This window comes from Saccostrea echinata, unplaced genomic scaffold (assembly GCF_033153115.1).
Source record: "Saccostrea echinata isolate AGI-Se365-2 ecotype Australia unplaced genomic scaffold, CSIRO_AGI_Sech_v1 ptg000059l, whole genome shotgun sequence".
Taxonomy (NCBI): Eukaryota; Metazoa; Mollusca; class Bivalvia; order Ostreida; family Ostreidae; genus Saccostrea; species Saccostrea echinata.
In genome coordinates this window covers 1,811,539-1,883,627 of record NW_026889808.1, presented here as the reverse complement: position 1 = coordinate 1,883,627, position 72,089 = coordinate 1,811,539, and the positions used below count along the sequence as shown (strand labels likewise).

The window sequence follows — 72,089 nt, the reverse complement described above, 5'->3', positions numbered from 1 at the left end:
TGTTTCATAGCAACTATCTTCCTTAGGCCAAACAAAAATATATGTGTGGTTCCAGTTACACTTCCAAAAAAATTAGGGTAGGTAGGTAGGGAATTTTTTTTTTTTTTTTTTTTTTTTAACAAAATGATTTTCTTAATTTTTCTAAATAATACCTATCACTGCTTTGCAAATGGCATTTAGATGTGATGTGATAATATACAAGTAAATATTGGTAGGGGACACCTACATGCTAGCTTGCTTTGGACTTAATACTATTAAACACTTGCACTATGTTTTGCAAGGAGGCCGTCATTGCTGAACTAAAACTTAAACCGGAGCCACTGATGGAAATTGGGGAAAATTCCGGATAAAATATGAAAATTGCCCCAAAAAAGTTTAGGGTCGAGGGTATAAAATAGGGAAGGTCGGGTAACCGGAACCACACATATTTTTTTATTTGGCCTTAGCGTTGCATCAATCAAAATTCACAAAACAAAACCATCCTACCCGAAATGATTTTTTATTTAAAAGAAAACAGATGGTTATTGATGCATTGCAGTGTGTGTTTACAGATTAAATTGACAAGGAAAGTGGTGGTATACATTTATGTCCAAACGTACCATCTAAATTTTTTCAGGTACCTCAACTTGCCAGATTTATAGTTACTGTAGTGTATCTGTTCACACTTTTTCTTATCATGATAATATTTACGGCAATAAATTATTTTCCTATTTGGGCAACCAAGTTTTGCATTCGGACAAGTAAAAATTTGAGATCCCTTGCCCAAAGGGCAAGTGAATCTGAAATTTAATGTCTATCCCTGACCGATTCCAGATTTATTTTTCTATCATTTGAAATGATATCAAGTCATCCCTTGAAAGGTAGATTTATTGATCATATTGTCAGATATTCATTCTCACCTGCCAGAAATAGAAATATAGCCGGCAGTCACATGTCACGTTTAAACCAATGAAAGTAACTATGATTTTTCAATCAAAGGGAAGATAAAACAATTTTTGCAGATAATATATTGTTTCACTTGAATAAATAAAGCCAAGATAAATAAACAGTGTGTTTCCTATTCAAATCTGAGAAAAAAAACTGGGTAGGTAGTTAGGGAAAACAATTTTATTTTATTTTAACATTTTATTATTTATAATTCAACTTTGACAATAAACAATATGAGAAAAATAAAGAGTTCCTTTCTTTCTCCCTAAAGGGCAGCTTACTAATGGCATTTCTTTTTAATGTGTATATGATATGCATTTTCTCCAACACCGAATTGATCGAAATTAAGATTTCCAATAGTGAAACCAGAATTGTTTATTTCCGGAATATATCGGAGGATAAATTTTTCTGGGTCGGCTCATATATTTTAGAGTCAGTTGGGGAACCGGAAACACACAATTTATTTATCTAGGCCTAAGTAAAAGAAAAAAAACTTGAATCCACACAACTTCAGAATGTTTACATCTTATTATGGCCCAGCTGCTCTTGAGAGGAAGATTTTTAGACATGTTAAGGTATTCAATGTATAACGACCATATTTTGTACTTAATAAATGAATGGTCCGAAATGATTAATCATGGTAACATTTTGAAGGTGTTATGAAATAAACATACCCCACCAAAGGAATTTACAAAATTTTAACTACTGTCCAATTAATTGCACCCAAAATTTTACATTGACGTCTATGGGCAGCACTTGTTTTATTAAGATATTGTAAAAGGTAATGTGAATTTCATACAAATCTCTTGGGGAAAATATGCATAGACTCTCTTTTTATTAAAATGTGAAATAAAACGAATCATTTACCACAGATATTTTGACAAAATTAAAATTTTCTTCTTTTCATCAAGGGCAGATAACTCTTCAAAAACTTTTCAGGTGCAAAATGATCAGCTTCTTATTTGTTATCAGTCATGTGAATTTGGCTCATTTCACTTTCATCGTTATCTAGCAATGTATTTTTAACTAGTTTAAAACGATTCAAAAATTGTACAAAATCCCTTCTTTATACATTGAATACCTTAAAGAGATTCAGGGCTAGAAATAGTTTTTTTTTTCCACTGTTCACTTGGGCGATCACTTAAATTTTTACTGGTCAACTCGGTACTTTCACTGTCCCACTGGGCCAATAGATTTTAAAAAGACTGGCCTAAAACCATGAAAACCATTATAATAATAGTAATATTTTTTTTATATTGTGATACTTAACAGTACAAATTAACAAAACAAAAACAACAAACTTGGACACACAACCCTGTCAAGTTAACTAGCCTGACCATGAAAGAATTTTGTTATGCATAAAAAAACCCACTGACCCAAAAGGCATGTATGTCCTCTACAATGTACTAACCCAGATTAAAACTTCACTGGCCTCAAACCAGCAGGCCATCAATTATTTCCAGCCCAGAGATTCCAATGCTAAACTTTGGATGCTTACATATTATCAAAATACAAGAGGCCCATGGGCCACAGTTCTCGTCTAAATCTCTATGGCCCTGCTTTTCTTCATCTGCAGATTTTCTCCCTATATACATGTGTCTCTATGTAAAACTTGGATTATATATTGTGGCCCCACCCTAACCCCTAGGGTCGTGATTTGCACAAAATTGAATCTACACTACCTGGGGATACATCTTTAAAAAGTTTACCTATATAAATATTCCTGTGTAAAACTTTGATCCTTCATTGATGCTCCACATTACCCCCCCCCCCCCCTCCCCAGGGGTCATAATCTAAACATGAATCTACACTACCTGAGGGTGCTTCAGTGAAAATATGACTTATCATGGCTCTGCTGTTCTTGAAAAGAGGATTTTTAAAGACTTTTTCTATATCCATTATCCTAATATGTAAAAATTTGATTACGCACTGGGGTCCCACCCTAACCCTGGGTCTCAAGATTTGAATAAACATGAATTTACCCTACCTGAGGATGCTTGAATATACCTTATAACGGGTATTTTCTGCGATTGTCCAATTTTTGTGGAATTTTGTGGATAGGACAAATCTGCAAAAATTACAATCGCAAAATATTTCTTTAAATATTAATTGAAATTTTTTACAAGCCCATTTGATCATTGACAATATGTCTTTCAATAAAAGGTAAACATGGCAATATTCTCCAAAATCCTCAGAATTTGGTGATCATATTCTGTAAAAGAAATTTTGCGGTATAATGCAACCGCAGAAATTGAAAACGCAGAAATTAATTTGCTATCTTTCAGGAGTCAAATTGCAAAAATTTCCAACCGCAGAAAATACCCGTTATACGGTATACATGACTTAACATGGCTTTGCTGTTCCGGAGAAGATTTTTAAAGATTTTTTCCCCATATATTCCTATGTAAAAATTTGAATGCCCACTGTGTACAGTCCCCACTCTTACCTTGGGGTCATGACTTAAACAAACAAAAAATCTACACTTCCTCATGTTCCTGCGGATGCTTCCGTATAAACATGACTAGCCTTGGCTTTGCTGCTCTTGAAAAGATTTTTCCTATATTTCCTTAAAAAGGGGGCTTACAACTGTAACAGGAAAGAAAATGTATGCCTGAACCCTTACATTCCTCCCTCCCTAAATTGTCTCGCCCTTTTAAAGACACAACCAAATTTCTTATTGCCCCCAGTGAAGGACTTTCTCCTGCAAGTCCAGGTGTGGTCAACAGTGCCAAAATATGTAACAGAAAAGGAGAAAATGGTTAGACCAGGAATGGAACCTTAGACCTCTGCATCAATAGTCAGGTGTTCTAACCATTGAGCTACCCAGGCTAGCCTAATATCAATGGCCCAAACCATTAAACAATCATAAATTGAAATTTTCTTTATCTGCCTGTAGGTGGATTAGTACTTGAATTCACTGATATTAGTGTAAGATTAATTATCTTTTCCTTAGCTGGAATTCCAGGATTGTTAAATGTTTGCATTCACCTGACGCAGGGTTAGAAATCAGGAGCCTGGTCATAATACTAATAGAGAGAATACAGATCTATACATCATAAATCCTACGTCACTCTTACTGCCTTAAAAGAAAACAACAATTTAAAGGTGTATTGAAAAAAAAAATGTCAACAAACAGTGTATGTAGGTCAACCTATGTCTATGAATACACGACCTAGACAGAATAACCCAGTAATGATGTCTGGTGATGTATAAACCAATCAGCTGGCGAGAAATTCTACAGGGCGGGTCAAAAATTGTATCCTTCTCGCGCTCCAGTAATTCTGACATTATTAAGTCTATACAATATATCGGTTAAGGATAATGTCCTTATCGCCACTCACCTCTGTAGCATTCCAGCTTCGTTCTAAATTTTGCGCTGAAGTTTAATTTGAAGCATTGTCAATGTCGATTTCTTAATTAGGTCAACAACAGGCCATGGTGTGTGCTGAATGACGGTAGAATGACAGCGATTATTGAGCGGAGGATAATGATCTACTCCTTACTAATCACAACCTTTACACGGCTTCAATATTTAAAGATGATGTCAGACCTTATCCTCGATACCCCAATGTTGTGAAATCCCACATGATTCCCATGTCTTCTACTTTTTGTACGAGTTCAATATAATTTCTTACCTCCTCCAACCGGAGAGTTCACTTGACTTTTTCATGCTTGCCCTCTATTTGGAGACTGCGTTTCTGTAATAAATTTAAGAAATATATAAATATAATTTTAATTATAAAAAAAAGAACGAAAATGATTTTTTTTCTTAATCTATTTACACAAATAAGGCATTGGATTTATCGGGAGGAGAGGGGGGGGGGGCTCGATCTACCGGTATACATTGGAGTTAATTAACATTGTGTGCTACACTTGTATCAAGAAATCGGTGGTAATTATCGTACTGAATATAAATTAGCACCGTAGAAATAAAAGCCTAGGTGTGTTGATACAATCAATGTCTCCTTTTTAACAGAAAAAAACTGATTTAAGAATGCATAAAGATCAAAGGTTTTAATTTTATTTAATGCAGGTCAAGACCTAAATAACTGTAAGTCATAACATACCACACAGCAATTAAGGTCAACTGAATATCATGACATATACAGAGATATATAGTGTAATTGAATAATCGCGGATAAGAAAAAAATAATGATGAAAATTATAGTATATACTTAGTAACTTTCATTAAGTCTTATTACAACCAAACACGAACCCCAGCCTGCTTTCTGTTTGTAGTGAAAATAAGATGTCGGAAAATATGAGAATCTAGATTATTTCTAAATATAGAAGCTAAGTAAAAATCATCTTAGTATCTAAAAAAAAAAAGACTGAAATGTCCATAGGCAAAAATGCTTACCTGAATTTAAATGAACTGCGCATACTTTAATGTAATTTAATCTTTTATCTTTCATTAGACTCTAAATGTGTAGGGAACACATCTGAATGGTTTTATTAGGTTGCTTGCTATATTTCTGATTAATGAATTAAAACATTTAGCTCTCATAAAGTCCCCCCCCCCCCAAAAAAAAAAAAAAAAAAAAAACTCACACAGAATTAACATATAAGAATCCATTTTAACAGGAAAATTGGTCCAGGATGGCGGTCCGCCTCGTTGCGGTCACTGCCTGTCCTGACCCAATGGGAAGGAGAAAAACTTAGAATGAAATACGGAGATAACGAACAGTAATCAAGCTCGAAAGTCCATTGAAACAAATTGCGAGCAGAGCAAACACGGACCTCTAAAACATCAGAGGTGGGATCAGGTGACACGGAGGAGTAGGCATCCCCTGTCGACCTGTCACACCTACCGTGTCGTGAAAGGGCAAACGGAAAAAAAATCTGTAGACAATTCAGTGTGAAAATAATGGCCTGACAATTTGTATGAAGATTCGACTTCATGGTATTTGTCGATAGCCTGTCTCGTTTTAGAAACTGTTCGTGCGTAGAGCATGCTCTTGCATATCGAATCAACTCGGAGACAAACTCCGTATGCAGGTGATAATTGTATATTGCTACATAAATAAGGGAATTCAAAGTTGACGATAGAAAAGTTGAAGTCATCACGATTATCATAAAGTTTTGTTATAAGGTTACCATTGATGTACTTTTCTCGTAAAATATCCAAATATAGAATTATGTTTACTCCTTCTCAAAGCAGCACGAGAAATGAACACAAATTATTTCATAAACGAATTTGCCTCCAGCATTCATAAAACATTTATTTTTTTCCTGCAGCATTAACTAAGGTATAGAAATATATCGTTCCCACTTAGACAACAGTGTGCTACGGATGGAATCAACTGTGATCAACTGATCACTAAAAACCAACACCCAAAAATAAATAAATAAACAAAATTTTAAACACGCACCAGCGTAAATATATACTAAAAGTACGCAAATATTTTAAAAATACGAATATATTAAGAATACGCAGATATTTTAAAATATCAAAACAATTAAGAACTCACCCGTGACCAGAAGAGCACACCTTCAATGATATGTACAGTAATACAATGTACACAGTATATCTATATATTTATAGAATGGTTGAGAACAGATGCAAATTGCCTTACAATGTAAGCGTTATTAAAAATAATATTAATTTATTTTAAAAATAAACACAAACAAAATACATTTCTTGAAAATTAGGAAGGGGCAGTGTACAGTTTAGGTAAACTTTTATGAAAGACCTGCTCTGTTATGAATGGGGTCGCCCGGGGCTGATACAATAGCAGCTTTATGTAACATTTCTTTGTTTTACCATCTTTACCCCATGGCCTTATACCTGGTCATTCATTATATAACTAAAACAGATTGTGCGGTCTTCTAAATGTCATTTCAAGGCCGGTATTTGGCATGTTTGGAGAGACAGTTTCCTCGTGCATAACTGTTAGTCAAAGAGTATAAAATTGTTCACGTGCTTTGGTTAGATGAGCGGAGGTAATTGATGCAAAAAATACGTCGCAATTAAGTACAAATATTACTTTAATTTATGTTTACTACGGAGAATTTTGAGATAGATGATATTTATTATATATATATATTTTTAGATGTGTGATTTTTTGAAAATGTTTTCTGTACATAAACAGGTACTCTATCAGATTTCGAACTCAAGTACATGGAAGGCACGCATACACAAAACTCGGCAAAACTGCCCCCCCCCCCCCCCAATGATAAAGCATTCATTGGTATCGAATAATTTTCGTAGGTATACATGTATATTTAAAATTCAGAGATTAGAGAGAGCCACGTCACAATGACCTTATCTGTTTAGAGTTACACATACATGTATAGCTTAGAGGGTAGGAATTTTATTTTGTGAGTTCAATCCCTGCACAAACCGCCAATGCATATTTTACGATCAACAGAATACATGTACTTATAGTGTACAAGGATAAAAGTATTCTTGGCACACATTTTTACACCTGCACTTTCTCAAAAAAGTTGGGGTAAATTGTTGTTATCCTGTCCGTCCATCCGTCTGACCCACTTTCTTCTTAATTCTCAAACTCCTCCTACATTTTAAACAGTAGCCAATTCATCTTTTGGATATGATAGGTTTTGTTAAGTAAATGTGCAAGTTGATTTCAGAAATTCTATTCCTGGATCTTTGGGACTAATTGGGGGTCGTTTCTAGGTAAGTTACACAATGAACAACACTTGTACATCAATCAAGATAATAAATTAATAAAAATCTGTTTATATATTAAAATAATAATTTTATAATATCAAGATTTCTTTTCTGGGGCTTTTTTCCCCATTAAATATCTTTTTATTACCCCAGTATATATATAGGTGTCCTTATAGTCAAGGCTGGGAGCCTTGGAATCTATAAGTTAATTTAACATGGTAATATTATACATTCATGTAACATGAGGTTATTTTTTGCATACATTCATCTTTCATACTCCACTCATCCTGTTGAATGCACATGTATATGCATATATTAAGGTCTGATAATAATTCCAATAAAACACGATAGTAAAGAAATCATTATTTTGTAATATCTAAGGTCGTAGGGGCAATGGGCTAAAGTATAAAGTATTATTATCAAAAGAGAGAGCCAAACCCATTCTGAAGCTAGTGGATCATTCTTAAGGAGGAAGTCTATACAAAATTTCATTTAATCGATCTTTAAGACATCTCTGTAAAAGTCTGGTTTCAGCATGGAGAGATTGATGGTAGCTCTTAAATATTTAATATGATTTTTTTTTTATTTTTCCAGAGAAAATGTAAAATTTGTTTCATTTGCTAATAACATGCTTAATGAGGTTCGCTCCTGAGCTTTTGAGCAGATTTATATCTTAACCTATATTTCAAAAATTCTGCATAAAGTTTTAATTCTTACAATAATTTTGGATTCTACAATGCCATCTAAACTATATTTAGTTAAAACTCCATGTTTAAATTCCATACCAAAAGCATTAAGTGAGGAACTATATTTTGTGGCGGAAGGTTTTCTAGAAGAAAATGACCATTTTTTTTCTCTTTCGAAGTATTTAAAGTATGTTAAGTTTGGATACCTATTTTTACATGCAGTCTGCACAGAGTTATTTTGTGCAGTGAACTGTTTTATGCTGGTCCTAAATTATATATTAAATAAACTGTCATGAATTCTATCATCATATTTGATAAATATAGCAAATATATTGTGAAAATCAAGAAAAAATATCCTTATTTTGAGCTTAAAATTAGCACTATTTTAGTAATATCTAAAAATTAACATCACAGACCCCCACTTTTTATTTTCTTTTCTGAATACATGTATATAAGATACTTTTAACCATTCTTCTTAAATTCAGTAAAATGTCATTACTTTCAAATGATATTTTTGCTTGTTAGATTTTTATTGCCAGAAAAATGAAAATTTTTTAGTGCAAAAAGGTCAAATAATTGAACATGTGGAGTAACTTGAAAAAATTTTCGTTGTCACAAATTTTAATGTGTCTATTCAAGATGAAATAAGACCGTGTTTGTTCCCATAATTTATTTGAATAAAAAATATTGGGGGAAAAACTTTAAAAATTGATTTATGTATAAGACGTATTTACAGTGCAAAAAGGTCAAACTAAATGCTCTGTGGCTCCAAAAAAAGCGCATTGACCCCCATTTTCTTTTTTGATTTTTTAATTGAGCTATGTGTATAAATTCTATAACTATATTTGATAAAAAATTCTCATTACTTTTGATGGCAGGATCCAACCTCCTTAAGAGTACAAATATGCTGTCAATATATACACAATATTGATATCTAATAAAACATGTCAAGAAGAGTCAGATAGACATTTTTAACTTTTTAATAAGAAAAATACTTTATGAGTATGAATTAAAACATATAATTAATTTGTGAATATTTTTTTAAACCCATGGTTGAAATCTCCAAGAAACAAGTTACCCACAGAAAACAAATCTCAGGCAATTGTATTTTATAAAGATATTGAAATGAAATTGCGAAATTCAAGAAAAACTGCTAATTTTTAAATGTGGACCGATCCCAATGAAAATTAAACCGATCTAAAGCAGACTTATAGAAAATGGAAATGTATATCAATTTCACAAGACTATTTTCCTTGCGTGTAATTTATTTTACAAAATAAATTAACTTGTCATTGATATATATTTCTCAGTAGAAACTGCATGAGATAGATTGATTGATTCTTATTGTTTTACGCCGAGTCGGTAATATTTCAGCCATATTTCGGCGGGTATGAGATAGATAGTAAAATAATAATTGATTTTGGTCGGAACCGGTTTAATTTTATTCGAGATTGCTAAAATTTGAAAATACGCATTTTTTTTCTTCAAAATTTCAATCTTTCATTTCAATTTCTTTTTAAAATATGATTGTGCATTATATCTTTCCTATTTGTGACTTGTTTCTTGAAGATTTTAAATTATCCATAGCTTTAAAAAATGTTAACAAAAATGTGTTTTATTTTCATAAATAATTTTTTATTAAAAATATTTGAATGCCTTTCTGACTTTTCTAGACATGTTTTATTAGAAATTTATATTGTGCATTTACTTTAATGGCAAATTTCAAACTCTAAAGTATCTAATTTGCAAATAAAACAACTTTTACGATACAAAAAAAAAATCATATAAAATTATTAAGAAGTAGCATCAATCTTTCCATGCTGAAAACATCTTTCAAAAGATCCATTAAATAAAATTTTGATGTCGCACTCCATCTTATTAATCACATCTACTGGTCAAATCATTGTAGTTAACCAAAGTGTGGTATGAATATAATTTTGTAGGGGTTTTTTGGAAAAGAATTTGTCACAGACACTTGACGTTACAGATTTTCCTTATATTTATATAAATACAATCCTATAACTAATATTGGTCATGTGATCAAATCCCATAGGGCTTTCTGGTAGATTTGATCACGTACCATCCCTAGGTACGGAGTTAATTTTTTATATATATATAAGAAAAATATGTAACGTGAAGTCCCTGTTCAATATGTAGCTGTAATTTGGATGGTAATTATATTTCATCAAGAATTGAAACCTTTATGATACAAACTATTTCTTAGTTCTTTTGATATTTATGATCAGGCAACAAATAGAAGAATAAAATAGAAAGACAATACAATACAAATTATAGGATAAATATAAAACTTTTAAAATTCTTGATGTACATCAAGTTTATAATCAAACTGATAATTTTATAATGAAACCAGAAACGAAAATACACCATGTAATTTATTAGCATGCCAGTTTTGATTTAAGATTTTGCATATCTGAAATATTGAGGATGTTTTAAGCTATGTCACTCGTCAGCTTTTAAGAAAATTTTGGTCAGAACCTTTAACTTCAAAACTATTTATTACAATTCAATTTTTATAATATATTTGAATTTAACAATGCAAATTAAATTATAAAATATTTTATCTAAAATATGCCCACAAAATCATAACGAAACAAGATTTATGGAGGACTATTTCTTGTGGTGGAAGAATATTCAGAAGAAAATTCTTCAAATCTACACATTTTTAAAATTTGATATCTTGGAACTTTAGCCCTACATATCTATACTCAGAGATTTTTTCCGGTGTTATATGCTAGGTATATTAAATATAGGTTTCATTAATATTTTTAGAACAAATTTTACATATTCACTCAACAAATTGTGCCAAGAAATGAAGATATATTGAATAAATCAAAATAAAATTTACAATTTTTTTCCTGAGAATGGCATATTTTGACCAATATCTCAAAATTTACATCGCTGACTCCAACTGTTTATTTCGTTATTTTAAATTACACGATACTTCAAACCTATCAGCACCAAAGTCATAAAAAACTTGATAAAAGAAAGTACTTTATTGTCCATTTAGATTTTTAATACCTCAAATGTGATACTTTTTAATGCAAAAATGTCCCATGATAATTTACACGCATTAATTTGCAGGATTTTTTCAACAAATCTTATTTTATAAATCTTATTTAAACTTTTTTTTACATTAAATTATATTTAAGATTATATTTATTGCCATGATTGCATCTGGTAAAATATGATAAAGGTTAACGTGATTAACCTAAGTTACAATTTAAGTGCAAAAAGGTCACGTTTATTGTACCGTTGCTTAGCAAGCTGCACTCTGACCCCCAATTTTCTCTGCGATTTCGAGTTACGTATGCTATTTGAGTAGTTATCAAAAACACACTGCTCAAAAATCCTTGATATAACTCATGTCAGGAGTGACATATCTTAAAATGAAAAGGACCTGTCAGGAAAATGTGACTGTGATGGTATTTTCTTATTATTTCATGAATATGAAATATATAAAAGTAATTGAAATGTAATTGAAAAATGATTGAAATTACATGGATTTTTTCCCGTGTAATTAGCTAAATTGCATTATATTACGAGTAATTGAGAAAAATGGTCAATTAAAAATTACATAGTATAGCTAATTAAAAAAAAAATGTAAATTATTATTCACTAATTTACAATAATTTTTTTCAATTAAACCATCACCGTCATGGGGGCTGATTGGGGAGTGAAAAAAGACGTTTTTCTACAACAACAAAAAATCTTCCTCAAACTCCTCTTACAAATTCATCTTTTGAAGTTTGAAAGGTAGTGTCCTGCAGATGTACAATAAGGCTTACGAATTTTCGTTTTCTCCGTTAGGGCCAATTTGGGATCGAAAACTGCCTTTTGTCTTTAAAAACATGGTTCACAGAACTCCTCTTACATTCTAATTATCAATAGCCTGTTCATCTTTTCAAATATGATAATTATATCCTGTAGATGTGCAATAAGGTTTCAAAATTTTTAATTTCTCCTTGTTGGCCGATTTGGGGGTGAAAATGCTGTTTTTCTACAAAAACCTGGTTTCAAGAATTCCTCTTACATTTTAAGCAGGAGCACATTTATCTTTTGGTTTATGATTAGTGATGTCCTGTAGATTAGATACATTAAGTTTTGTTTTCTTCCCGGGTGCGATATGGGGTTCAAAAATCATCGTTTTTGTACCTACATGTAGTTCCTAGAATTTCTATTTAATATTATGAAGTATCCATATTATATCTTGGAATATGATTGGTGTGTCAGTTATAGTTATATAGTTTCATGGCACCTGGTCCCACCTCTGATGTTTTGGAGGTCCGTGTTTGCTCTGCACCTATTTTGTAATGTTTAATGGACTTTTGAGCATGAATACTGTTTGTTATCTCCATATATTTCATTTCAGAATTTTCATCTTTACCATAAGGGCCAACCGGAAGTCCAGAAACTCTTTTCTACAAAACTCAGGTACCAAGAACTCCTCTACATTTTGTGCAGTGGTAATTTCATCTTTTGGTAGATTCTTTGTTATGTTCTGTAGCAGTACATTAAGGTTTGGGAATTTCATAGGAGAGGCCAATTGGGGGCCAAAATCGATATCATTCTTATAAAAATAGTTCCCAGAAACTTTAACTTTCATACAGCAGACGAATCTTCATTTAGAATATAAATTTGCGGTGTCCTGTAGATATGAAATAATTGTTCGGAATTTTCTTATCCAAGTAGGAGGCCAAATGGGGTGGAGTTGAAATTTATTTTATTACAAAAACTTTCTTTCCATAACTGTTTTAAACAGATTTATGCTTCATCAAATCTTTTAGTTTTAGACTGGTAATGAATTTATGGTATGAAATACTTTACATAAGAGGCCCATAGGCCCACGCTTATCAGAGCATTTTATGCTCACTGCGAAGTCTTGCACATGCGTGGCACATAAAGAAAAGGCAATCCGAATTCCCAAACGGATTTTTTCCTAGGATTTATCAAATATTTTATGCATCAATCATTGAAACAAAAATGTGTTCTAGAAGATAATAGAGTCGGAATAATGTAATTCTTCAACTCTTTTTTTCTCTGATCCTTTAAGTATATTATATACAGTACTAAACTGAATGTCTCTTATAAATATTATTCGACCACATTTTATCATTAAAGATAATTAAATCTTGCAACGACTACAAGTTATATAATACACTATGTACGTATGATTAGGGCGGGAAAAACGATCCTATACTTTAGTAAATATTGTTAATCTAACAGATATTTTTCTCACAGAAATTTAAGTGGAATAAAATATTATAAAGTATATTTTATCATTAGAAATATTATTATTTAATATAATTAATATCATAAAACAGAATATACATGTATCCCTATTCAGGTTACAAGTGCCACTATTTGTGATTGTTGTATTCCCTGTCAATGAGAGAGATGCAGGGAGAAAACGAATATTTGAAAGAGAAAAAAGAGGGAGCGAGAGTATAAGGAAAATTTTGCGCTCTCAATTGCGAAATACATGTACAAGTTCTTGTTTTATGGAATATTCATCATGTTGTAAATTTTGAAATCAAATAAAATAATGGAGATAAACACAAAATTTAGATCGTGATAACTAATTTTACAACATATCTAGTGTTTTGAAATTTTAAATATGGAATGCTATATGATTTATTCTAGTAGACATATCATCATTTTTCTCCAATCCTATCATTTACAGCTAAATATAATTTTACTTTAATTCATAGCTGCAGAACTGTAGCTCTACGGAAAAAAAATTAAATTGTACATATATCGGAGAGCTACAGTGCCACCTATAGAAAAAATGTATTTATTGCGCACAAAAAGTTGTGCTCGGTTCTGGATTTATTTCTCAGGGTTAGGGTAAGGGTTATCTCAACTGCACAAAAGTTCGATTTCAAACAATTCCTGAGACTTTTATTAGACTTAGTCTCTCACTTCTCTCGTAGTTTGACATCTGCACGAACAGCGCCACCCAAAATGGCAGTATAGATACGCGGAATTTTAGAATGACTATACACAATGGTTATTGGAAATGTTTTGTTGTAGAAATAGTAAAAGAATGCTTGCATGTTAAGAACACACGGTTAGTAATATTCTGAGATTGAATTTAAATATACGAAGAAATAAATTGAGAAACCGCTTACATTTTTGTGCGCAATAAATATACACTTTTTCCAATGGGTGGCACTGTAGCTCTCTGGTCATCCATCCCAATATTTTCAGACCAGCGAGCTACCGATCTGCAGCTATTTCATTCATAGACTGTTAACTACGGTTGCTCCGGTGCCTTTTCTTAATTTTCATTATAAATTTAATTTCTCAATTTGAATCTACAAATAATCAATGTGTAATTACAAATAATCAATTTGTTTTTACAAATTACTAATTGCAATTATCATTAGTTTATAATCTGTTATAATAACAAATTTTAACTTGTTATAACTAATTATTAATTTGTAATAACAAATTATCAATTTGCAATTCCAAATAAATAATTTTACCCACAAATTGATAATTTGTCATTACAAATTGATAGTTTGTAATTTCAATTTGATAGTTCGTCATAACAAATTAGGAAAATGCACTAATGCCGCCCTTAAAGCTTCCATAGTTTTCAGAAAAAAGTGGGGGCTTTTTCCTATTCTTTTTTTCCTCCTTTTTTTCTTTTTTTAAAAATAAAACCTTTTTATGCCCGTTAACTAGAAAGTATGTTATATTTATTTTTACGGGTAGAATCGAATTATCAAAAGGTAAACTATTTTTGACATACATTCCGTAATTTTGTCTGATGTATTAGAGTATGTAATTGAAATTAATGTCATATATTTGATTAAAATTAATGAAAGACTTTCTCAAGAAAAACTCTTAATGATTTCGCCACAAACATCAAGATACCATGCACTGAATATTGATTATCCAAAACCAGGAAAAACTATACGTGACAACCTCTGACAAACAGTTGAATCTTGCTGTGCGACCACGACCTATTATATTATATTATATTATATTATATTATATTATATTATATTATATTATATTATATTATATTATATTATATTATATTATATTATATTATATTATATTATATTATTATATTAACTTCCTTCAAAATATTTTTTTTTTTTACATTTATAGAGATACATATTTAGAGATGTTTTCTAAACATCGCCAAAAAGTATTTTGATTTAATTTATATTTTTCTATCCAAAGATTCCAAGATTTTTTTCACCCTAAATTGACAGCTGATTTTTCCATTTGCCCGATCGTGGCAGGGGCGGACTGCAGTTGTGGCCGGTCGGCGGGGGATACTTGCTCCTCCATTACACTTGATCCCACTTCAGTTTTCAGAGGTCCGTGTTGGCTCTGCTCACAATTTGTATTGTTTAAATGGACCTTTGAGAATGATCACTGTCTGTTATCCTCACATTTCACCTCAAGTTTCATTGCTTTAAAAATTATCTTCAGCTAAGAAGGAAAAGTACGTTTGAATACCATAAATTTTCTGCATGCATATCCAAATAAACACACGCTAGGGATCCTTTAAATCCTATGTTGTCTGTAGTGTATATTATGCTTATCTTCTTCGATTAATTTACATTATTCTCCATGTGTTTTGCATCCCTTTGAAATTATATTCAACTGAATGGTTTTTGTGAAACAACTTTCAATGAAAAGTTTTTAACATGAGCATTTATTACCGGTTTATTATATATTCTAGGATTTGATTAATCTCTTCGCTCCAATATATATCAAAATAATTTTATTCATGTTTACAATATATTTGTCAAATAATCTGCAGTTCTACTGGTGGTATACTTAATTGATTCGTACATATATCAAATTTAACTTGACTTTATTTTTCCTCGTCAGAATTTTCTTTTCATTTATTTCTATATACAAAAGGAAGTTTAATCTAATTTACAATTCTTGATTTTCTATCTGGAACTTCTACATGTATCTGTAACTTTTTTAATCTTATAAATTAAAAAAAGTTTGATTCAATTTCAAACAGTTGGTGCACTTCAGCAATTGTTTCATGCTGCTAGTTACACCAATTCTCTTGTACTGCAGTGTATAAATAAATATGAGAAAGAAAGGTAATTGATTTAAAAATAGAAATGAACAAGAAAAGGTAGTTGAATCGTTCATGTTTATTAAATACATTTAATTTCATTATAAAATTCTTTTGAATCATTTATCATTTTTAAAAAAAAAATTTAAAGTAAACTTCATATTTATTTTAGATAGCCAGTGTGAAAAATCAAATTTGTTTTTCCTGAAAAGGAATGAACAGAATTTTTCTCCATATGCGTAAATGGACAAATGCATAAATTCAGATAACTCATTTAATTTTAATACATATTTACACAACTATGTGAATCGAGTAATATTTTTTTTAAAAGAAAGATTGCGTTATTTTTCCACCAATTAATTTGTGATTTAAAAAAAAAACGTTTTTATAGGATTGTAAAATTAAAATAAAAAAACATAGCTTTTAGTTCGTTTGACAAATGGATTTGAATCAAACGTGTTTTTGTCACATTACATCCATAAATGATCTGTAGTTGTTTATTATTCACATGCTAGAAGAAGAATAAACAATTCAAATTGTTTCCGAAAACAATCAAAATTGTTTCCGATAAACTAAAAATTTTAAGCTGGGAACAAGTCGTGGCTAAACAATTAAAAACACTGTGTACTAACAGAAGTCAATATCAATTTGATTGTCTCAAAACATCGTTATATAGCTTTAAAAAAATGTATGTTTTGAATGAAAAAAATATCAGATAATTTAATGGAATCTGCTGAAATAAATATCCACAATTTCTGAATAACTTATCAGAATTAAAAAAAAAAAAGATCAAGTCTTAAATTGAATCTGTTTATATTTTTATTATTTATTGAATTTAGATTGATATCTTGGATGAAATAGTTATGTTTTAATTGAGAAGAATAACCTTCAATGAGAAAATTTAATCTTAAAGGAAATAAAAACTTAAAAATATTTTTGAATGTTTTCAATTTCAAATTTTAATGAGGATGAGAGTAAAAGAATCCTATATTATTAATTTATAAATATAAAATAAAATGTAATCTATTCCAAACACATTTCAGACTTCCTTCATAATTATTATTCTGATCATTAGCATTGTTAAATTTTGAGTCTTTGAATTTATTGGATAGGGTCAGTAAAATTATTTGTAATTAATCGATTTTGTTAAAATTATGAATAGGTATTGATAAAAGAATTCCCTTGTAAAACAAAAATGAAAAAGAAATTTTAGAAAAGGCCGAAAAATATAAAATGTTTGCAATGTCTGAATTGTCGTTTTTAATTTTACGATGTCCCCTGTTGGAATAGATAATTTAAAAGATAATTTGGTTTGCACAGGCATGTTTTAAAAATATTTGATATTTCTTATATCAGTTTATCAAAATTCTTTTGATTTTAGGCGTCATTTAAATAATAAAATCTAAGAACTCCTTCATCAAATATCTTAGTAAATGTATGCAATGATTAAGCAGGTTCATATAATTTTTTTTTATTTTTTAAGTTTGTTGTTTATACAAACTTTACTACAAACAAAATTAAAAATATATAATTTTTTTCTCCTTGGACATATCAATACATGTAACACATAACTTAAGGAACAAATTTCCCGACACAATATGTTGTCAAAATATAAGGTTGAATTCATGAAACAAAATTTGTTTCAATTTGTTTCAAACTTGAGTTGGACTAAGTGTTTTGAGGGTGAAGCATTAGTAAACTGATGCTCATCATAGTGAAGGAAAGAGGAATGAAAGTAAAAAATAAATAAATGAATAAATAAATAAATAAATATTTTCTCTCAATGTCTACAAAACATTATGATACATGTATATGATTCCCAGTTTTAAAATGTGATTATACAAGTAGTCTTATTTTCTTTTCCTTTCTTTTTTTTTCTTTTACCAAATGGCTGACATGGAAAAGATTTTATTCAAAAATTATCATTAATGTAACAAATTACTCCCAACTCCTGTCTAAGATGGATATAGATTTTTATATGTGACCATATCCTGAACTTAGTTAAGGACTATTTCCTATATTGCTAAGAGTCTGTTTCTGAAATTCTTCCAAAATTAAAATCAATCAATTAATCAACAATACTTACAAAAACGTCAGGTAGGTGCTGGGGTTTTGAAGAAAATATTTTAGCACATATAAAGAGATCGCAATTATTTCCCCTCTTTCCAGTTCATGCAACTCTGCACATTTTATATATTTCTACATGTTTCTAGAACATGATGTATAGTACTAAACTGGAACTTTGCCAAGAGTCCACGTTGCTTATATCTACACGAATGGTTCCATGGGAGGCATAGATTGAAAATGAGACGCAGTGAAAAAATAATTAGTCATTATCATTTAACAAGTTGAGGTTAGAAGTTTGTAATATTTAATCAAGGAATATTTCTATGTACTAACCATTTTTGTCAGATTTTCTAATTTCAAACTGAAGTCAAGTTAATTTAATTTTTGAATACTGGAATACACTTTAATATGAAGAAATATTTTGTTTGCAAAACAAGTCTTAATAGATTCATTTTTCTTTATTTTTCAGTGATATATTTATTTTCAACAATGCCCTTTTGATAAAATAATAAATAACCTAAATCATTTTACTTATAAAAGAATTAACATTTTGTTTCACTCAACAATTAACACACAATAGACAAGAAATTTTTTAGCATAAAAACTACCTCAACAAATAGGACAGACAACTAATGCTAAAGCTCCTTCGTGACAATTTATTTAAAAGATTTTGATTAGGTTCGATTAGATAACATAGTAAATATCTTCAAAATTATATATGTACTTAACTTTGATATATTTGTAATTTCTCGTATTGAATGTGAGAAAAGAGTACCTCTGCACGTGGGTATACGTTCAGGAAGTCGGCGTCCGGTGTGGTGAAATCTTCCCTTGTCTAAGACAGTCTCCTCAGACTGTGGTAGATACACAGCCTTCAGATCTGATTTTGATTGGTACAAATCTTGTTTTTGTGGTTTAAAATATGAAGCCTTAAAGGAGAGTCGAACTTACAAATCCCGCGCTTTTCCTCAAAAACATGCTTTCGCACTATATGAACTTCTACTTCATTCATTAAAAATATTTAAATCAGAAAAAAGCGTGGGAAGAAAAACGAGATCAGCAAAGGGCGGTAAACCTGTAGATCTACGACACATATTTTCACTAGAATAATAAGGCTCGTCTGTCAAACTTTCAGACATTTTGCGCAGACATATTTAAATTAGACTCTTGACGCATTTCCTTTTTGTAACCGACACAGTGTTAAAGACAGCGGGGTCAATCAGGGGTCGTCCTAGCAGTCTGGGTGCGCCCGGGGTAGGATTAAAACTTCTGTTATTCCCCTCTTCTATTGTTCGTTTTTGTGTAAACACCGATTTTTGTTGTAAAGAAGACAGATTTTGTGCAGTTCTGTACTTGACCTGTATATGTTATTGCGAATTACCCTACTTTTTCATAATAATCATGTTTTTCTGGGAATTTTACATAAAAAGTAAGCAAACTACACATATACCAAGGACATGAAAAAAGAACACCATCGTCTAGCTATTTCTGAAGACAATAAATATGATCTACGGAATTTAAGAACTCAAGACAGTTCTACATGACTATGAAAACATCTTTAAAATAACGTATCCATTTTCATAAAAGTTTCCAGAATTAAAAATCCCAACCAATACGAAAAGATGTTATAAAACATTTTCAGAATTCAATTCCCATTTCAGACTTTTATCTTGAAAAAAAGTTAAAAAATCTTGAAAAATCTACAAATTCAATAAAAAATACATGAATAATGTGGGGTCCTTGTTAAATTTTCTTACATTTTGGGCATATATTATCATTAAATGAATGCAATGAATGAATACAAAACCGTCTACTCATTTTGTATTTCTGGTTTCAATATAAAGAAAAAAAATACAGTATTTGAAGAGGAATTCCCGATTATTATCTCGCTTACTGTAGCTTATCATTTGATAACATAGCAATTCGTTATTCTTAAATTGAGTTGATGTTTGAGATAATTAACGTTCCAAAGTATTTTGTTAAAAATATTAATAAATTAATATTTGAAAAAAAATTAAATATCTACATTTTGTAACTTCCTTTATATTGTATTCCAAGAATCTGTTATCGTAAATTATTGAGTATTAAAAACATTATGTTTTGGCTCTAATTTCATATGTCAGGAGAATTCTTTCATTTAATTTATCAATCAATTTTGGGAATTTCCTTTCGACTTCAGAGTATTTGATAATTTACCAAATTTTACATGTATTTTATAGATAAAATATATATTTTTGACCCAATCAAAATAATTGAAAGCAACCCAACTAAATTTGTAGAAGATCATATTAAAACCCATTTTGATTATATAGTAATCAAAATTATATATATATTTTATATATATATATATATATATATATATATATATATATATATATATATATATATATATATATATATATATATATATATATATATATATATATATATAACTATTATAAAACTTAATTTTGACAATATAATTCACTTTTAGCACAATAAGTATCTTTGTGAGTAGTCAAATATTAAACATAAAAGAATGTTTTCCTTTTTCTGTAAAATTTGTCTCATAACTTGAATATCCAATATTTTATTATATATAGGGATACTAAATAAATTGTATAATATTAAATTATACTCACTCGAGGTGAATGATCCACGTAATTTCCACGATTTTGAAGGTTCATCTTGTAAGCCCTGTATACAAATTTTGCCAAATCAGTTTGTTTCCTGTATAAAAGGTATTTTAAATCCGTTAAATCCATTTAAACACACTACAAGAAAAAGAGAAATTCCAGAGGTAAGAATTGCTGAACATGTAAATGTGTGATATGATTTTAACATGAGTTTCTAACATCATTCTGTACGGTTTGTATCTTTAGCTATTTCCCAACAATATCTTTATCTCATGAGCTTTGACCAAGGAATAATTGAGGAGTCGATTCCAACACAATAAAAGTACACATTATCTATATAACGAGCAACATTCAGATTGGAATGTTCTGTTAGTCCTACTCGTCTTTATTTGATTCTCCATTAATTTCAGATTGTTCACTTCTCCTCCTCCAAGTTTTAAAGATCTACAATGAGCACCATATAATGAAATGTTTATCACATCAATTCAAAACTTATTTCTATAACTAATTAAGAAAAGGAGAGAGAGAGAGAGAGAATTTATTTATTAGTTGAAATCATTTTACTTTCCTTTCAGTTTGGTCTTTATGTCTGATTTATTATTCACTTAGTTATTCGTTAAGAATACTACTCTGTTACAAGATGTACAAGTATCTTACAGGAATCAATGAAGTGCTCACACGAAAAAAATATTCAAAGCAAGTTTCTTCATACAGATTTCTAGTCTAAGGTGACAATTAATATTAGATTTTGGTTTCAAACAACACACAAATTGATAAAATAGAAACATTCAGCCTTATTATTTCAAATGTATTCTACTTACCTTATATCAAGACATTTTATACGGTTTCGTGATAATGTTTCTAGAGTAATAACGAAACTTCGCATTTATTAGTAAATACAACTCCCACTCATCGTAAAAAATGTATTGTTTACATTCTCCGTATGTAGGCCACCAGGTCATACAAAAACAGATTTCATACAGGAAGTTTTAAAAGAGACCTTAACATTCAATCATGACCTAATTTCAAAATAAGCACTTTAACTTAAAAAGTCCTGAAAGGATTTATATTTTCGGTGTCAAATTAAACTCAAAAAAAAAAAAAAAAAAAATTTCGTACATGAAGATAATTTCAATATGTAAACATTCTTAAAATTCCTTGTAAATTTTTTCCTAAGTGCGTTTCAAAAGACAAGCGTTATGGTATGATAAAATGTCTATTAATTTAATTTTAAGAAAAAACAAAATTCTTCTATCCCAGTAATTAAGTCTTTTTTTATCATTAAAGCATATTTTCTTTAAATAATGTGTTTTTGGTAAACAGATCTTTAAATTGTTTAAGTGAAAAAATTTCAAGAAAACACAGAAATGTTTAAAAACTGATGCTTTAAGAGAAAGTGGAACATGTTAAGTAAGCTGTTGAAGTTATGTGAGTTTGCGAGAGTCATAAAGAAAGTAAAAAATTTAAATATACAGCAGAAGAAAACTGTAATAGGCAAGACACACATATACGTTGCTCAAAGGGGCATACCCAAGTTATGTGAAACAGAAAAGAAGAAAAACAATATGAAATAAATTAACAGGACAAAATTAGCAAAGACATATATTACTTGACAGTTGAAAAGTGGAAGTTTGTGAAACTGGCAATGAAAATATGAACAATATGAGACGGTAATTAAAATAACAAATGAGTAGAAAAGGTTATACTAATCTGAATTGGAAACAAACGGGAAGAAGAGGTTGAATGGGACTGGTCTACATAATCTTATACAACCAAACGTTTTTGAAAACGGTAAACCATAAGAAATCAAAAAATAAATAAGCTATGTGAGAAACAACAACTCATGTGTCAGGACAATTTAAATGAAAGATTGAAAAAAGATATATGCACCTGAACTGGGAAAGAAAAAAAGACAAAACCAAAATAAAAAACCCAAACCAATACATAAATAAATACATAAATAAATAAAATATAAATAAATTAAAAAAAAACGGGAACAGAAAATAGATGAAGTTTCTGAGGCAAGTTGAGACAATTACTATTAGATGCTGTGCTGTGAAAAATTTAATATTCAAAAATACATTTATTGAAAGGAAAACTACAAGTTACACGAGCCCCAATGTCATATACCACACAAAAGGAATTTGTTTGAGTCGGACAAAGTGGAATAGAAACAAACTTTTTATGCTTTGCAACTATACTTAGAAAATCAAACAGGGAATAAAAGATGGAAATTGCTTAAGGAGACTTAAAGAAAAAATAGATTACCTGTATATCAGACTGTATATCAGACTGTACATTAAAAGACAAATATAAGCAGACGTTGCTTGAAGCTGAAAAGAAATATTAAAGAATATTAATTAAGTGTGGTGAAACCTAGGAAAACTAGAATTGAGAAGCTGTGTCAATACAGATACTAAAAAAGGCAGATCAAAAGTGAAAACAAATATTGAGAGCAAGTAGACTAAAACGACAGAAGGAAGTTAAGATTATCTGAGGTCGATTATTGAGATTACACTAAATAGACAGAACAAAAGTTAATAGAATGTGAAGTCAAATATTGAGAGAACACTAAACATATTGAATAAAAGTTTATATAATGTGAGATCGTACATGAAAAAGCAAATAGAAACCGAGGTTGTGTTTCACTACAGAAAGAAACAGTAGACAATAAAAGCAAACAGCTTTTCCATTGTCAATTTTCCTAATTCATGTAGTTATGTTCAACTAGCCCTGTATATGGTGTTCATGTCTTCCAACTTAGTCGATATTCAAGAGCATTTTCTGAAACGAAAAAGTTTTAAACCGAGCAGGCTACTTACATATAAGTTGATGTTGCACGGATTTCAACAACACCGTTTAAAGTCAGCATTTGGTAAATTCTTTGGTTGTTATGATGACCTTGTTAGCAATTACAACATATCATTGGGTCCTATTTTGACTGACAATCACATTTACATACCGATTATAAGGCGTTCCTTTTTATACTAAACTTGACTACGGATAATTCTCTTTACCTGATCAATACATGGGCTCATGGAGGTGTGACCGGTCTAGGGGATGCTTACTCCTCCTAAGCACCTGATCTCACCTCTGGATTTTACAGGAGTCCGTGTTTTATGTCCTGTTCACAGATCTGTTTTGTTTGTAGGTTTTTTGAGATCGATCTTCACGCATTTCACAGAAATAATAATAAGGTGAGGACCAAAACAAAAATCTCTAGGACATATTTTTACATCTAAGGGTTATTTACTTGAGCTACTTTCATTTAAATGTCATTGAAACCTACAGTGGCTTTGTGATTTAAAAAAAATAAAATTGCTGAGTGGTTATGATATCGGCGTTACCTAACACAAGTTTTACATTTAAAAGATCTGTATCATTTTCCATGACATGATAACTTGAAATCACTGGCGTTACACTATTAGTGAGCATGTTCTAGTTTAATGGATAACATCATCTACGAACCCATGATAGATTAAAAAGAAAAATGGCTTTGAACATTCCAAAAGATTTTCAACTTCAAAATCTGAAAATTTTGGGATTTATAGATAAGATATATAATGCACATTTGCAATTTTGACTGATTTTTGATTTGTCTTAAATTTTTTAATCCTAATGATTTCATTGAACATTAAATTTCGTGAAAGATTTTTTGCTCAATAAATGATGAAGGCGAAAGATTCAAATAAAGGCAGTACACGTGTTTTAACCTGTACGGTTTCTTTAGGAGGTTTTGCATTTCATGCTTACCTCGGTATTCATGGCAACAACAACCAGGTGGTGAAATTTTCACATTGTGATTTATTCTTAAGATGTTTCTTATATGTAATCGAAGTTCTGTCGTCTTTCCTGGTTGCTGGAGCAATGATTTATCTCTTAAAAGGCACGCAGTGTACAGATGATCATTACATGTTATACAGGTCTAAAATGGAAATAATATGATAATATAAGGACAAATCCAGTAATCTACTGATAGAGCCTTAATACTATCAAATCCAGTAATCTACTGATAGAGACTTAATACTATCAAATCCAGTAATCTACTGATAGAGCCTTAATACTATCAAATCCAGTAATCTACTGATAGAGCCTTAATACTATCAAATCCAGTAATCTACTGATAGAGCCTTAATACTATCAAATCCAGTAATCTACTGATAGAGCCTTAATACTATCAAATAAAATCTATATTCTTATTTCAAACAGGTATTATTATCAATAATAATCAACTAAAAAAAAATAGAAATAATGTATAATATCATAGTGATATGAATACTTGTCTTGAAAGTGAATTGTATGTTTTTATTATATACTGTTCTATAACACATATGGTTTAAACAAAAGCATTTAGTGTGTTTTACACATCCTGGAACATCACCAGTTATCGATTTTGGATGTGATACAAATTTTGCCATACTAATCACTGTGTATTATATAACAGCTGTGTACAACAACTATGATGGCGATATCACTGTATATTGTATAACAACTGTGTACAACAACTATGATGGCGATATCACTGTATATTGTATAACAACTGTGTACAACAACTATGATGGCGATATCACTGTATATTGTATAACAACTGTGTACAACAACTATGATGGCGATATCACTGTATATTGTATAACAACTGTGTACAACAACTATGATGGCGATATCACTGTATATTGTATAACAACTGTGTACAACAACTATGATGGCGATGTTCGAAATACACTTATGATAGAGCTGACATGAGGGAGAATGATTTCTTATCTAATCAGTGTTTGGCCATTCAAGGAATTGATGCATCATTTTATTTAAAAAGATATAATGCACACCTGAGTCTCATTTTCTATCTAGAGACTTTTGAAAAAAATCATAAGAATTCTCAATGAGTTCTCCAGATTTAGCCAATTGTCATGGCATTATATATTTTTCACTTTGATATTTGTATATTTTGAAAGACAGTAATACCTTATGATCTTGGCGAAATGTAGAACTTTGAACCCTAATTTTGGCCCAGACAAGCGATTTTAATGATGGGTTTATATAAATCTGACAATTTGAACTTTACAGCAGTTGAGAATTTTTATTTTTTCACTTTTAATCCCTTTCAAATTAAGCAGATTTCTTTCTGGATCTAAACCTGCATTTGGAATTGCTTTGAATGTAAAAGGTGAAGATAAAGAACACTAATCGATTTCAATTTTTTTCTTATAAACAATACATATATGTGAAGAGGGCATAAAACACGGATCCCTGGAAATTCCAAAGGTGGGATCGGATGCCTAGGAGGAGTTGGCATCCCCTGTTGACCGATCACACCCTCCGTGAGTCCTATGTGTTGATCAGGTAGTCGGAACTTTCTGTAGTCAATTCAGTATAAAACAAAGGCCTAACAATTCGTATGAAACAAGTCAGTCAAAATACAACCCAATGATAGCTTATATTTGCTTACAAGGTCATTATAAAGACCATAAAATTTACGAAATGCAGACTTTAAACGAGGTTGTTGAAATCCCTGTAATATCAACTTATCAGTGAGTAGCATGACTCGATTTAAAAATTGATCGTACTTAGGGCAAGCTTTTGAGTAGTGAGTAAGTTGGGAGACATAAACACCATAAGCAGGTGATAGTGGAATATTAGTACATTAAATAAAGAAAGTTGACGATAGAAAAGCTGTTTGTCATACAATTTAGTTGTTAATTGGCCTTTATCGTATAAAGTCAGTAAAACATCCAAATATGAAACAGATGTGGCAGACTCTGTGGTGTCTGGGATATTTCGAATCGACATACGAATGAAAATAACTTGTTAATTGATAAAACATCATCGATATATCTGAATGTCAAATTGAAGACCACAGCTAGTGTTTTCCTCTTCTCATGTTGGAGTTATTTTTTTTTTTAAATCTGCTTCAAAGGAATATAAAAAGAAGTCAGCTAACAAAGGAGTATAATTAGTAACCATCTGATTTCCAACAGATTGTTGGAAAACTTGTTCTCTGAAGACTACCAAAATGTTGTCAATAAAGAACTCCAGCATCTGTTTTAATATCAGCTTCAGAGTACTTGCGTGTACAATCAGAGTGGTTTTTAACGAAGTATTTTTGCTGATGACCAATCAAAAAATGTGAAAATTTCTGAGTTCCGTTTTTTTTTGTAAGAAACAGTTGTCCTTGATATCAAAAAGAATAGATTTTAATTTATCGTGAGAAATTGAAAACTGAGTTTTGCGTCCCAACAAATATTTAAGGACAGACAGACGGACGGATAATGTGACTCCTATTAGATTCCCTCACTACACACAAATACTAGATACGTAAAATAAAATAGAATCATGAGGTTTAAGCAATTTTTATTCATTAAATAAATAAACCATATATGCATTCAAATTCAATTTCTATCGGCATCATAATATCATTTAGAGACAATTGTCAAACACATATTACATCAAATAGAGATTCATAAAATATTTTTCGCGACAGTCATGCACTTGCATAATATTTCGGAGCATTTCTTTTCCTCCTTTTGATATTTTTTCGTTTAGAAAGCACTTTTTTTTTATATCTTCATCGTTGTGGTCGTGATGTGTGTGGAGGGAGGGGGGGGGTGTGACGTGGTAACGTCTGTACAAATTAACATTATTGAAAACTTTTCTAAAAAAATATTCCTTAAGAGGAATATGCACAAGTACTGAGAAACACCCATGTTTTCTAATAAAAATATTTTTTTCTAGACAGAATAAAACACTTAATATAATAGAGCAAGATTGGAATCAGTTCTCCAGTCTTACCTTTCTATACATGCATCTTCACTTGACAAGCATGATCCCTAAAGCTCTATTAATTTTTATTTGACAACTCTGCTACAAGTTTAGTTTTCATGAAGATGGCAATTATCTTACGACTGGTATAAGAAATGTATTTCAAGGTCCACATCTTTTTCTAAATACAAAATATTAGTTTTCGTTTTTCTCTTTATAGAATACTACTATATATAATTAGCTTTGAGATTCTTCATAAGACTCTTCTTTTGTAACAATGATATATTTTTTTCATTCCATTTACAAGATGGCACACATTTGAGATGGACCCTGCTTTATTCTTTGGCTGGAGAAAGACAATGCCATGGCTTGAGCTTTCAACAGGGAGTCCCTAATCACAGATTTGTCCCCAACCATCATGCTTTTTAGAGCTTGATTGGGCTCCAGTAAACCGATATAATTAACAATATCCGGGATAAACAATACCTTCCCTCCATTGGAAGTTATTTTTAGCTGATCCATTGAGTTGTGACCGTAGTAAGTAGCTATTGACATTCCAGAGGGTGTGTCCCACATGACTAAATTTTTGTCCAAGGAAGCAGTCACCATGATCTTACCACTTTTGTCAAATAAAATTTTAGTGATGAAGTTGTCGTGCTTCTTTACTCGATACAGTAGTCGTGCTTGGACCAAATCCCAGACAAAGATATTCTTGTAACCGCCAGATACGATTTTTTTGCCATCTGGGAAGAACACTGCAGATGTGACTGTGGAAATCTGTCCTAACCTGAATTCGTATTTTCCCGCTATGTCAATGACACGGATCTGTCCGTCAGAAGAACCAATGAGCGCCCGGCTGTCTGTGCTGTCAATAGCAACACAGGAAGCATCTGCCATAGCGGTATCTACCTGAGTCATGTCCATAGATTTGTTGTCGTTGTCAATGGTCAGAATCACCGGGTAATCAAAGAATGATGTTACAATCTAGATTATGTCAATATAAACAAGAAAATGATACGTTTCAGTAAACAAAGAATGATACCTTATATGCAAAGTATAAGTAATTTAGAAAAAACATTTTCTGACTCATTACCTATAACATTCTTTTATGCAGATAAAAAAATAATAAATTCAAAGGCCATTAAAAAATCTATCAGTAAATATTATTATGCACCTTTTTAGTTGTAACCATATACCATTGGGTACAATAATTAAATACAGATGTTTTTATTTTAAATACAGACACAATATTGGGTACTTACCTTGACTCCTGTAGATGTGAGAGTGACCACTCTAAGAGAGTACAATAATTCTATGTTAAATACAGAAACAATATTGGGTCCATACCTTGACTCCTATAGATGTGAGAGTGACCACTCTAAGAAAGTACAGTAATTCTACGTTAGATACAGAAACAATATTGGGTCCATACCTTGTCTCATGTAGATGTGAGAGTGACCACTCTAAGAGAATACAATAATTTTATGTTAAATACAGACACAATATTGGGTCCTTACCTTGACTCCTGTAGATGTGAGAGTGACCACTCTAAGAAAGTACATAATTCTATGTTAAATACAGACACAATATTGGGTCCATACCTTGTCTCCTGTAGATGTGAGTGCCACCACTCTTAAAGAGTAAGGAAACTTAAACTCCTTCAACAAAACACCTGAAACAGAATCAAAGAATCACCAATCGATTAGGTATTAGTAAACATCATGAAAAAAACACATGACATGAAAGGTTAGTTTATAGGCAGGCTTTTTTTTTAAGCCAATGATGATTTCTTATGCATAAAACTAGCTCGACTGTTTATGACTCTTAATATATCAGTATGTGACACCAGCTATTTACTGATGGTCAATACATTCAAATAGGAATGATTTCCATGTATCAGGTTACTATGCCTCCTCTAATGAACCTTTTCTTACAGCTAGATTTTTTGGTCCCACCTAATTCTATGATTTATCCATTCCTCAATCATCACTTTTCAAATATTGACAACTTATTCAAACGTTTTGAGGAGACTATAACTTTTTTATTATTTCCAACTAATTCAGTATTTCCAACTTCCCCACCTTAGATTCTATAGATTCTCCAGAAGATTAAATGATCCATATATTCTCCGACCATCATTTTTTTTAAATATTCCTACCTGATTAAATATTCTTCACATATACCTAAATACTCATTTACATAGTATTTTCCACCGAATTAAATGTCTCATATGTTCCACAGCCATATTTATTTATTTTTTTTTTTTTAGAATTCTCCTCTTATCAATGTTCCACAACCATAATTTCTTCAGCATTCAATCTGATTTAATATTTCAAACGTTGCCCTAGATTGTATACGATGGAATCATTTTAATACGTGGGATTCAGTGTTTGTGGGTAACCAACATATTACTGGTTCGTGGATAATAATTTCTTGAGTAACTCGTATATACAAAGAGACAAGTACTGGTACGTTGAAATTTATGGTTTGAAAGAAATCCTTGAGCAATGGTGAAACACGAAATCCACGAACATTGTTCCCCCATGAATAATGATGATTCCACAGTATTAAATACATCCACAGGGGATGCTTACTCCTCCATGGCACTTGATCCAACCTTTGGTGTTTGTAGAGGATCGTGTTTGCACTGCTCCAAATTTGTTTTGTTCCAATTGACCTTTGAGCTTGATTACTGTTCGTTTTCTTCATATTTCATCCATAGGATTCAATATTCCACACTTTTCCCATCCCTTTTTCTTTAGTATCCAATATTTTATTTCATATTCTGCACGTTCTCTGACCCTCATTCATTCCCCCTACTCCAATGTTCAACTCGTTTTCCAACCATCATTTCTCTAGTTCTTCCAGGTAATTCAATTTTTCACATCCTCAACCCTCATTCCTTTAATAATCCCATCCTAATTCAATGTTCCGCACTATCTCAGCCCTTGTTTCTTTAATATTCCTCATCCGATTTAATGTACCACACGATCCCAAACCATACATAATTACTTTAGTTTTCCTACCTAATTCAGCATTCAACACGTTCCCCAACTATTATTCCATGAGCATTCCCGACTGTTTTAATATTTCCCAACAATCATCTCTTTAATTTCCCCATCTGATTCAATATTCTCCAACTCCCCAACCCTTGTTTCTATAGTATTCCAAACTAAATCTATATTCTACACATTCCCTATCCATAATTTCTTACGTATTCCAATTTGATATATTTGAAAGTTCCTCAACCCTCACCATTCAGTATTTTCCATCTGATTCAATGTTCCACAGGATCTCCAACCATCATTTCTATAATTTTCCCACCTGATTCAATATTCCACAGGTTCCTCAACCTTCCTTTTTTTGTATTCCCCATCTGATTAATTTTCCACAAGTTCTCCAACCTTAACATCTTTTGTATTCTTCATCTGATTCAATGCTCCACATGTTCCTAACTAGGTACTCCACATGATTCAAAACTAGTAATCCACACATTCCTCAACCATCATCTTTGTTTCAGTTTCCCTACTTTATTCAATGACGCACAGTTTCCCAACCATCGTTTCTTTAGTAATCCCACCTGATGTACATCATAAAAGGTACCAAATCTGATACACCAGATGCTAATTTCGCTTAGCTACTGGGCTGTAGAGACCCTTGGGGACTATCAAACCACCAGCAGAGGCCTCGTCCCAGGGGTCATAATATAAATCATATAAGGTACCAATTGTGATGCACCAGATTTAATAGACAACTCATTCTCCAAACATCATACCTCTAGCACTCGCAATTGATTCAATATTTCTATTTATCCCTGACCCCCATTCCTTTACTTTTTCTAACTGATTTAATATTCTTTTCGTTCTTCAATCATTATTTCTCTATCATTCCTACATGATTCAATATTCCACAGGTTTCCCAACCATCATTCATTCTCCAACTGACTCAATGTTTGACTCGTTTCCAATCCATCATTCTTTATTTCCACCTGATTCAATACTAGTATTCACCTTCCGACTATCACTTCTGCAGTATTCCTGTCTGATTCAATATTCCATTGTTCTCAACAATCATTTCTTTAGTATCCCCATCCAATGCAATGTTCCCTACATTCCTCGACCCTTTTTTGTATATATTTTCACCTGATACAATATTTTATATATCCAACATACTCATTTCTCCACCTGATTTGATCCTCCGCACTGTCCCAAACACTCATTTCTTTAATTTTCCCTATCCAATTCAATGTTTCACATTTTACCTTTTGTGATACTTCATACATTGGTCATTCTCCTTTCTTTAGTATTTCTCACCTGACTCAATGTTCCATACACTCCCTTGGGCCTCCGTCCCTTGTGTGCCCACCACAACTACGTTGTTATTTTCTGCCATGCAGTCAATCTTAGGCATCCCATGCTTCAATTTGTGTTTAACTTCGTCTGCAAAAAATATCTTTTTAATAATTGAATGTAAATGACTGACGTGAATATAATTATAATAATATTTATATATAATAGTATAATATAGTAGTAATAATGAATAATTTTTCCTGACACCAAACATTCTGTATAATTACGTTTTTTATCCTGTCATTAACCTCTTATTTTGATTGTTTGGAAACATTAAATTGTCTCATATGGGGAAAAATACTGTATTGTAATAAATCGTCTTAAAAACGTACAGTTATCCACACTCAGAATACTAATTTCGCCTTTGTCTGTTGCCATGGTGACGTATTGCCCTGAAGACGACATCAACAGGAAGTCGACTTGGCTGCCCTCTATTTTATGGCTGTGCAGAAGTGTGTTGTTCTCAAGGTCATGAACAATTAGTTGTCCAGTTGTCGTCGCTATGAATGCTTTCTTGTCATCTCTGTCGTAATATAATTATATTCATTTAAAATAAATGCCATTCTAAGTATCTTCAGATGTTATAAATCACCATTTTAGACTGACCTGCTGATATCAAACTTCGTAGTTGTGGATTCTGTCATGACCTGTCTGTCAAAGTAGCTCCTCACTTTCTCCGGATCTGGATCTTTGCCAAATTTATCAGTGAAGTTCAAGGCAATTTTATGGATGTCCCAAATTTTAATCGTGTTATCCCTAGATACGGTCACCAACTGACATTCCTTTAAAACAACACACATCTGAAGAATAATTTGGTAGTGACCAATGAGATTGCAGTATGGTGTAGCTTCCGGTAGTGGAGTAGCCTCCGAACCTATGTACAGCACTTTGACTATGGAAGGATTCTGAATTTCCACAGTGGCCAAGAAAAGATCCTCATCACCGAACAACTGCATACTGCTTACTCCTACGTGAGGTGATTCGTAATGGGTATCCCCTGAATCTCCCATCTTTTCATATTCAGCAGCATTATCGGGGGAAGAAAAGAGTGTTCCTTTACATAAATCCCACACGCGCCATATGTGCGAGTAATTCGATCGTGTTCTGTCAACAGTTGCTAGGTATTTCTCTGATGAGTGCAAGGATACTATATTTGCTGAACCATGCTGAGAGAGATTCAATGAGTGAAGTTGCTCTCCACTGACCAAATCATTTAGACATAAGGACGAAGTATTGGGATCCAGACTTATAAGTTTGTTGTCAGAGGTAATCTGAACGGTGTCTTCCAGCCTCGCCTTTACTGTACTATGGTTTGAAATAACAGTCCCGTCCTTTTTGGTCTCTTTAGTGTACAGATGTTTTGCTGTACTAATATCATATGTGGAAACTTCCTCTCTCTCATTTACGACAACCAAAAAGTCGTCTTTATGTGAAATCCTTATCTGAAGAATGTTTTCCAAATCCAATATAAACAGCTCTGAAATGTTTGTAACAGTATCGCCTATCTGGCAGACCACCACTTTTGAAAATAAAACTGAAAGAAGAAAAAGTCAAATCAAGAAAAACATCTCTCACTTTCTGATATATTAATATCGAATGATGGAAGCCTGGAAACTGACACTGATACAGTAGAGTTACAACACAAACCGATTTGCAAGAATTGAAAGGATGCAGCAAATGACATAAAAGAATTTATTGAAATGAGCAGAGAATGTTTATGATAATGGGTTTTTTTTTTTGCATTACTGAGGTCAATTGATAAATCCGATATACCTGTGGAGTAGGCTAGGATTCTTCCTGATTTAGATACAGTTAAAGCATCTATTGGATCATATTTCAAAGGCATCTTATTCCAAGAGGACACCTCATAAAGTTCCAAAGTCGTTGGTTGTCCTAGTATGATGAATCTACAATATGAGAATATTTTCATTCAAAGTGTTCAGAATGTATAGCATATCTAGTTACAGTGTACAACAGAACTGGATTAAAATTAAAACTTCTGTTTTAAAAACGTCCAATATTTTTAAATCAAATTCAAAGGAATACATCATTGTATGATGTGTCACTTAGGAAAAATGTTGACTAACTTCTAACAAAATCTTATCACACTAAGGTTCTCCCAGCATCTACCTTTCTGCACCCCAGTCTAACATTACCTGTCTCCTCCGGCCATTTTGGTAGATTGGACCTCTGCCTTTATCTTCTGACGGGATTTAATCATTCCATAGTTCTGTAGACACATTGTATACACATAGCGCTGCTGTCCAATGCTGTATATACACTTCAGGTTAGAGTTCCTCTCATCCACACTCAGAACTTGACCATAACATCTGAACCTATCCTCTAGATAAAACAATAAACAAAGAAAAAAAAAATAACAAAGACGTTAGGTGTCAAAAATTGGAATGTTTTCAAAAATGTTGCATTTCGCAGCGAAGTAAATGTTCAAAAGTTAATTGTGTTGGGTGTATATTTGATAAGAACATGATGAGTTCCTGAATCCCTGTGATTATTCAACTGACATATCTACCCTCGTTTTTTCTGAAGACTTCAGCTGAAATGGAGAATTTTAAAACAGTTCCTGGACCCGGAGCGATCCGATTTAACGGAATAAAAGCTGCTGTATCGGAATCTCTCAGAAAGTTCTGGGCGTCTCTAACTAGCGACTGCAGACGAGGAGAGCCAGAGTAGCTGGGTCCCAGCTGGGAAATGATCTATATGGTTAAAAGGAAAAGAAATTGTCTATGATTTAATATTTAAGCCATGATGTTATAAGATGCCTTTTAACAATAAAGGTATTGTTTCTATGCTAGGATATATAGGAAATAATTAAGGTTTTCGTAATTATTCGTAAATAAATTTTAAAAAGCAAGTTGTTTAATGTTTTTGAAAGTATCGTAGCATCCTTGGATCCAGGTATGTTTTGTATCATTATACGAGGGTTGTCCCAGAAATACGCGAACTTTTTGAATATTTCAAAAACTATTCGACCAAAATAAATTAATTTTTGCACCTTGTTGGAAAATGAAATTTTTCTGACAAAATATTATAAAGTTTTAATGTCATATTCCTGTAAAAATAGCTTTTAAAGTGTGTCAAATATCGGTGCTCGGCGAACGGCAATTTTTCGAGTTTTAGAAATAGCGTTGTCAGAGAAGTTTTCTTTATTACCAGGCTATACGGAAATACAATTTAAAAAAAAAATTACCTCCATTAAATTTCTATGATCTGAAATACTCATGTGTAAAAATTCATTAATTTAGCGTCACAAATGACAAAAATATTACGTTAGATGCAAAAAACACCTTTACTTAGATATTTTCAAAAATAGTGACGTCGGGCGAGAATGCAGAGCACCAAATTATCAAGTAGTACTGTTGAGCGGAATATGTCTCCTGTCCACACGTGAAAAAGATATGTGAACGATGGAACGACACAAACATATATCTCGGACACAGATAGTTCAATAGGTACGAGGATGGCTTGACTGGTTATTCGATAAAAGAAGCATTTGGTAGACAAACAAACTGAAAAGTCAGAAGCTGGACGTCATACGTGGCGACGGTCGTATAACAGAGAGCAGTTAGGTTCACTTATGACCTGGGTTGGGAAATTGTTAAAGTTTATTAAAAGAATGAATTCCGCGATCTTTTGGAAACGCAAATTAATAGCTGAGATGGATAACTTGATAACTAAAAGAAATTAAATAGTGTCGAATTTATGCTTCCAATAAATTTTATCAGACGCATGATTCCATGATAAATTCAAAAACGCCACGAGTTACGTTTTGACGTCGTCAGTGTTGAGCCGACACTATTTTGTAAGATTCGTTTACCTGAGAGAAAAAAGTTATTTATAGAGATATTTTATTGTAATGTTTATGCATTATTCAAAAAATGTTGATTATGGTGTATGCAAATTTTTAACTTTATAGTGTTAGTGAAACAATAGATATTGAAAATGTTCGCGTTTTTCTGGGACAACCCTCGTATATTGTATGCGCCGAGTTTATCGTTTGAGTTTGGTAAGAAAGAGTCTAGTTGCTGCATTTAGGGGTAAATGCGTTCCCTAAGTGTCCTTGTTGTCTCTGTGTTGAGGTTGATATGGGTTATTTTTTCCCTGGCAATTGAAAAATGAACAAAATATCAAATCAATCGATTAATCAATCCCTCACCTCCACAGCCAGATTGTTTCGATCTTTTCGAATACTCTCTAAGCCCTTCAACAAAATTTGGTGTACAATGTCCAAGTCCTCGTACACTTGTGAAGATTCAATCTCTCCTGCACTGTTCATCATCTGCATTGCTAATCCCAACATTCGAATGGCGTTGTTCACCGAGAGTATATGCACAACACCTTGGAGAAACTCAAAGTTCAATCCGCAAAGATCCCGGAACTTCTCAAACTGATGAGACTTGATAAGATGAAAAGGTAACTCGGACAATTTGCGAATGTTATACATGTTCATGTCTCTTATATTCTGTGCGCGCACGCCTCTATCGGCGTTGGGAAATTCCCCCTTTTTCACTTTGTATAGAGTAAGTGGCTTAACTTTCTTGTACCAGATTCCCTGAAAGTAGTCTGCCATTTCTTTGTGGATTGATTCCGTTGAGTTTTCTGGTAAAAAGCGACCAGTGCAGACCTACAACCAGACATAATATAAACTGTTATCGTTCAAGAACCAGCAACTTTGTCTAAAATTAAATGCACTGTATTCTGCCAATATCGTTGCAAATACTAGTCCACTCCATTCTTATGTCTTGCTTGCAAAAGAACAACCCCGGGATGTAAACAACTAGAAAACAATTTAATTGTTTCTGAATTGATTTCCATGATACCGATATTTTATAATCTTCAACCGCCAAGAAAACTGTGAAAGTTAGCAAACCTCTCTGAACTGACGATGGAACCAACTGAGTATCTTAAACGGACCCGCCTTTCTTATGATGACGTAAGGTGTTATTTCCGTCATCATCTGCGACACAATGGAGGGCGGGACCCGGATGTGTTGGTCGTTAGGCGGGAGATGGTAAATATAAGTGTCTTGGAGAACTTCATCGGAAAGAGACAACATGTCCTCCAACTCGGAAACGCTGATTCCATCATGAGACGCTGACATGTAGGCTAAAAATATAGGAAGAAAAACAATCATTACAACTTTTCAACAGGATAGCAGTATCCTAACAACAAACATGTCCCAAAGTATTAGAATGATGAGGCAGTTTTATATTAAAAATGATTACCCATAGTTTTCTTGACAGTTAGTTCTCCATGTTTCCGTTCTAGATTCGTGAAAAATTTGTTGATAGCCATATTGATATTGTCCCCAACCGACATATCCAACATGACTGTAGATGATCGCCAGAGTGCAGCTTGATCGAGAATCATGCGCATGTACAAAGGTTGTGGACATTTCTCAAACTTGTCCAGAATGAATCTCCGCTGGATCTTTGTGATTCGCCGTCCTTTGGATTTGAGGTGGATGCTAATCATCTCATCTGCAATATCCATTGTCATGTCCGGAATTTCTACATATTGCTCGCTGCAAGGCATCTTTACTAAGATGTTCTGAAGACAACAGTGGATATTGGGAATCATCGAAACAACCACATGTACATTCATTGGAAGTTGCATTGGAAGCCAGCTCATCGTGTGTGAATCATTCAGGTTACTGAGTTGATCGATTGAATCCATTATAATAATCAAGGGACGGGAACTAGTGTCAATTTTCCAAAGTAACGAGTTGAAAAATTGACACAGAAACTGAAAGTCCTTTTCCATGTCAATATAAGGTGGGATATTGACTTTATAGAGGGCAATGATCTGTGCACACATCGACATTAGAACTTCCTGGATAGAGAAAGATAACAACGATGTTCCGAGGAAGCGGATAACACTGACAGAATTAGGAAACCAGTTTTGGGATTCTTTGGCAATTTTTGCCATCATCGCAGTCTTTCCTGTTCCTGACGTTCCAAACAGAACAATAGGGCGTGTGTAATATTTATAGGCCGGCAACTGTGTGAACATTTCTTTCATGTTGATATTGGGATCGGCATCGTTGTTTTGAAGAAATCCGCTATGGATAAACTTACAGTGAAATTTATTGAGATTTTCCTGGATTGCCTTGTACTCGTTCTCCCGCTGCTCGCTCTCTTTACAGGAGAGTTTTCCTTCAAGCTGCATTGCTAGTGAATCCCATGTGACATCATTCCGAATGTCCTCTGTTGGTTCATCCACTAGTTCCCCGGTTTTATCATAAACCAGAAACATTCTCTCCTTCACACTTTCTAAAATATCTTCTCTGGCTGCAAATTGCTGTGTTTCATTCACACAGATGTGGAGATGGTGTAAAACCTCTTTGTAGAGAGGGGTGAAATTGGTGTATTCTTTGCCGCATTGGTCTACTTGCACTTTCAACTTTAATATAATGTCTTCAATCAGGCTATTGAGGTATTGTTTATGTTGCTCATTCGTCTCATCTATTCCAATGGGTGTCCAATTCAAATGAAACTTCTTCAGTTGTGAGGGACCCACTACAGGCTGAACACGAGCTATTTTTAGTCTTTCTCGTAACTCTTCCACCTCGGAATCAATCTTGTCGTCCTTCAAATCAATGAATCTCCCTGCAATATTTAAAAACAGAAGAGGGAAATGTTTGTTACGTTTGTTATAGTATGTTCATGTTCTTACCTAAAACAAATAAATTTGATCTGAGTTACACAAATTAAGGTGTGAAGTAAGAAATGAGTAATGTGAAAGCTTGAAAGATGCATGTTTTCATTAGCGTTGATCCTGTATGAAGATTTGACAATAGACCCAGAAAATCTAACAGACCACACCCACCTGCCTTTGTGTCCTTTATGTTAATATCATCAAACTTCCGAAAATAAACAATGACCTTGTCCTTGACCGGATTCTGGTAGATCACACCCTCCTCAACTTCCGATTCCGTTACTACGGATAGAAAAAAGGTTAATAGATATCAAGATGTTGTGTTTTACGTTCGACCACAACGTATTCTAATGAAAAAAGTCTTGCAACCATTGTATGGTTTTTCCTACCATGCAACATACAAGCAGTAAGTACTTATACTTTAAGTACCACACACCTGATTTAAAGTACAGGTGTCTCGCTTCCTTGGAGATCAGACGATCAGAGTACGCCTCCTCTGCTGCGGCTCGGAACATGATGAGAAGTTTATCCTGTATCTGGTTCCACTTTTCCTTATCCTGGTGAGGATCGGAACATCAAAATCATTAATGTCTGGTGTTTAGTTTTCAACAAATTCAATTTATTCCAATGAAACAAGATTCCGGTAAAGTAAAATATCTTGAGTACTAGTATTACTGTATAATTGTAGTGATTGAATGTGTAAACCAGGTTGTCTTGAATGATCTAGTCACATAACTAGGCGTGTTATCGGGGGGTTAAATAGGGATCAGTGTGGGTCTAAAGAGTGAATGAGTGCTTTAAAATTTAATAATGGAACCTTTCAAATCAACAAGTATGTAAATTAGAGGCGTCTTTAGAATATTCAGGCATGTATGTAGAATTGTGTTAACTAAAGCTGTTATAAGAATGGTCTAAATTATGATTTAGTAATGTCTTCAGAGTAATCCAGTATTTTGAAAAGGTGTCATTTGTGTTGTCTAGGCATGTCTTCATACTTGTTATGGTTGGTTAGTTGAAGCTGTGTGTGGAATGAGTGATTGTCAATTTGTGGGTTTACTTGAGGTGTCAGTTGAATGGTTAAATGTGGAAAGCTGGATGTGACTTCGGAGTGGATGAATGTATAATCTAGAACTGTCCTCAGAAAAGTCAAAAATAACGTTAGATAAGGTTGCGACAATTCAGAAGTGAAGTGTGTTAGCAAAAGATGCGTTCCGAGACGTCGTCTGGCTATGTAACTGAGGACAGACAACTAAATTCTAACCTTGGATTGGAGAGCCTCGTTTTCATTGTCGTCATAGTGACTAAGAATTTCGTTTATTGACCTCAGGCGGTACACCGCGGGCTCTGCATTATCGTCACGTTCAAACCACTCATCCATAACCATGACGTCATATCCACGCCTCATTGCGATCCTGCGTAAAAGCTTGAATTCTGTAGCCTCCACGTAATGTGGCAGCAGACGACTTCCGTACTTATCACCAAGGAGGCACTGTACATTTATATTTAAAAATTGTCATTGTTTACAAACAATATATTCAGTAAAAAAAGCTGGTAACATAAAACAACAACTACGGAAAAACTAAAACTGTATTTCTGCAAATTATATTGCGATAGGTAGTTTGTCGGTGTGTGTTATATTTTATAATTATGTTCAATAAGTCCATGCAATTACTTTGTCGACATTTTTTTTCTAACTTAGCGTACGTTGCACATCTGATTTTATTAATTGCGCTAAGGGATCATTAACTAAATGAAGATGTTTGGTTATTTCTAAGAAGTCTTGACGGTCACTAGAGTTTCTTTACATATGACTTATACACCCCCAACACCTTATTGGTCTTGAATTCTGGTCTCAGATCCTAGCGGATTCTTCATTGCTTGTTTATTTTTACAGTCTATAAACTTTGACGGCTTAATGATCAAAGTAAAAAATAGGCCTTTTCTAAAGATACATTCCCAAATACGAGGCCACATTAATGAAAAACGAATGTATTTCCAACTAATGAGCAACGTACGTAGTCCCATCCTGAGTTTGGGGTATAAGTAATTTTCTCAAAAGCTAATTGTTGTCATTCGTACATTTTGTCCACTAAATCTATAGAAGTAAAGTTTTCACAAACACATCTAATAATCCTTTAAAGTATGACCAATTGGCTATCCAACCTAGTACCCGACCCCTAATCCCATGGCCAGAAATTTCACAATTTTCGTAAAGGCCTAACTGTTAGCTATAATCATAAAAACATTTTCCTCGGTTCTGAGAAAGAGCTGGGTTTTGCTTTAGATTTTTGGAACTGGCCCACATAATTATGACTGATTTTAGGAAATATCACATCAATTAAATATTTATACTCATGGTAAAAATGATTTGTCAGTTTTTTAATTAAAAAACTCTGTTAATCTTGCAACGACAGACATGAACTACATGGCACATTACTATTACATAACATTAGTGAAGCAAACATGCAGTGCTAAATTCTAGCACACTTATATATGTCGCTTTGTAATACATGCATACCGAATTTATTGTGGTAACCTACATGCACATATATTTACTCACATACACTACTATAATTATTTCACTCTCTACCATCGGCTCATACATTCACCTCTGTCGTTGGCTCGCGTATATCACAATGATAAGCATGAGAAATAGTGCGTTTGTTTTAATTCATTATAATTGAATGTCTGAGCTAATGATAGTCCTTAAAGATAGATATTTACTAAATAGATGTAAAACTATCAGTTTAATTTGAAATAATCCTTAAAATGTTATGTTTTTTACGTTATGTCAAAAATCTTGACGCGAGCCCATTGCAGAGGTGTCTGAGAGAGGAACGAACGACAACTCTGCATAGGAGATTGTAATTATTTTTTTATCATAAGATGATATCAACAATCAAGAAGCAATTAATAATGAAAACTGTCAAAAACAACAAACTACAATAAACATAATATTTTTTAAAACAACAAACTACAATAAACATAATATTTTTTTTTTTAGCTCAAACCACTGACTGCGAAGCATTTTATGTGCTTTAGCCCATGTTGCTGACAGGCTGAGAAAATACTATATGCGTAATGTTGACATTATTCATTACGTTAAGAAATGTTTGATATGACTTTCTATAAAAATAGGAAAAATATATAAGAAATTCTCTAAAGATCACATAGTATTATCTCTCCAGTAGATGAAACTTTCTGAGCCATGAAGCGAACACACTTTTTGTGTTGCGTGAAAACTAACTTCTCTTCTATTGATATCTGTTTTTTTTTCTTTCTTTTTTTCAGATCCTGATTACGTTTTGTTTTCGTTTAATAAACTTAAATGTTTTGTCATTTATAAAATTTTAAAAAAATATTATGATAATGGATAAATCACTCTGGCCTGATTACGTATATATGTTTGTTTAAACATGTACAAAATAAGTTAATACATATGTATAATTAAAAATGTACGAAGACATGCAATGAAAGCATATTATTTGTTGTTTGTTTAAAAATGTTTTTACCTTCATGAAACCTTTAAAAAATGAAATATTTATATAAGAATAATTCATTTATAGTTAAGCAAAAACTACCTTTACATCTGAAGAACACGTATATGAATGGGGTATATCAAACTATCAAAGAAAAGAGGACAGTTTATAATTATACACTGTCCTCTTTTCTTTGATAGTTTGATATACCCCATTCATTAATCAATTGTGTTAAATTACAGGGTTCTGAATTAAAGCACTATCTTTGCATTTTTCAAAGAATATGTTATTTAACAGATCAGAAAGAAAGGGTTTTTTTTTTTATTTTTGTGACAATGATTTTATTAACTGACCAGGAAGAAGGGTCCTTTGGAGTCCCCCCTCGCCACTCGGACAGCGTCCAGTACGATCTCCTCCGTCATGTGGTCCACCGACGCCTCGTCCCTCACCCCCCATCTCATGTCCAGAAACTAAAAATACACAAATCAGATCAATAATTCGTCCCTCACCCCCCATCTCATGTCCAGAAATAAAAATACACAAATCAGGTCAATAATTCGTCCCTCACCCCCCATCTCATGTCCAGAAACTAAAAATACACAAATCAGGTCAATAATTTGTCCCTCAACCCCCATCTCATGTCCAGAAACTAAAAATACACAAATCAGGTCAATAATTCGTCCCTCACCCCCATCTCATGTCCAGAAACTAAAAATACACAAATCAGGTCAATAATTCGTCCCTCAACCCCTATCTCATGTCCAGAAACTAAAAATACACAAATCAGGTCAATAATTCGTCCCTCACCCCATCTCATGTCCAGAAACTAAAAATACACAAATCAGGTCAATAATTCGTCCCTCACCCCCCCCCCCCCCCCATCTCATGTCCAGAAACTAAAAATACATAAATCAGGTCAATAATTCGTCCCTCACCCCCCATCTCAAGTCCAGAAACTAAAAATACACAAATCAGGTCAATAATTCGTCCCTCACCCCCCATCTCAAGTCCAGAAACTAAAAATACATAAATCAAGTCAATAATTCGTCCCTCACCCCCCATCTCATGTCCAGAAATAAAAATACACAAATCAGGTCAATAATTCGTCCCTCATCCCCCATCTCATGTCCAGAAACTAAAAATACATAAATCAGGACAATAATTCGTCCCTCACCCCCCATCTCATGTCCAGAAATAAAAATACACAAATCAGGTCAATAATTCGTCCCTCACCCCCCATCTCATGTCCAGAAACTAAATATACATAAATCAGGACAATAATTCGTCCCTCACCCCCATCTCATGTCCAGAAATAAAAATACACAAATCAGGTCAATAATTCGTCCCTCATCCCCCATCTCATGTCCAGAAACTAAAAATACACAAATCAGGTCAATAATTCGTCCCTCACCCCCCCCCCCCCATCTCATGTCCAGAAACTAAAAATACACAAATCAGGTCAATAACTCGTCCCTCGCCCCCCATCTCATGTCCAGAAACTAAAAATACACAAATCAGGTCAATAATTCGTCTCTCACCCCCCATCTCATGTCCAGAAACTAAAAATAAAAAATCAAGTCAATAATTCGTCCCTCAACCCCCATCTCATGTCCAGAAACTAAAAATACACAAATCAGGTCAATAATTCGTCCCTCACCCCCCCCCCCCCCCATCTCATGTCCAGAAACTAAAAATACACAAATCAGGACAATAATTCGTCTCTCACCCCCCATCTCATGTCCAGAAACTAAAAATACACAAATCAGGACAATAATTCGTCCCTCACCCCCATCTCATGTCCAGAAACTAAAAATAAAAATCAGGTCAATCAAATTCAGTATGGTGACTATAATTTTTTTTAAGTTGAATGAAAAATTGTATTCTTTTCTGATAAATAGTATTTTCTTCGGTCTGACAGATGCTTTTTGAAATTATAAGCAGGAAACCTATAGATTGCTGTTGAAATGATTTCATAGCAGGCTTAAATCAGAATTATCTCAATGACAGATTAGCTCATAAGATCAGCTTAAGCTTTACTAAGGTTATATTTCATTAAAATCACAATTAAAATGTCTAATTAAAAAAAAACAACTAAATTTTTTAATTCAAAAAGGGGGGGGGGGGAGAGAAAACAAAGAAAATTTAGAACCAAACCATTGGGAAATTTTTTTCTACAGATTCATTCGTAAAATAATGTAAGCATGATATAACAACTTTTAACGTTTGTATTAGTGAACTACTTTACCCGAAAGGCCAGTTTTCTCTTCAAACAATACTGATTAAGTTCAGAAGTCACTTGGTTCATTATATGATTTCTCTCTACAGACATATCTGTCAAAATAAAACAGAAATAAAAGTATTCAATGCTTGTGTCTTTTATTTCGTAAACATTGTGTAAGAAAAAAAATAATAAAAATAAATAAATAAAATAAAAATTATTGCATGCTACAAGTAGAGGTCTTCGGTATATTGAATAAATTAAGAATGTTGTCGACTTCATACCATGTACGCATTTTGCTATGAATTTTAATTAAATTGGTAATTAATGAATGAAGATGCACAGTTTCGGGTCTGGCGGAAAATATTGACTCTGAATTTAATTTTTCGTGCGCCATTATCGCGTTTTGTGAATTATATTTATGGATTAATTAAGAGTTTAGAATTTTTTCTTTAATTTGCTATTGATTCTGGATATGCGCAAGTTAAAACGTGCGAAGCTGCTCACATGGTAGCTAAGACTTTTAAATCCCAATGATATGTCAATTACATTCATATCAATGCAATTATAAGTGGATAGAACACGCATTGGGCACAAGTAAGAGAACGATCGCAAACATAAGAATTTCAAACAAACGTCAATATATTGTTAACCTTAAATAGTATGTATTTAAATTTATTTTTTGTGTATAAATATATGCTGCATGCACACATCTACACGTATTTATATATATACACGCACCTGTAAACGTTGAGCTAACAAACACAACCACATCCGTTTTCTCCTCTGGAGGTAGATTATTTAGACGTCCCTCCAGGACTTGCCGATTCAAGGCCTCCATGCCTGCCCCTGTCATTATTAAACAAACAACCGGTCAGTCATCTGGTCATGCTTGTCAATCGGACATCGTTACTAATGTCAATATACCGTTCGGGTTGTTATCACAAACTCTCGGAACTTCTTGGGCGTGTTGATTACCGGTTATTAAAAGTCGACTTCTTTGACGTACGAGTTGGAGAGATGTATCTTCGTTCGAAGTTCCTCAGTCGAAGTTTTAAGGAGACGAACTGCTCATAATATTGTAATACTGTTAAAACCATTACAAAAGCAATGTCTTCAAATGACAGGTAAATAACCGTAAAATATGGCAAATTACATTAAATGGCGATTGACTTTTGGGTAGCTTTTTATAGTCTTTTTCCTATATTCTAATTATTAAGACATTATTTTACTTTCGTTTTGAAATATAAGAGCAGATGTTCATGTATAAATTTCATTTGATGAATTTAAAGCATTTATAAAGATTTATCAAAATGAAAATGCCACAGACTATTTTGTAATTAATATGTACATATTTTGATATTGAAAAATATTTTATTTACTTTTTGTCAGCAATGGTCAGAAGAAACAGCTGACCGTCCAAAATGTGTGTAAAGCCTTAAAGTATGCCTACGAGCATAACAATGACAGGACGAAACGCAATGCCCTTAATTTCTTCTACGCCCACTCTCATCTCCTACCAGAGTCGAGAGAACTCATGAAAGGCTTCATAAAACTTCCCAGGGAATGTGTGCTGGAAGTTCTAGTTACCAACAAGATGAATCTCTCCCAGGAGGCCATATACACAGCAGTCATTCAGTGGTCCGAGTGTCAGTGTGCGCAACAGTCCAAAGATCCCACTCCAGAAAACAAGAGGGCAATTCTTGGGGATATTCTTAAGAAAATCAAATACACGAACATGTCCGTGGAATTTTTTAATAACCAGGTAGCTGCACAAAGGGTTTTGAATGTGGATGACATTATTAAGGTTTACCAGCACTTGGTAGCTCATCGCACACCAGCATCACAGTCAAACACCGTCATTATTCCAGCTTCTAGCGACTCCGATGATTCAGATGTGGAGTGGGCTGTTCCACCTGAAAATTCTACCACTTCTCATCCACTTGGACCCCCGGTGAATGCCACAACAGGTACCCTGTCTGACACAACAGACATAAATGACTCTCGGACAGTTCCACTGCCTTACTGGTTTAAGGTTCCCAGGGATAAGTACATTCTCTATCGATTTCATACAACTTTGGCAGGAAAATCATACCCTCAAAAATGCCCTGACTCGGTCACTTTCAGTGTTTCAAAAAACATAAGTTTACATGGAATTTACCTTTATGCCAGTCACCAAAACCCAGTGCAGTTTAAATTTGACTTTAAAATTTTAGAAAATGGTCAGCGTGAGGCATTTTCAGTGATTGATCAGTCAGTATTAACAAACGGAGAATCGCGAGTCTTCCTGTTGGATATTAACCCGCCTTTGGACATTCGAGCAGGAAGGAAGTATGATATGGTCTTAAACCTTGACATTCAAGGAACTACCTATTATGGAGTTGAAGGTTTACCTGAATTGCAGGAAAATGGTGTCAAATTTAAGTTTCTGCCAAACAATCATGGATTGAATGGAACTAATCATAAAGTTGGACAATTTCCCTTCTTTCTCTACCTGCCAGAGTCTTGACATTACAAAGCATTCTGTCAGGGATGTCATAATTCTGTTATTATCACAACTGTAAATAATGGACTGAACACAGCTCCAAGACTTAGTGCATGTGTACTTGCTTCTAAATTGTGTTAAGATGTTTGATTGTTATGAGAAGCAAATCAAAAACATTTAGCAACTTATTAAATGACATGAATTAAAGTTTATTCATTTTTTATCAACATAAACATGATAAACACCAAAAATTTAATAAGATTTATTATGTTAAAGATGTGGAAAAAATGGAGAATTCGTTACTTATTAAAGCTGAACATGATTCGTAAAAGGTTTTGTCAGCCATATTTCTCCTCTTTTGGCCCTATTTGTAGAGCGCCTATTTAAGCTGTTCACTTGGTCATGGTACAATTTCACACATTTTAAAGGTTTCACTTGTGTGGATGTACCCTACATTGCCTTTGTATAATGTAAAATACCTGCTAGAGACAAAGGTAGCTACACTGAACTGTGTTCTTCCATGAGAAGAGAAAATGTTAGCTAAGAAATATGACATTAGTAGCACAGGTCAGTGCAGTACAAGCAAAACAAATTCATGTAAAATATAACAAAATGTAAAGAAAAGCAATACCAGCTACATGTATGTGTCATTCATTCCATGGATGATACCAAACAACAATAAGGCGTAGTGAATGCGAAGGGTATACCCTAATGCCGATATTGGAGATGGGAAAACTGATATGGATTATGGCTATTTATGAGTCATGTTCAGATTTAAATGCAGATTTGAGGAAGAAATTGGTTACTCCTTATATGTTTAGTGACCTAATTATTCAGTGAGATTCCAAACTTATAAAAAAACAAAAACACAGGAAGTCTGCTAAAAATTTCCCACACGAATGCTTGGTGAAATGTTCATTCAGTTTCTCTGTCTCATGTTCTGATTATTCAATATTTTTTGTACCTTTACTGCTGAATATACTAAAATAATAATAATAATAAAATAAGAATGATATAAAAATGCTGGTTTCTTTACTGTACATAATACCACATAGAGTTTTGTACATTGTATTTACAATTGACAACAGAATGGCCAACACAACAAACATGATGGTAACAGATTGCACGTTTTGTGATATTAACAAACAAAATCAAGGGGTATCTAGGCTCCATACTTTTAAACCTCTTCAGGAAAAAAAAAGAAAGATGAATTCGCTGAACTGTGCAATTTTAAAATTTTGATGCACATCACAAAAAAAATTCCTTGAAAGTCTTTATAAACAAATCATTTTATGCCAATAGAAAAAAGTTGATGCCTCCCATAAAACTTACATAAAAAACATTTCATGAAACCAAAAACTAAAAGTGATATTTGCAGATGTTCAGTGAACATTTTTGCATCAGAAAGCATTAGTACATGAACCAAACCTTTTAATAAAGTAGATATCACTGGATGCCCCTTAACTTATCATCTCTTTAACAATATTACATGTAAAAAGCACAGGTATCATGTTTATGTACATATATATACAGTGTTCTATACCAGAACCATAGCTCAACAGAGTGATATCTCAATAAATATTTTTTTATTTGTTTTCAAAATACAAATAACTTTCAACATTCACTCACGTTTTTGACAACTGAAACAAGAGGCCCAAGGGCCTTAACGGTCACCTGAGTATAATACAACAATTTAGAGAATCCATAGAGTATAAAATGAACTGAAAAGTGAAGCTTTGTTGCCCAAAAGCAAGAAAAATAGGGTGATCAGGTTCAACATAATAATTAGTCTAGTGTTCATTAACAGTTCATAAATTAGGTTCTAATCTGTTCCCCATTTATCACTATCACCATACAGTATATTAACAAACTATCAATGCTTCTGTACTATTTTAATTCCTTGTTGAAATCTCTTACATTGGACTCTCTTGGTCTTTGATGAACATTGAATAAGACAAGTTATTTTTGTCTCATTTTTATTTATCTATTACTTACAAGTCTATCTGATCATTAAAACTATGAAAGTACTTTTTGTATTATACAATAAAAAATCTTGCAAAATTCTCTTATTCTATTAACCTTTCAAGTACATTATTTACAGTGACTAATTATCAAAAGTAAATGGCAAAGGGGAATAACTCCCCTCAGTAGAATACAAATTAATAGAGCCCTGGCCAGGACCAGAACACTTGACAAAATGGCCCAGATGTTCAAAAATATTTATTAAAACTTTTACTCTTTTTGCCTCTGATATGCCCAGGTGCAGAGAAGATTTTCAAAGAAATAATGCAGTTTTTACTACAGATTCACTACATTATCAATAAAGCCCCCCAGCCCCCCCCCCCCCCCCCCCACCTCCCATCCCCACCGAGAAACATCAGAGTCTCTCACCCTGGGACCAGAAGTTTATTCATCATACATGTAAGTAATCACTTTGTTTATCTGATTAACACTAAGGAGCAGACAGGATTATTTAACAGAATTAATGCATTTTCACTACATTATCAAGAGCCCCACCCTTACACCAGCACATCTGACCCAGGGGTCATGCAATTCACTACTCTGGAAGAAGTAATCATGCTCATCATAACTATACACTTAGCTTCTTTGCTTTTTAACCAGAAGCAGAAAAGAATATTTTTAGAGAAATTTTGCTTTTTCACTATATAATCAATAGAGCCCCCCCCCCTTTTCACCAGAACCCTTGACCCTCTGGCCATGAAATTCACAATTTTGGAAGGGGCATACTTGCGTATCATAACAATGTACTAATAGTTTGTTTAAATAATACCCAGGTGCAGAGAAGAAGATTTTTAAAGAAATAATTCACCTTCACTATAGGATATATATGGCCCCGCCCTAGCACCAGAACCCCTGTACCTGGGGCCATGAATTTCATAATTTGGAAGAAGCATCCTTGCTTATCATAACAATGTACTTAATTTGTTTAAATGATACCCAGGAGTAGAGAAGATTTTTAAAGCATTAATGCATTTTCACTATATAATAAATAGAGCCCCACCCTAACACCAGAACCCCTGATCCAGGGTCCATGAAATTCACAATTTTGGAAGAGGCATCCTTACTCATCATAACTATGTATTTAATTTGTTTAAATAATACCCAGGAGTAGAGAAGATTTTTAAAGCATTAATGCATTTTCACTATATGATTTATATAGCCCAGCCCTAGCACCAGAACTCTTGACCCTGGGGCCATGAATTTCACAATTTTGGTAGAGTCACCCTTGCTTATCATAACTATGTATTCAATTTGTTTCAATAATACCCAGGAGTAGAGAAGAAGATTTTCAAAGAAATAATGCACTTTCACTATATGATTTATATAGCCCTGCCCTAACACCAGAACCCCTGCCCCTGGGGCTATGAATTTCACAATTTTGGTAGAGTCACTCTTGCTTATCATAACTATGTATTCAATTTGTTTAAATGATACCCAGGAGTAGAGAAGAAGATTTTCAAAGAAATAATGCACTTTCACTATATGACCTATACAGCCCCGCCCTAGCACCAGAACCCCTGACCCTGGGGCCATGAATTTCACAATTTTGAAAGAGGCATCCTTGATTATCATAACTATGTATTTAATATGTTTCAATAATACCCATGAGTAGAGAAGAAGATTTTCAAAGGATTAATGCATTTTCACTATATATTCAATAGAGCCCCACCCTAACACCAGAACCCCTGACCCAGGGGCCATAAAATTCACAATTTTGAAAGAGGCACTCTTGCTCATCATAACTATGTACTTAGTTACTGAATTTAATACCCAGGAGCAGAGAAGAAGATTTTCAAAGGATTAATGCATTGTCACTATATAATCAATAGAGCCCCGCCCTAACACCAGAACCCCTGACCCAGGGGCCATGAATTTCACAATTTTGGAAGAGGCACTCTTGCTCATCCTAACTATGTACTTAGTTAGTTTATTTAATACCCAGGAGCAGAGAAGAAGATTTTCAATGAATTAATGCATTTTCACTATATAATCAATAGAGCCACGCCCTAACACCAGAACCCCTGACCCTGGGGTCATGAATTTCACAATTTCGAAAGAGGCACTCTTACTCATTATAACTATATACTTAGTTAGTTTATTTAATACCCAGGAGCAGAGAAGAAGATTTTCAATGAATTAATGCATTTTCACTATATGATCAATAGAGCCCCACCCTAACACCAGAACCCCTGCCCCTGGGGCCATGAATTTCACAATTTTGGTAGAGGTACTCTTACTCATCATTACTATATACTTAGTTAGTTTATTTAATACCCAGGAGCAGAGAAGAAGATTTCCAAAGAACTAATGCATTTTCACTATATAATCAATAGAGCCCCACCCTAACACCAGAACTCCTGCCCCTGGGGCCATGAATTTCACAATTTTGGAAGAGTCACTCTTACTCATCATAACTATATACTTAGTTTATTTAATACCCAGGAGCAGAGAAGAAGATTTTCAAAGAAATAATGCACTTTCACTATATGATCTATATAGCCCCGCCCTAACACCAGAACCCCTGACCCTGGGGCCATGAATTTCACAATTTTGGTAGAGGACTCAATGCTTATCACAATGATGCCAACAGTTTGACTGCTTGATGTCCAGGAGTAAAGAAGAAGATTTTTAAAGATTGCATTAATTTTGGTGGTTTTAGCCCCACCCCTCAGGCCCCAGGGGGGCAGGGACCATGAAATTCACAATTTTTGTTCCCCTTCACCCATAGATGCTATATGCCAAATTTAGTTGAAATTGGTTGAGCGGTTTCAGAGAAGAAGCTAAAAATGTTCAAATGTTAACGCACATCGCACGACGCACGCCGACGGACAAAAACGGATAGCAATAGGTCACCTGAGTGACTCAGGTGACCTAATAAAATCAAAATCTGTGATTGAATAAACTTTACTGTTTAATTTGGATTGGAGGATATTTGGTATTTTAGTCCTGTTTTATTTAAAGATTGAATAATGCAATTTAAAAAGTGTATTTAGATTTCTTTCAATAGGAATATTTCATAACTTCTGTTAAGATCATGCAGTCACAATATTAACAAACTCTTTGCCATCATTTTTTCACTGTACAATTCTTCACAATCTAGTTTGATTTTTCCCATTTTAGCAAGGAAAAAGCATTAAAAGCTAATTTAATACAAAAATACATTAAATATAGAAAAATTAATTTTGTGTTTTCAATGAATTTGGTCCTGCAATTCCTCTCTAAACATGAAAGTCCATACCACACTACCTTAAGTATCGGCACTTGACTGTCTCTTTCAAATATGAATATTTCATTAATACATTGACAAACAAACCAATGAGAAGTATTTTACATGCAACCTTCATAATTTTCTTTAACTGTTTAAGCATTTTCACAAATTCAAATGACTTCTTGGGAACTGATGATATTTAAACATTTTAACAGAGATCAGAATATCAGTACACTATGAACATACTTATTTTAGCCGTAATCATATTTTAGCAGCTTTGGTTTTGCTTCTTGTCCATCTATTTATGTATACACTAATGTATGATTAAAACTTAAACATATCGTAGTAAAGACTTTAGTGTGTCTATTATATGATAGAAAGATGAAGATTGCCCTAAATTTTGAGTGCACTTATTTACATATCTTAACAGTATGTAATAGTGAATTCATATTACACAAAGGTCAGACAAACAAAACTATACACAATTCCTTACAATCTTTGGTGATGACAATGCTGAAGTGTTATCTATGTGTGCATTATTCTAGATTAATAACATAATTATTTATAAATTAATGACAATTTTTTGGATGATCTTATTCCACATGGCTGTGTGTTAAGTACTGGCACTGTATCATACTATACCTCATCACAATGTACCCCCCCCCCCTTTTCCATACCCATCTCCAATTCCTGAATTTAAAAAAAATTAATATAAGTTGTGATTTATGCTAAAAACAAAGATTTTTCTTGAACTGAACTTGAACTTTCTTGAACTGATCTTGTAACTATAACCTACTTGTGTGCGACAGTATAAAAATTCAGTGTCTGAAATTTATGAGACATATTGAATCTTGTACTTGTTACTGTAAAATTAAAAATGACAGATGCTTAATGCTAAATGTGAGCAAACTTCCTGAAGAAACAGACAGACAGACAGCTAGACAGACACACTGATTATGTAGGGCACCTGCTAAAACTCTGTATGTCCATATAAAGCACTTGAATTAAAATAAAAATTATAATTTAAAAATTTTCTTTACATGTAACGAGTAAATATGTTTTTACAATGCCTTATATTGACATTTCTTACTTGAATGTGCATTTTATTATAAATGCAATCTCAAGAGGGTGTGTTAAACAATATGATTAACAGATATTCTAAGAAAAACAATGCATTCTAATTTACAGATGATATCATATGAATGACTACATTATGTACAAAAATATGGAGATTCCCCATGATGTATAGAACTTTATCCATTTCTGAAAGTTTTTCTAGGTCTCTAATACCTTACTTTAACAAATGTTAAACAACATATCACTTATAGAAATGATATTTACAAAGAATGTACATAAAATAACTAAGAGACCACAATTCTTTCAAGAAATAAGCTTTCCCTAAAAAATCCCACCCATAAAAAAAAACTTCTTGTGAACAAGGAAATCTTTTACATGATGTGATTTATACATGACTATGTACACTGTGATATTTATGTTCGATTTGTCATAAGTGAGTCTGCCTTATGGGCTGAAAACCAGAACTTGGACTCCCTGATATCGATATCTGATCGGAAATGTCAGCTGAGTGATCAGTGATATCAGACGTCTCTGAATCTGTCGTCTGCATGTCGTTAGAGTTGTCTTTGAGGGGCATGAAGCCATACATGTGGTGGGGTGGGGGGTGAGGAATCTCTGACACATTCCCACTCCGGGGTACAAGCTGTTCCGGACTTCCATCCTCTAAACTACTCGAAGATATACTGCTGCAACAAAGGAAACTTATCTGATCACACTTTCTATATTTACATGTATATATTTTATTTTTTATTATACTTTTATAAATTGTCTTGATAGAGAATATGATATACTGCTGTAACAAATGAAACCCGGCTAATCATGCTTTCCAAATTTATTCTTATACTTTTATAAATTGTCTTGAAAGAGGATATCAGGTATACTGCTATAACAAAAGACATTTGTCTAATCACACTTTCTACTTTCTTTAACATCTTTTAAGGGGAAGAAGGGCCTTTAGCTGAAAAAATACTTGTCATTCAATTTTTTTTTTATATTTTGTATATTTCTAATTAAGTATGTCCTACATATCTTAAAGCAGTTATATCATTAGGTTTCTTACCTTATTTTAGAGATATTGATTGACAATTATTATGCCCTACAGTATGTAAGTGGAGTTTTAATTCTCCATGTTGCCGGGCTCATTACTCTGTTCCATAATTGGATTTTTAAAGCATATATAAAAAATATGTAAGTGAACATGTATCTTTTAAAATATTTCAGAGTATGAATTGGGTTTAAAATTCGAAAAGGCAAGTTTCATCTATCACACTGCATCTGGATAGGGAAAATTACGAACTTTTTAAGACAACTTAAACAACAAAAAACGTAATTAACAAAAAATCCTATCATTCAATATTTTTAAATTTACGTTGAAATGCAAGTCCTTCAAATTATAGATTAACTGTAAAAATTTCGAATGATGAAGCTGACCTCAATATTGCACAGGACATCGTTGAAGACGACATAAGCAGGACAAAAACTTGTCATGTTTACATTTCTCGAGTACGGGAAAAAACAACTATGACGTCACATGTACGCTAAATAAGCGAAATAAGATATACCTACATAAGATTTCCGTCATCGGCCATGCAAAAATAATTTTTATGTTCCCCGTTTCTCAAAATACTTCATCATATACTGATTATGACCTGTTTTTACATAATAATACCGCCCTTGTATTCACCGAGTATGATCTTGCTGTACTAGCAGATCGTGTATGACGTCACCGACTTGTTGGACGCGCAGTTTAAAGAAACAGAGGAGTGGATCAATCTTTTTTCATAATTTGATAATGTTTACAAGAATGTTTAACTTTTTATTTTTTTAATATAAGATGGTAATTAAAGAAAAAAAATTGTCAAAATTTTTTAGAAGAACTGATGCTTTACACGTTTTGCACTTATATAAATGGAGACTATGACGTAGTTTAACAAAGTCATGTGACCATGTGTCCTTCATCCCCTTAAAACACTTAAAAAAGAATATCAGGACCATGAATGTATGATTTTTATGTATTTGGAGTTTTACATATTTGCTAAAGGAAGGGCAATAACTGGATGATTCATATGTGGTGAGCTTGGGAAAAAATTACCTGTATGCATAAGGATGGACCAAATTGTGTGATATCTTATGTCATTTGATGCTAGACATAATCAATATCTGGGGGGGGGGGGGTTTATATAGTTTATTACCTGTGTAAAGCAGCTAGAGGGTTGGGTATTATAATCCAGTCTGCAGTATTACAGGTAGATCCAAAACAAAGGTGAGGATGGGATTTACTAGTACATTCAAAGGGAGGACAGATTTAGTAAGGAGTAATGAGCTCAAGGCTAAGGAGCATTACTATATATACTGTGTGTTAGAGGATAAGCAATAATTCAGTCCAGTTCCCGTGCTAAAGTTCAGTTAGTTTTATATGTGTGTGTGAAAGCCTTAGACATGTCTTCTATTTGAGAGCACTGTTGAGTTAAAGTGGGGTCAATTTATCTGTGTGCTAGAGGATAGGCCATGATCTAGTATGGAGTAACAAGTCCAGGGCTGAATATGAAAAGGGGGGATAAAATTTACCTGTGTGCTAGAGGATGGGCCATGATGCGGTCCGGGGTACTGGGTCCTGTATGAAATCTCTTGGGAGGACTGAGATAACTTTCCATGTCTGTATCCACTGGAGATTTAAAGAAAAAGTTTTTAACATTATTACAGAACTCAAACAAGGCTGATTAAATTCATCCATAATACAACAAAGTAATTTGTGAGATACAATGTGCATATATTTGAATATAAGATTTTCTACATAAATACTCAGTAAATATTTTCAACAAAAACAGGGTCCTAACATTTTACAGCTGTACAATAAATTTAATATTCAAAAATAATTTATCATGCATTACAGAGTGTACACACATTGTTATTTTGCCCTGAAATTCTTATTTCCAAATTCTTCATGGTACAGTATTTTCAGAAAGTAGAATTTAAGTGCTACTCACATTTTCTTTTCCCCACTGGACTTGGTCGTACAGCTATAGGACTTAAACTTCTAAAAAGATAAGTTAACAAGTAGTATAGGATACTTTCACAAACCAATCTCAAAGTAATGGCAAGTTTTATTAAAACTGCTATGGAGGGCCTCCAGAAATCTTTAATACCTCATGAATAATTTTCTGGTAGGACTAGGGCTAAGACTTGGGGAGAAGGAGTTACTTTTGAATGAAATCTTACCTCATGAATGACTTTCTGGTAGGACTAGGACTAGGACTTGGGGTGAACTGAGATCTTACCTCATGAATGACTTTCTGGTAGGACTAGGACTTGGACTTGGGGTGAAGGAGTTACTTTTGAATGAGATCTTACCTCATGAATGACTTTCTGGTAGGACTAGGGCTAGGACTTGGGGTAAAGGAGTTACTCTTGACTGGCATCTGCATAGATGGTGAAAAACATTGCTACAAGAGAAGGTAACTCTGTAACATTGTAAAAATTTTCATAGTCATTAATGGCATATTACTGAACTAACAATTATAGTATCAAAGTTGATTTTAAAAACAGTTTTTTAAAGTCACAATTTTAAAGCCAACTGTTTTTAGTAAAGCACCTTTAAATGTAATTCCAGTTTCATTCAAATGTTTTAAATTTAAAAATATCAATATAAACCTGGTTATCTCAAGCTAAATAGGACCGAGAAAAAACTTTGAGATATTTGAGGATTTGAGATATCCATTGTAAACATAAAGATTAATGGTTGAGATTTCCAAATCACTTCGACATATCCTTGGTATTCGAGATGTCAGTGTTCAAGATACCAAAGTTTAACTGTACATGTTTTCATGAACCTACTTTTCGGTTTCCAACCCTTGTAGGAGAGGGGGTGCCCACAAGCATGGTGGGCTGGGGAAACACATTGATGTGGAGAGACTCGCTGAATGACCGCGGGCGCCTGTGAGGGTCAGGCTGCATGGCTTCATGGGAGTCCTCCTGGAAAAATGAAGAACTGGTCAAAATATTTGGCCAAATATACTTCATTCAACAACATATTCACAAAAATATTGCTGTTTGTTAAACACCATAGTAATATACATGTACCAGTATTTAAATATATGTATGCATGTACATCACATGTAGTTTAATTTGCTCATTTTCAATAATTTAAGGAAACCATGGAGGCCTTATTAAACATGTTGAAAGAAATATTTCTATAAATTCATCTAAAATAGTTGATTTGTTTATGCTATTTGGTAGATACACGAATATGAAAACATCCCACTATATAAAGATACAAAATTGAAGAATTTGTTGATCTACATGATAATAATTATTACAGCATTTAAAGTAGTGATTCTGAGTTATCTACCACTTTAGCATGTTAAGATTTCCAAACTTTGACTGATAAAAATGAGAGATGTCATCTGAAGATAAAGTACAGATTGCTCAATCGGATTTACATAGAGTGCCTGCTCTAGAGTTGCTGAGTAAGGAGTTCATCCTTACACCCCAGGTTCGAATCCCACTGTGGGATGTGCAGACCGGTCCTTTGGATGAGACCGTATAAACCAAGGTCCCGTGTTGCAGTAGGTGCTGGCACAAAAAAGATCCCTCACTGCTTAATGGCCCGGAGTGTCGAGTATAGGCCAAAAATTTGCAGCCCTCCACCGGCAAGTGGTGGTGTCTCCATATGATTGAAAAATTCTTGAGAGGGACGTTAAATAACAAACAAACAAATTTAATATATAAATCACATTTGTAAATATAGTTTAGGTACTGTTTAATGTATAATAATCATATATATTGCTTAAAAGGACTCTAATTTGGAATAAATAAATCTATCATGTATCACCTGAAGGAATGTTAACAAAATTACGTACCAGAGAGAAATCCTGCCAGGAGCTAGACATCTTAATGGCTGAACTCACGTCTCTGGGGGAAAAATTAAATTTTAATTAATCAATATAGCATATTTCACAAATGGCTACAAAATTCTCTAGATATACATTTAATACATCTACATGTAGCATAAATTTACAAATGGTGATGCCAAAAAAGTATCAAAAGAAAAAAATAGAAAAATGAAGTATACATAGTTGTCCCTAAGACCCAGGGGCTGGGGAATTTCCCTGCCCATAATGAAGTAATCCCACGGTTACTTTGGTACAATGTATGTATTCCTCCTCACTCCCCTGTAAGAGAGGAACCCCAGATCCCCTTCTACTCTTATAATGTCCCCTGCTATTTAAATTCTTAGGGACAACCCTGGTGTGGCACAGACTTACAAATGGCGAAGCCAAAAAAAGTATCAAAAGAAAAAAATAGAAAAATGAAGTTTACATAGATTTTGACATTGAATCCCTCATGAGCTTGAATTACATGAATTATACAATCAATTATCATTAGAACTGAGGCCTCTGATGCTCTCTATGATTTTTCATTACTACAAATAAAGATACCATAATGACACTAGCAAAACTCCAATACACAATAATTGTATACCAGATCTGTAGATTTGGTATAGAATTTTCTGTAAGATACATTAAATTTAATGACTATGTCTTCAAAATTTGATCGTTGCGCAGTCCAAGTATTTGCAATAGATTAACACATACAATTGTACGCTTTTGAAATAAATCAGGTCCTTTTTCAATAGATTCAGATGACCAGTATATCTTTAATATAATGTGCTATATTATTTTTGATCAATCTTGTATTTTTGCATTTATTTTTAATTAAGATGACCTGGATACAAGGACAGGCACTTCGAAACAAAACGATTAAAAAGCAAACTTAATAATTAATGGTACCTTTCATGTTCTTTTTCCTTCTCAACTATGTGAATTTCTTCGTCTTTCAATCGATTAACTCTATCTGGGATTTTTACGGGAGTCTACAAATAAATATCAATACATGTATCACAGAAACACTGCAATATCTTCACTTCAAGAATGTATAAAGCAGCAATATGCCATTGCACCTTGAGAACGTTAAATTAATGACCTGCTAATTTGTCATGAGTGTTTCACTATTTGTCATTACATGTAAAACTTAAGTAATTTTTTGTAAGTTCTTTGAGAAATCCTCTGGGTTTTACACAAAAATAAAATTTTTCAAGATTTTACAATTAAATAAAGAAAGAGAGAGGGGAAAGATTATATTTCACAAAAAAGAAAGAGAGGAAACAAAGTTACACAGCTATAAAAAGTTTATATGGGAAAAAAATGTATATAATGATCTGAGTCTGTATCTTATCAACAAAACTGTATATGTCCATCATTTGTTTAACTCAAAGGGAATGAAAAATGTTCCTGCTAGCTGTACTATATGTATGGACAAAAAACTTCAACAACGAAGTTATCTCACACTTGGTCCACATTGGTTCAGAGACATAGAACTGGAACTGAATCTGCGCAGCCTCGAGCATTCTGACACCTTGAACGTGCTGGTTGGAGGACTGTAATGAAAAATTAAATCATCCAAAATATCCTGCAAAATTCTCTTCCCACCTCAGACAAGAATATTCTTTCAAAATGCACAGCAATTTCTACATGAAAAAGACCCATAAACTTCGAAAAAAATGTTCTTGACCATGACCATATTAACTTATGTGTGCTGAAATACATTGCAAAAACATAATTTTCATTGACATTACAGTATTTGTATTACTTTAACCTTAATTTTCATTTTTCATAAGAAAAAAAAATTCTCCCTTTAAAATTTAAGTGTGACTGATGTTTGTCATTTCCAACATTTCATACCTATCCAAACACGAAATTCTTTAGGAAGTAGAAAATCAAAACATCAGATATATATGAGAATATAAGCATTATGGTGAGCCATGCATTATAAGAAAAAAATAAAACGACAATAACATACCTAATTTCTGGTTGAGAGACCAAAACATTGATCATAGGCGCGCTATTTGACCGTTTCAGAGAGCCACCACTAGACGTGGGGGGCTGGTTGTTAGAGGGGCCTGGTGGTGGGTCTACTTCCATGCTGTGTTCACGTTGCAAAGAAGCCATTGTTAATCGTGGAGAAGAGAGAGACAAAAATCAGCTGTTTATGGAAAGATGCCCATATGACGTATGGCTTTGCAACCACTGTTGTTTACAATCAAAGAAGGGAATAATACCAAAACACTTTTCTACATCTTGATCAACTAAATCTGTTTCACATTCTTCAGTGCGATAAGAAATGTATAAATGCAGCTAAAGTTAATCCATAATTCCCCATCTTGTCCGTTTTGCGGCTGTACTGCACGCTCCAGTTAATAATTATTCAAGCATGAAAGAACTTTAACTGATGTATCCTGAATTGTCATTGGCTAGTTGCATGAACATTCAATGGTTTTCAGATGTTTTTTTCTTTTAAATTATTGCCTTTATTGTGTTTAAAATCAATTGATTTTGTATTGAAATAAGTTATCTTTTTACTTTTTAAGAAATGAAATGTAATTATTCAGGAAATCATGAAATATACTGATTTAATTATTGAAACGGAAGTTTACTCTTCGACCAATGAAAACAACTGTTTTTTAAGTAATAGTCAAAGTAGGTCGTTCAGTTTTTATTCCTAGGAAGTTACTTATAGATGACCCGATAGTACCGAAAAAAAGATTTGATTTCTTTTTAAATAAAATGATAAAGGTAATCTTTAACCTCAACTTTGACTACATGAGCAGTTATCAGAAAATATTTACTTATCACGAGACTGTCTGTTTACTAATTAAACGACGTACAATACTCTTTTATTAATATACGATAAAGTACTTAAAAATCCAAAAAAAAAAAAAAAAAAAAAACCAAACAAACAAACAAACAAAAACTTGACGTATTCTCCAAGAATTTTTTTTTTCCATATATCATACATGTATATAGAAAAAAGATACCTTTTCGAAAGGTAATTAGTTTGATGCAATAGAATTTTTTTTAACTTCACCAAACATGTTGGCATACAGTCACACAAAGCATAATATAAAGAAAAGACAAAGAAGTGTAAATCAATCATATAAAATGTATGTAAGGCAGGTACGTAGCAACAGGGGGGAGGAAGGGGGGGAGGGGAGGCTGAAAGAAGTTCGAACTTTATAGCACTCATGCAGATGTAATATGTTATATTCGGGAATTTTTTTTTTTTTACAGAAATATTATGTAAATCAAAATATGATAAAATTCTGTAATTTGATGACAAATACTGATCCAGCATTCTTAAGAAAATTGTGTATATTCATCACCAAAATTTTTGACACTGTCAGTCCTCCTCAACTGAAGTCAACTCTGCTCTTCCATAATTGCTGAAAATATGTATATATGTATCTCTTGTTCCATTTCTATGCTTTTTTGAGAGAATAATTAAATGAATGAATGATAAAAATTCACATAATTTCTTAGCTTGGACAACACAAAAAGGGCTACGTAATTCTTTACAATGGTTTTAATTCTTTCGCAATATTAAAATTGTCAGATATATTGCAAATATCTGGATAATATTTTCCTCTTATATCATTGTATACAAGGAGCAATCTTAGCTGAAATGTAATTCATCCTTTACATCTTTACAAAAATGACAAAACCTAGAATCTCTCGGCATGCAAGGTTTCTGTTATCTCCGACGAGTGTGCAGGAATACTAAGCTTTGTTAAGTATAAACACACAATTTTATGGATAGGTCATTTTAGATATTCCTGTAATTCATGGCCATTCTTGCCTTCACTTAAAAATCTCAGTTAACCTGACTTTGTAAGTTCAATGTGTTGAAGTTGCATATTTATATTATCAGTATGAAATTTGTGTTAACAGTTACTGAATGCAGAATTTGTTTTATCTAATGATGTCAGTTTTAGTTCACCTTTCAATAAATGTAATTTTGTCTTTTGCCAGTTATCCATACAGCCAATAATGAAAATATATAAGCATCATCTATAATTTAGCTGTTTTGAGAATTTCATTAATTGTAGCATTATTCCTAGTGTTAAGACCATTTAATATCTCGTATTGTTAATCTTTCATATTAAAGCTGAACACGACTCATAAATAGGCATACACCATATTCGATTTATACTATCTACGACATTAGCACCGGGATAAACCCTTCGAATTCGTTAGACCTGCCTGGTTTATCGTCAAGGGTGTCGGCGTGGAATGTCGACACGTGTCAGGCCCGTAGGAAGCAATTTCAGTTGGGGGGGGGGGGGCACAGCCATACATTTTCAGTTGCATCTACCAAAAATTTCTTGACAAGCAAAAAAAAAAAAAAAAAAAAAAGGTTGTCAGATGTTTTTATTGAGGGGGCACAAGCATATAGTATATCTGTTTTCTATGGTAATCTATATCTATATATCGGCAAAATTATGGGGAGGGGGGCACGGCCCCCCGTGCCCCCCCCCCCCGGTTCCTACGGCCATGCGTGTTCGTGCTTGTTATCTTGCATTGCCTTTGTTTATTCATTATATTGCAATAACGTGTATTTGTGTTTGTTTGTATACTGCACTAACCTGTGCAACTGTTGTAAGTTTCTTTCAATTGGTATCTTACTCTTCCTGCAGTAGAAGAAGTACAGTTATTTTTGTCGCTGCCGAGTGCTGTGTAGCATGCGTCCGTCTACACCGGTGACAACTGATTACAACTGATTACACTGAACAGTGACTTACTGAGCGGCTTATACAGTGGCCCTCAGATATAGCGGGTGAATAATCAAATATGGCAGACAATTTCCATTTACGAATCGTGTTCAGCTTTAGATAGTCAAATTTGATTGGTTTAAAAACATTTGTTAAAAAGTGCTGTTACCCTATCGCGTGCGTAAACCTCGCCATCCTGGTAACATTACATAGCAACGGTTAATAATGCATGACGACGGGTAACAGTATAAAAATTGTGTTTATTTAGGGTAACATGTGAAATTGTTATCCCTTGAAAACCATTGCTGACGTCAGCCTCGCCTAAAAACATACTTGTAATATTTTTATAATATTTAAACTTAGCAATAAGTAAACAGGGAAAACTCTTATAATCTTACAAACTCTTACAATTTTTAAAACGAAGCAAGTTATTGATAAATAAGTTGATGAAACAAGAGTATAAACCGTCTCGTTTAACGTCATAATTTCGCAAGTTCTATGGTCGATACAATGACCTTGTCAGCAAATACAATCTATCATTAAGTCAAATGCTTACTGACGTTTTTCGAACAAATTGCTAGGTCTTTATTCACACACTGAATTGACTACGGATTTTTCCGTTTTTCCCAATCATGACAAGGAACACACGGCGGGTTGACCGGTCGGAAGGAAATGTTTACTCCTCTATGGCACCTGATCCCACCTCTTATGTGTTAGAGGCCAGTGTTTGCTCTGCTCCTGATTTGTATTGTTTGAATGGACTTTTGAGCTTGTATACTGTTCGTTATCGCCATGTCGAGTTGAAGGCCACAGCAAGTGTTTTCTTCTTCTCATCTAGAAGTTTTTGTACTAACTTATTACAAAACTTGTGATTTTCAATTTTCTAAAGCTCTTAAGAGCTTTTATAGAATCCATCTGATTAACACTACTTCTATAATATGCTATACAGTGCAGGAAACTAATTTTGTTACAGCATCGATGCTGATTTGAATGCTTCCTTTGCTTGCTGATTTGAATGCTTCCTTTGCTTGCTGATTTAATGCTAGTAATCCTTATCCTGATGCTGTTTTATAATTAGGTCAATGCTACCGGAAGTAGCATCATGCTACCGGAAGTAGATAATGAATTTCAGCATTACCGTTTAAAGCAATAAAAGTGCCTTTTACAATTATTTGATCATAATATCTCACTATGTATCAATAATGTGAATACTTTAACCAATATTCTTTCTTTCTTTTTTAATTTTTTACTGAATTAAAACTCATTGATTTTCTGATGCTAGTAGGATAATGCTGATTTTATTTAGATCAATGCTGGTTTTATCCTTTGCTTGCTGATGCTGATCCTGGTAATGCTGTTTTTTAAATGCTGATGCTGATGCTAGCTCGATCCTGATGCTACTAATGCTTATGCTGATGCTGGTTTATGTAACAAAATTAGTTCCCTGCACTGTAGCACAGTTCGTCTGGTTTGAGGTTTCTCTTTTAAATCAGTTATAGTAACTATTTATGTGAAAAGTAAAGATAGAGACTTTAGCATTTTGTAAGGATTTTTATGAAGTTTAGGCATTCAGTACAGGTAGGGTAGATCAAACTCACCTTCATTTATTGGAATGTTACAAATATTAAAGACCGAAATATAAATTTGAATTTTACCCTTAGAAAGTGAATTGTGCATGAGTAGGATTTCCAGATGTAAAATTAAATCCAAGTTCTTCTAAAATAAAGGTTTAATAATAAGCCTTACAACATGTACAAGGAGGATATATTTACAAACCTTGTCTGCTGGAACCAAACCTCTTTTAACACCTCCAATTTTGTGAAAACGGAAGGATAAATGGTTAATAAAATATTCCAAAATTAAGGTCTTCCTTCCCCCAGACAAGGTTTGAAGTTTCTACCTCTCACACTATACTAGACATGATTTTGACACAATTTGACTTTATGTACATTTTACAAAAATTTATAATTCCAGAATGAGATCACATACATTGACTTCCTACTGGGTCCACGTACCAACTAACATCGCTTGATGGTCCCAGGTCTCGTAACACAGAAAGATGGGAAACTAACATGAAATACAAATTGCAACAAACAGAAAGATGACAGGAAAGAAAGCCAATACCACGATACGATCATCAAAAGACGGTTGTAAAAAATTGATAATTTTTTTTTATTATACATTGTTCAAATAGATACACAAAATATCCAAAACTTTTAGATTCTGTCTGTACTGAATGAAAAAAACAGTGATTCAAAACATGAACTATAGTCAACGTTTAATTCTAATACAATGAGGTGTTTATCCACATCATATTATAGTTGAGATATCCTTCACTCAAAACAATTGAACCAGCAATAAATATTTATATATGTATATAATATTGGATATTCAAGTCTCACTTGACCACTCAACTAGAGGAGGAAGTTGGAGAATCTACAAAAGATAGATAAGAAAATAATATTTTTCCCAATTGAACATGAAATAAAAGAATAAATAAAAAATACACAATTAAAATACATAGAGTAAGAATCGTCAGTAATCTGCAATATTAAAAAACAAAAAAATAAATGTCAAACCTGTTTTATCGATATCATTGACTATCACAAGTAAATCTATGTAGTTCTATATGTACTTGCCTCTAATTAAAAGAGAAAACTATTTAATATTTTCCAATGAAATCAGGTGTCTTCATACACCTGCTTATGTATTAAATAATCTTATGTGTATATGTTCGATCTTTGCATATATGTACTGTACAGAATCCCATTTTAATTTCTTATAATTACCTGTGAGATTTTTTTGCAACGTCAGATGTTTGTGTATACATATTGTCGAGTTTCGCAAAGATCCAACCCAGAGAAGTTGATATATATATGTAATCGTAGCTCAGGCTGTATGGACATTCCACCCCTTGTTGTTCTGTCAGTAGCACTGTCAGGAACTGACCATCCTGGTCTATCATCTGTACCGTCTCTGTGTAAAGATCACACACTCGGATGTGTGACAGAGCATCTGTACAAATTCCACGTGGTTTAAATTTCGATACTTGCGGATTTCCTGTGTAGGAAAAGCGATGAGTCCCAGTAGAGTCTGTCACCACTACAACACCTATCTCAGAAACATTATCAATCAAGTCAGAAACAATCACATCACCATTCTGGTTTTCTGTGATGTAAATTGGATTAACGTAGAGTCCGTGACCTGGGCTGTGTTGAAGTTCTTGTCCTGTACTATTGTACCGGCCTACCCTTGCTGCACATGAATCCTTTCGTTTCATCCCAATAAGCAGATCTCCATTTGAAGGAGAGCAGAAAAGACACAGCGGTTCCCATGGATTGTTATCCTCATCAATGTACAATATGTTTCATTGTTAAATATTTTGATGTTATTTATGTTGTCTATGTATGGAAGATCTCCTTGTCTTGTCACTGTGTGTACACAATTATTATTTTTACATTTATCTAGAACACTAATAGAACTGATACCATTTGTGTCTGAAAAGGTTAGATTGATCAAATCGCTGACCTAGGCGCCGTCTGGTGTGACAAAGGAGATATGGCGACTAACATTATAATTACTGTACAGCCAATGTCTCACTTTAAAAGATTTCTCTAACACTTGCGGAGACATTAGTTTCAACAGCTGTCCATTTCTTACTTGTCTTTTTTCAGTCTCTGTAATTGAGATTCTTCCTATATATAGAATCTTGAATATATTTTCTTGGTTGATTTCCTCTGTTGGAGAGTAAACTTTTATTGTCATCATAGCAGGGTTGTCACATTTCTTTGGGATTTTAGTTTTCTTAAAGATTAAAGGAATTGTTTCGCTTTATTTGCTGACTGTTCAAATCTATGTTCAAGTTTCTGTAAGGATTCAATTTGTCTCCGTTGCTGTTGAAGTCTAGCTTGTTGCTCACAGATGTCATCTAGTACGATGTGTATCTGATCCTTTTGCCTCTCGGCTTTGATATTTATGTTTTCCTGGAGTTTGAGATTTCCGTTTGACAAGATTTAATATCGGAATTGATTCCTGACTGGATACAACGATTATGTAGAGTAATCGCATTTTTGATGTGCAAAATTCTTAATGTAACTATGTTGCTTCTTCTGAGTTTGATACACTAACGTTATATCCTTATTTTCATGCCCTATGTGCTCTTCACAGCTAGAACAAACAGGAAGCTTCCACATTAAACACCATGTATCACAGAACATGTTCTGATGCCTCTCACAAATCTCTATTATCATGAATTCACCATCTTTATACATGTACCTTAAGTGTTTGGTCACTACATTGTGGTATTTGGTGTCAAAGTCTTTCAAATGTTTCTCCTTACAGAGAACACACAAGTGATTTTTACATGTATTGCATTTTTCTCACACTGTGAACACTTTTGGTATTTTTGAGCGTGTTGGGAAGGATACACTCATTATTCTATGGTACTGTTTTTTTCTTGAACTTCTTTCTCCATCAAGTTTCTTTCGCTACTCATTCATAATTGTGAAGCAATCTACATGTAAATAATAAATATAAACAATGTATCAAGAATCATACAAAAACACCTATTAACGATTTTGTTTCTCTAGGACCAAATATATCTTAAGCCACTCAGCCTTGAAAATAATATTTTTTCTGGAGCTTGGAAATTTCTGTTTGACAAGATTTGAAATCGGAATTGATTCCTAACTTGATACAACGACTATGTAGCATAATCTCAATTCTGATGTGATTATTTTTCCTGGCGAGTTAAATTAACCGAATTCATATTTTGAATTTCATGTCTTAAGTTATCTACAAATGAAAAAAGATGAAGATAATGAACAGTAATTGATCTAAAACGATCTACAAACAATACAAATCTGTGAACAGGGAATACAACACTGACCTCCATAAATTCCATAGCCGGTGGGATCAGGTGCCTAGGAGGAAGAAACATCCCATGTAGAACAAATAGAAAACTTACAATCAAGACATCACACCAAGTGATTGCCAAACAATTTTACCAAGTGTACACATTAACCATACATATAACAGTATAAAGCCGATAAACTATTACCTTGTTAATCTTTAAATGAAATGTTCGTATCTTTCCATATCAAAATGGATAACCCTTTCCCCGTACCAAAATTACTTGGAAGACAAAAATGGTTTTATTCTAGCCATATTTATAGCGATTCTAATAGTTGTAAAAATTTAAAACATAAAACTAATTTAAAAAAAGAAAAAGAAAAATAAGGTCCTTCACCCCTCTGATAAGATTAAAATTCGTCACTATGATAAATTGGATGTACATATACTATTTTTCCTTTATGAAAGTAATATGTTAATGGTCCATTTCTATCATCCCCCCCTGCAAGGTCTGCTTAAATTGTTTTATTAAAATTAACATGAAGTATAGGCACAAATTACCCTGTGTGCGGCGAGGGGTCTGGGGGCCGCCCAAGGCCCCAAGCGGGTCCAGGGCAGCGCCCTGGTAGGGGGTTCAGGGGGGCGAAGCCCCCCGACGGAAAATGAATTTCACGATTTTGAGACCCCTGGGTGACAAATTCTGGGCGTTTAAAATACAAAATTTTGAGTCTCTTTAAAATGAAATTTCATATTAAGTAGAAAAGCTAAGAACATGCAGTCCAACTTCTTAACCAGAAAACTTTAGTTAAAAGAGTTTTCATATTTTTTCGGCGTAATCAAATTTAGAACTTGAAAAAGATAGTTATTAAAAAAGTATTCAAAAATAATCAGACACAAAGCAATGTTTTACAATAAATAATAAACAAATATTTTTTTTTTCAGAAAAAAGCTAGTCTACCCACAAAGAAGTGGTAAATTTGGGTGGACAGCAATAAAAAAGTTCATTGCTTCTATTTCAAATCAATTTAATTAATTATTAATACCAAACATAGCATATCTAGTGAGCGTCAAGGGAGTTTTATATCTATATTTATAATTACATGTACTTGCATATAGAAATTTTCAAGACATTTTATAGGAGTTCCTACAGTGAAACAGTCGTATAACTATTGCAGGTTATTATAATTGTACTTTGCACAGGTCGGTGGTTATTTATACATTCATGATTATTTTCTCTCTTTTTTACAGTTTTGTTTGTAAGTTTTTTTTTTCTGAAAAAAAAAATTAAGTGTAGGCACGTGCCTTAAGTGCTTAATGGCAGCTACGCCACTGGTATGAAAAACATCAGTCAGCATTTGACTTAATGATAGATTGTATTTGCTGACAAGGTCATTGTATCGACCATAGAACTTACGAAATGATGACTTTAAACGAGACTGCTGATATTGTTGTTTCATCGACTTGTTTGTCAATAACTTACCTCGTTTTAGAAATTGTTCATATGTAGAGCATGCTCGAGCGTATCGAATCAACTGAGAGATATGAACCCCGTATGCAGATGATTAAGGTACATGTATATTGCTGCATAAGTAAGGGACGTTGACGATTGAAAAATAAAAGTCATCACGTTAATCATAAAGCTTTGTTGTTAGGTTACCATTTACGTCCTTTTCTAGTAAAATATACAACTATGAAGCAGATGTGTCAGGCTCTGTGGTATCTTTTATCTCAACGTCACAAGGATATATTGTATCGACATAAGAATGGAAATAGCCATTGTTAATTGACAATACGTCGTCGATATATCTAAATGTCGAGTTGAAGGCCACGGCAAGTGTTTTCTTCTTTTCACGTACAAGATTTGGACAAATTCTGCTTCATATGAATACAAAAAAAGGTCTGCTAATAACGGGGCACAATGGGTACCCATGGGAATTCCAATAGATTGTTGGAAGACCTGGTCTCCAAAAACTACATAGATATTTTCAATCAGAAACTCAAGCATCTGTTTAATGTCAACTTCAGAGTACTTGTGTGTACAATCAGAATGTTTTTTAACAAAATAATTTTGCAAATGACCAATGACAAGGTAAGTAAATTTACGAGTTCCATTTTTATTGAAAAAGCAGTAAATATATTCTGTTTTTCGTCTTTTAATTATACATGTACAGTTTATGATTAAAAAAAATATGAAGCCAATCTTTCAGTTCATCTCATTTATTGCAAAACTGCACTTCTATTAAGCTACAAATTTTCAATCCACAACATTATTTATTATCTAGCTTACATTTTATGTTTAATAACTTGTAATAGGACTTCAACTGCTTTATATTTAATCACATAAATGGTTTCCATATTTCATGAAAAAAAAACCCCAAAAGTAAGTGATAAGTACTAACACAAGATCAATTTATACAAAAGATCATGTTATATATAAACTTTATTTATTTTAGAATCTTCCATTCTCACGTGACCAATCAACTTGAGGCGGAGCCACTCGAGTCTACAAAAAAAAGACAAGAATGTAATGAAATTTATGTTTTTTACAATTCAAAATGACCTACATAAATAAATAAAAAATAATATACATAATCAAAGGGTGTAAAAGTTTTAATCCTTTAAAAAGATAACTGTTCCCTTTTAACCAGAATTCTCTGTTAAGACTGTACATGTAGCTCTACTGGCTACTTAAATAATATGACAGTAAAACCTGGAATTTTGAAAACCCCTTTATTAATTCTACATTTGCAGGATTGTGTACCCTGGTTTTTTAAGTGTGTAGCATTTTTTGTTGTAATCAAATCAATACATTACAACAGTAATATTTTGCAAGTCTTCAGTTTTCTTTCTCAGGTAACTACAGCAATTCCAGTAAGTCTCATTTTAACCACATGTGTAGGTTTTATTAAAATCATACCAAAACTGTAGGAGAAAAATTTTGAAAAAAGTTTACAGACAAAACAGACATACAGATATTTACAATCACATGTTTAACCAACAGAGGTAAAAGCTAAAGAAGTGTTTTACTGTGTTTTTACTTAATCTATTCATTTTATAGACGTTCTCTCCTCTTATATGAATCGATATCTAAAATAGATACAAAATTAATATCACATATAAGTCTGGTATTTATAAGTTTACAAGTAATGACAGTTTATAAATACAAAATTAATATCACATATAAGTCTGGTATTTATAAGTTTACAAGTAATGACAGTTTATAGATACAAAATTAATATCACATATAAGTCTGGTATTTATAAGTTTACAAGTAATGACAGTTTATAAATGGATACAAAATTAATATCACATATAAGTCTGGTATTTATCAGTTTACAAGTAATGACAGTTTATAAATGGATACAAAATTAATATCACATATAAGTCTGGAATTTATAAGTTTACAAGTAATGACAGTTTATAAATGGATACAAAATAAATATCACATATAAGTCTGGTATTTATAAGTTTACAAGTAATGACAGTTTATAAATGGATACAAAATAAATATCACATATAAGTCTGGTATTCATAAGTTTACAAGTAATGACAGTTTATAGATACAAAATAAATATCACATATAAGTCTGGTATTTATAAGTTTACAAGTAATGACAGTTTATAAATGGATACAAAATTAATATCACATAATTATAAGTCTGGTATTTATAAGTTTACAAGTAATGACAGTTTATAGATACAAAATAAATATCACATATAAGTCTGGTATTTATAAGTTTACAAGTAATGACAGTTTATAGATACAAAATTAATATCACATATAAGTCTGGTATTTATAAGTTTACAAGTAATGACAGTTTATAAATGGATACAAAATTAATATCACATATAAGTCTGGTATTTATAAGTTTACAAGTAATGACAGTTTATAGATACAAAATAAATATCACATATAAGTCTGGTATTTATAAGTTTACAAGTAATGACAGTTTATAAATGGATACAAAATTAATATCACATATAAGTCTGGTATTTATAAGTTTACAAGTAATGACAGTTTATAAATGGATACAAAATTAATATCACATATAAGTCTGGTATTTATAAGTTTACAAGTAATGACAGTTTATAAATGGAAACAAAAAGACTACAGGTGTTTACTCTTAAAGTCAGATTACAGTCTGTAAACTGTACTACCAAAATGACATTTCCTTATTCCGAATATCCAACCTGATATAACAATAAGGAATGTCTCATCTACCTAGAAGCACAATTAGACGAGCTTTATGATAAAAAGTGTAAAGGTGCCTTTGTAAGATCACGATCAAAATGGATATTAGAAGGTGAAAAATGTTCAAAAATTTTTCTTAATCTAGAAAAAAGTAGACAAAAACAAAAT

General features: G+C 32.9%; 5 protein-coding genes across 8 annotated transcripts in view; 1 reads left to right on the top strand and 4 right to left on the bottom strand.

The window, feature by feature from the left end:
• LOC133174724 (kelch-like protein 26) overlaps positions 1–21,037 on the bottom strand; it is a 25,503-nt gene extending 4,466 nt beyond the window's left edge. The window contains exons 1-2 of one of the 3 annotated variants that reach the window (XM_061309805.1): positions 21,013–21,037; positions 4,563–4,625 (exon numbers count right to left, since the gene is read on the bottom strand). In XM_061309805.1, coding sequence (XP_061165789.1) covers positions 4,563–4,597 — 35 coding nt within the window. In that variant the 5' untranslated portion in view covers positions 4,598–4,625; positions 21,013–21,037. Of the gene's footprint in view, positions 1–4,268; positions 4,427–4,562; positions 4,626–19,166; positions 19,220–21,012 lie in introns of those variants that run through there. The other 2 variants (XM_061309804.1, XM_061309806.1) reach the window with 2 other exon arrangements.
• Positions 21,038–28,043: 7,006 nt separating this feature from the next.
• Positions 28,044–45,324, bottom strand: LOC133174764 (uncharacterized). Its single transcript, XM_061309860.1, has 17 exons — positions 45,225–45,324; positions 44,511–44,596; positions 42,619–42,735; positions 40,048–40,275; positions 39,223–39,343; positions 38,952–39,068; positions 37,355–38,737; positions 37,000–37,235; positions 36,286–36,753; positions 34,642–34,825; positions 34,268–34,454; positions 33,885–34,018; positions 32,718–33,645; positions 32,444–32,634; positions 32,076–32,201; positions 29,364–29,434; positions 28,044–28,746 (listed from the first exon to the last, which is right to left on the bottom strand). The coding sequence occupies exons 1-17, from the start codon at positions 45,322–45,324 to the stop codon at positions 28,063–28,065; spliced, it is 5,361 nt and encodes a 1,786-aa protein (XP_061165844.1). The 3' UTR covers positions 28,044–28,062.
• Positions 45,325–45,545: 221 nt separating this feature from the next.
• On the top strand, positions 45,546–47,175 carry LOC133174737 (BTB/POZ domain-containing protein 6-A-like). Its single transcript, XM_061309821.1, has 2 exons — positions 45,546–45,610; positions 45,876–47,175. The coding sequence occupies exons 1-2, from the start codon at positions 45,594–45,596 to the stop codon at positions 46,990–46,992; spliced, it is 1,134 nt and encodes a 377-aa protein (XP_061165805.1). The 5' UTR covers positions 45,546–45,593; the 3' UTR covers positions 46,993–47,175.
• A 5,691-nt stretch (positions 47,176–52,866) lies between these two features.
• On the bottom strand, positions 52,867–60,552 carry LOC133174742 (P2R1A-PPP2R2A-interacting phosphatase regulator 1-like). Of its 2 annotated transcripts, none has more exons than XM_061309829.1 (9): positions 60,134–60,552; positions 59,621–59,711; positions 59,065–59,147; positions 58,135–58,186; positions 57,110–57,247; positions 56,627–56,718; positions 56,263–56,312; positions 55,844–55,940; positions 52,867–53,958 (listed from the first exon to the last, which is right to left on the bottom strand). In XM_061309829.1, the coding sequence occupies exons 1-9, from the start codon at positions 60,280–60,282 to the stop codon at positions 53,703–53,705; spliced, it is 1,008 nt and encodes a 335-aa protein (XP_061165813.1). In that variant the 5' UTR covers positions 60,283–60,552; the 3' UTR covers positions 52,867–53,702. The 2 variants fall into 2 exon arrangements, with proteins under 2 accessions (XP_061165813.1, XP_061165812.1); XM_061309828.1 differs by having other exon boundaries at positions 52,867–53,961; positions 60,134–60,551.
• Positions 60,553–65,289: 4,737 nt separating this feature from the next.
• On the bottom strand, positions 65,290–66,159 carry LOC133174800 (uncharacterized). Its single transcript, XM_061309898.1, has 2 exons — positions 65,829–66,159; positions 65,290–65,315 (listed from the first exon to the last, which is right to left on the bottom strand). The coding sequence occupies exons 1-2, from the start codon at positions 66,157–66,159 to the stop codon at positions 65,290–65,292; spliced, it is 357 nt and encodes a 118-aa protein (XP_061165882.1).
• Positions 66,160–72,089: the final 5,930 nt, after the last annotated feature.

Excerpts from the sequence above, each read along its gene's own strand:
- LOC133174742 (XM_061309828.1), bottom strand. The coding sequence starts at position 60,282 with ATGGCTTCTTTGCAACGTGAACACAGCATGGAAGTAGACCCACCACCA. Across the intron at positions 57,248-58,134 it reads CCTGGCAGGATTTCTCTCTG|GAGGACTCCCATGAAGCCAT; the intron begins GTACGTAATTTT and ends TCATTTTTCCAG. Across the intron at positions 53,962-55,843 it reads GCCCATCCTCTAGCACACAG|CAGTATATCTTCGAGTAGTT; the intron begins GTAAATTTTATC and ends CCTTTGTTGCAG.
- LOC133174764 (XM_061309860.1), bottom strand. The coding sequence starts at position 45,324 with ATGGAGGCCTTGAATCGGCAAGTCCTGGAGGGACGTCTAAATAATCTA. Across the intron at positions 40,276-42,618 it reads CCAAAGGACCCTTCTTCCTG|TGCCTCCTTGGTGATAAGTA; the intron begins GTCAGTTAATAA and ends ATAAATGTACAG. Across the intron at positions 32,635-32,717 it reads ACGAAGTTTGATATCAGCAG|AGATGACAAGAAAGCATTCA; the intron begins GTCAGTCTAAAA and ends ATATTACGACAG.
- LOC133174800 (XM_061309898.1), bottom strand. The coding sequence starts at position 66,159 with ATGAAACGAAAGGATTCATGTGCAGCAAGGGTAGGCCGGTACAATAGT. Across the intron at positions 65,316-65,828 it reads ACAGATGATAGACCAGGATG|ATTCTCCAACTTCCTCCTCT; the intron begins GTCAGTTCCTGA and ends TATCTTTTGTAG.